The sequence below is a fragment of the Pecten maximus genome, chromosome 14 (genome assembly GCF_902652985.1).
Source record: "Pecten maximus chromosome 14, xPecMax1.1, whole genome shotgun sequence".
In the NCBI taxonomy this organism is placed as follows: Eukaryota; Metazoa; Mollusca; class Bivalvia; order Pectinida; family Pectinidae; genus Pecten; species Pecten maximus.
Window position 1 is genome coordinate 5229586 of NC_047028.1, and position 72089 is coordinate 5301674.

The 72089-nt window shown below is 35.4% G+C and overlaps 2 protein-coding genes and 1 long non-coding RNA gene across 4 annotated transcripts in view; all 3 read right to left on the bottom strand.

Annotated features, from left to right (window-relative positions):
• The window catches only part of LOC117342721 (excitatory amino acid transporter-like), an 11475-nt gene extending 3480 nt beyond the window's left edge, over positions 1-7995 (bottom strand). The window contains exons 1-7 of one of the 2 annotated variants that reach the window (XM_033904936.1): positions 7837-7995; positions 6868-6898; positions 3466-3653; positions 2989-3063; positions 1266-1388; positions 1019-1100; positions 60-226 (exon numbers count right to left, since the gene is read on the bottom strand). In XM_033904936.1, coding sequence (XP_033760827.1) covers positions 60-226; positions 1019-1100; positions 1266-1388; positions 2989-3063; positions 3466-3653; positions 6868-6872 — 640 coding nt within the window. In that variant the 5' untranslated portion in view covers positions 6873-6898; positions 7837-7995. The remainder of the gene's footprint in view (positions 1-59; positions 227-1018; positions 1101-1265; positions 1389-2988; positions 3064-3465; positions 3654-6867; positions 6899-7836) is intronic. The other variant, XM_033904937.1, reaches the window with a different exon arrangement.
• A 2799-nt stretch (positions 7996-10794) lies between these two features.
• On the bottom strand, positions 10795-44116 carry LOC117341996 (stimulated by retinoic acid gene 6 protein-like). The gene is made up of 18 exons (XM_033903933.1): positions 43818-44116; positions 34176-34287; positions 32822-32882; positions 31630-31712; positions 31204-31337; positions 25757-25923; positions 25009-25211; positions 24673-24752; positions 23528-23589; positions 21995-22166; positions 21301-21376; positions 20268-20346; positions 19280-19328; positions 18539-18653; positions 17551-17652; positions 16560-16723; positions 15807-16001; positions 10795-15532 (listed from the first exon to the last, which is right to left on the bottom strand). The coding sequence occupies exons 2-18, from the start codon at positions 34253-34255 to the stop codon at positions 15330-15332; spliced, it is 2025 nt and encodes a 674-aa protein (XP_033759824.1). The 5' UTR covers positions 34256-34287; positions 43818-44116; the 3' UTR covers positions 10795-15329.
• Positions 44117-62025: 17909 nt separating this feature from the next.
• LOC117342948 lies at positions 62026-63391 on the bottom strand. Its single transcript, XR_004535929.1, has 2 exons — positions 63278-63391; positions 62026-63127 (listed from the first exon to the last, which is right to left on the bottom strand). It is a non-coding gene; the product is annotated as an uncharacterized LOC117342948 (long non-coding RNA).
• Positions 63392-72089: the final 8698 nt, after the last annotated feature.

Consider the following 72089-nt stretch of genomic DNA (forward strand, 5'->3'; position numbering starts at 1 on the left):
TTGTTCATAAATGTCCTCGTCTCTGATACCTCACACTTGAGACGTTTACTGGTACTTACCCAGTAAATTGGTACCCGATGTCTTGCCGACTGTCTTGGTTAGATTCCTCACTGTCTCATCGACAGTTCCGTTTGTTGTATTCCTTAACACGGTCTCATACGTGACTTTATTTTCAGTGAGTGTTTGTTGGAACGTCATATCAACAATGTTGTCTGGCATTATATTACTGAAACATTTAAATAAAACATGGTCACGTGATATCTGTAACAAAAGATACTAAGGAGTGTTGACGCTCACAATGAAATGACTTTCATAGGATCTTTGTAAGACTGATATTTTCTCTACTTTTCCCCTCTATTGTCAATTATTTAAAAAAGAAAAAAAAGGAACAGAAGGATTACACACTTTAATACAACAGGAACCAATTTATGCAATTTGAGAAAGATTCATAAGAACTTTCTGAGGAATAGCGATAATAAGGATTGTTGATGGACAGGCAACAGACGGACAGACGGACAGACGACGGGCGACGGCGAATAATCTACCATCTTACGACGGTGGGCTGAAAATCGTCTTGTCAAATATTTGGTAATCACAATTTCTTTTGACATCAATATTTAGGATTGGTTAAAAACAACAACAAAAATAGCATACCAAAATACAAACGGAATGATAATTCTAACTCAAAGTTGATCACACGAGGGCAATATATGAACAAAATGATAGTTTACATCAGCCTTTTAAAAATAAAAAGCGTATGGAAACGAGGATTACAAATAAAGGTATTACAAAATTCAATCCAAAGGGAATCAAATGAAAATTCACCCAGCAGGATTTTTTCCAACAAATTATATAACATATTATTATTGGAGATATACTGTCTGATATGTAATACTTACCGTAGTATATATAACACATTGTTAGTGAACATATACTGTCAGGTATGTAGTAGTGATATTTACCGTAGTATATATAATACATTGTTATTGAAGATATATTACTGGTATGTAATATTTACCGGAGCAAATCTGCGAAAACATCTGAGGTTTCTATGATCGTGGTGGATTTTGGTTCCATTGTGTCTGAACTCACTCCAACACCTGTGTAGCAAAGTCGACAACATGTAACAGTCTGTTTCAAACTCAGACTAAACAAACGGAATATTAACATAACAGTCACACTGACGGATCTCATAAACAACATTAACAATACAGTCAAAGTAAACAAACGTTTCAGTTTTAGTCACGATAAGATCAATACTCTACCTGGTTTCAGTAAGAGTCCGAAGACGATGGCGATGACACAGGCGAGGATATTTGTGACGGTGATGAAGACGAATGCCACTAAACTTATACGACCGTTGGACTTGGCGTCCAGGGATGCTGTTGCTATATAGGAGTAGAAAATGGTCAAAATCTTATCAGCAAGCCTACTGTTCAGTAGTATTAGGTAGACAGTTGATTACCAGGATAAATGCAATTAAAATATGAATTGTAATTAAAATAAATTCGATAATGAGAAATCTTCACGATAACCATAACATAATAAAATTCAATTAATATATGCAGCTTACATACGTGTAATAATAACTCTTGGTGCGCCTTCCAAGAATACGGTTTAACGTTTAACACAAAAACCGAACCATTCCTGCAATATGTGACAAAATTTGAACGAATAATTGTATTTAGATTTCAGGCCTACCTCGATTTGGGGTGTGGATGGTTGTAAAAACGTTCTAATATATATTAATATACATAATTGTTTTTATCGTTAATGGGTGACTGCAAGTATTTGTATTTCATTTTAATATGTCATAGAGTCATGCAGCATGAAAGGAAACAATAATTTGTAAGTGAACATGTTGGCGAAGTCATCCCGGGTACGTTCTTTATAAAAACACCGAGTACAAGAACAGATCTGTAATTACAACTCAGTATCAGAGTTCTGACGACGTGAACTCAAGATGTATCAATAAAGTATCCTTACCTGTAAATAAATTACTGACAGTGTCAGCTTACCTGTAAATATGTTACTGACAGTGTCAGCTTACCTGTAAATACATTTCTGACAGTGTTAGCTTACATATAATTACAATTCTGGCAGTATCAGCTTACTTGTAATAACATTACTGGCAATGTCAACTTACCTTCCTGTGTCAGTTTACTTGTATTTACATTAATAACTGTGTCAGCTTACCTGTAACAACATCAAGTGCAAATATGCATTTACCAGTAATTACATTTTTAGCAATGTGACATTACCTGTAATTACATTATTGACAATGACACCTTACCTGTTATACTAATATTGTAAACGTTACTGTTACGTTTCTGACAACGTGAGCTAACCTGTAATTACGTTACTGACAACGTGAGCTTACCTGTAATTACGTTACTGACAACGTAAGTTTACCTGTAATTACGTTACTGACGACGTAAGTTTACCTGTAATTACGTTACTGACAACGTAAGTTTACCTGTAATTACGTTACTGACAACGTAAGTTTACCTGTAATTACGTTACTGACAACGTAAGTTTACCTGTAATTACGTTACTGACAACGTAAGTTTACCTGTAATTACGTTACTGACAACGTAAGTTTACCTGTAATTACGTTACTGACAACGTAAGTTTACCTGTAATTACGTTACTGACAACGTAAGTTTACCTGTAATTACGTTACAGACAACATAAGTTTACCTATAATTACGTTACAGACAACGTAAGTTTACCTGTAATTACGTTACTGATAACATAAGCTTACCTGTAACAACGTTACTAACATAGTGAGCTTACCTGTAATTACGATACAGACAGCGTAAGCTTACCTGTAATTACGTTACAGACAACGTGAGCTTACCTGTAAATACGTTACAGACAACGTAAGCTTACCTGTAATTACGTTACTGACAACATGAGCTTACCTGTAATTACTTTACTGATAACTTGAACTTACCTATAATTACGTTACTGATAACTTGAACTTACCTGTGATGACGCTACTGATGATGAGCGGAATGACCATTAATTTTAACATCCTGATGAACAGTTCCCCCGGCATACCTGTACAGAATACGTGATGGTAAATATATTACATATAGTAAATATGTTGATTTATTTTGATATACTTGATAAGACGGTTAGCATACTGTACTGACCCTTACAGTTTGTGCTGAGGCGATTGATTTCAATTTGTTCTGTTCAGCAAATGGCATTATAGTCTCCACTCAAACAGATAGCAATCAGCTAGATTTTATATATGTAAGTGTCGCTAAAGTCAATACAATTGAGAAATAGCCACGCCTATAGATGTAAAATATTAATGTTTAAGAATAAATTATGTATTTAAACAGAGAACATAGATAGTAAATATGAATGTTTGAACTGCTATGAGAGCTATCACAATAGTTACTACCAGAGACCTATTTACTACACACAACGGCAATGTTAGGTGTATGAACCTACCTATCCATGTCAGCAATACAGGAGATGGATTTACCTCTCGGATACCAAACCCAACACCGAAACCCAGCACTATACCCACTGACGTCAGCAGGAGTAGTAGGTTATCGTTAACCCATCGTCTTAGTGGCGAGGTCCTTCTGTTAGCAATCATGTTGGCATCACTCTCCTCTACCTCTTCCATTGAAGACCTGCAGAGAACAGAATACAGGTGAGGTTAAAGGTAAAATACTCAACATTCACTCATCCATGTCGGTGGTTATAAATAGACTTGCGAAAGTCCCTCTTTCCTTATAACAAAACAGTTTCAAATAGCTTAGTCATTCAATACAATTATTTTGAACCTGAAAAATTCAGCTCAATTTTGTTATGCATGCTGACAAATCTAAATCCTATCTTGTTGATCAATGATATAATAGTTTCACTTTTCGGTGTATTTAATCTTAATGATTGTAAGTATAGCATTAACATGTACTACTTATCGCACGTTTACTCGTAAGTGCCAACTATGATCCATTGGTTTCAATTAATGTCAATGATTAAAACTTATACAGATTACAACCAAGCCAAATGATAACCGCGATGATTTCAATTTCCCAATTGTTAATTTTCCATTTCTAGCATGCATGTTGCACGCACGGGAGGCCGTCCTTAAATGACCTTAGATGTTAATAGGACGTTAAACAAAATAAATCAAACCAAACCAAACCCCGCTTTCCTATCTACTGTATTAACATGTCCCGGCTGATTCAATATTTAAGTACTTGTTCCCATTATCACGATTTCCGTTGCATTCCTTAGGAATGTCACACACACGACTTTATTTTGAGTGAGTGTTTGTTGGAACAAGGTAAAACAAATAATATCTTAGATCAAGTAGCTACAACAACATACGACCTGACCTCGAGTATTTCCATATTACAGCTTTGTGGACCTGGGAATAGTAATGGTTTATCATTGTGACAATTGTTTGTCATAACATGATAATGTCATACGCATTTTCACGTCACAATAGAGATAAACATGGTCTCATAATATCATAAGATATTTCATATCAGTGATAAATGCTGTTTTTTTAACGATGCTTCAAAAATATGAAAATTAACACTAAAATGTGATATGTTTGTTAACGTAACATTCAAAGCCATTTCTGATAATCCGAGGTGTAAGTTGATGTACTATGTATCAGATTACTGCCGACATCTTTAAATATCTTCGCTTCTTATCTCGATACACATAGTATTACGACCTGACGGTCTTACAGCGAAGAAACCAAACCGACCTCTACACTGAACACAGTTGTATGGACATATCTGAGTACATTTTTATATAAAACAATAATGTGACATTACAAAGACAGTAAATGTAGGATACATCTAGCTGTAACCAAGAGTATAGGAAACATTCAACTCTCTGGTAACCAGAATTATATATCCACTTGTCTAGTAACCAGAATTATAGGACATATTTATATGTCTGGTAACCAGGATTATAAAACATATTTATATGTCTGCAAACCAGGATATAAAATCTATTTATATGTCTGAAAACCAGGATTATAAAACATATTTATATGTCTGAAAACCAGGATTATAAAACATATTTATATGTCTGAAAACCAGGATTATAAAACATATTTATATGTCTGAAAACCAGGATTATAGGACATATTTATATGTCTGAAAACCAGGATTATAGGACATATTTATATGTCTGAAAACCAGGATTATAAAATATATTTATATGTCTGAAAACCAGGATTATAAAATATATTTATATGTCTGGTAACCAGGATTATAGGACATATTTATATGTCTGGTTACCAGAATTATATATCCACTTGTCTAGTTACCAGAATTATAGGACATATATTTACCTGCCTGGTAACCGGGATTATAGAACATGTTTACCTATCTGGTAACCAGGATTGTAGGACATATTTATATGTCTGGTAACCAGGATTATAGAACATATTTACCGGTCTGATAAACAGGATTATCAAACAATTTTTTGTCTGTTAACAAGGATTATAGGACATATTTACCTGTCTGGTAACCAGGATTATAAAACATGTTTACCTGTCTGGTAACCAAGATTATAGAACATGTTTACCTGTCTGGAAACCAGGACTACAGAATATATTTACCTGTCTGGTAACCAGGAGTATAGGACATATTTACCTGTCTGGAAACCAGGATTGTAGGACATATATTTACCTGTCTGGTTACCAGGATTATAGAACATAATTACCTGTCTGGAAACCAGGATTATAGAACATATTTACCTGTCAGGTGACATGGTTATACGTGTACCTCCCTTCACTGTAATACTTAGTTGTTAGAGAGAGAGAGAGAGGGTGACAGCTTGTGTCCTTACTAGCTATATTGTAAATTAGTGTTTATATTTACTCTCTATCCTTATAAATAGGTCAACCAAAAATCGATCGTTTATTGAGTGATGTCGAGTTCAAAGAAGTGAGATTTTTATTTTGTCAGATAACATCGGTCTTGGATAGATCAACTTTAAAATATGTTTGATAGAAATCAACTATACAATATGTATGCGATAAAACCAACGTTACAATATGTTTAAGATCGATCAACTTTATATCATATAAATTTTAACTAATTTATAACAGTTCCATGGATAACATTTATATTTGTTCCCCGGAAAATGTTTTGTTCATACAATAAAATACGAAATTTGAAACTCTTTTTCTTATTTTAAAACTATCTTCACAAAATGCCGTATTTTGTATGAAGATGTTAAGATGTAGCATACAAAGTATAATGTTTGTGCTGGCGGCGACAGGGACACAGACAATACAGTTTTATTGTTTGGTATTAAATGATTGGATGCTAATCTAGCAGGTGTTGCCATGAACTACAAAATAAAACATTGTAAAACACTTTGAAGCTGACGGAATATATGTATAGGGTAGAGGTAGATATCATAAATAAATGTATGTATTTGAAAATTTAAAAATAAAATAAAATAAAATCACAGTTTGAGATGTGTACTCCACGATACTAAGTTTGTGGATTTTATATATTGCTTTGAAGCTACAGAATATAATTCAACACATTCTTAATGAGTATACCCGAATATACATGCGCTCCTAGGTACAGAGATATTACACACGATAGCATGTCCTCACTTCTGTGTACAGACTCTTTACCCATATTGAATAGTGTTACGTCCCATGCCTCTACATTACATACATTTCATGGAGAACGCTCCAAGAGGAATCAGATATCTTTATAGGAAATATCATATTGGAAGAACTTGCATTACATAGCACTCTTGTAATTACAGAACATCGGAGGATACTGAGGCCAGAAAAAGCCTATAAACAATCACATAGTTTGACATTGTTGTAGACAACAGTGACACACATATACTTACGTCATGACCTGGGATTTTATACAATGACTCACTGCAATAATTACATATTGTAAACATTACATAATGGCTTTATGGATGTATCTGTATGTACTTATTATGGTTAGGTTGTTATTGAAATGTATTGTGCTTGTTATCACTTTCTTATCATTCAATTAGTGAAAACGTCAATATTAATCTTACAAAATGCAGTATTTTGTTAAACACAGTGTAATCTGTTATTCAACGTTCAGTTTAATTGCTACCACAATATCTTAAGTGATATATGTCTACTTAACTACTGATCACTATTGATAATTTCTATATTATCTATAAACTTATCCTTTTATCTTTTTTTTTCATCCTTTATATTTCTGTTTCTCCCTTTTATGTTTACCGTTAGATGTTGTTCGTGCAGATAGTATGCTTTATAATGGTGATAATAAACATCAAACTCAGTACCTCCTATACAGACAGAGACCAAACAGTTAATTTGATTGAAGCATTGAAACCAAATGATCAAATCTGTATTTACCACCTACTAGATATAGTATGATAGCGAAAGATAAATTCTAATATCAGTATACAGGAATAAATAACAGGTATATCTATTACATTTCAAGATAGTAGCTATGTACAAGAATAAAGAAACAACAGAATCGGTATATCTATAATATTTCCAGATAGAAGATATATAAAAATAATGAAACAACAGGATCAATATATCTATAATATTTCCAGATAGTTATATACAATAACAAAAGAATCAGTATATCTATACTATTTCCAGAAAGTTATATACAATAACAACAGGATCAGTATATCTATAATATTTCCAGATAGTTATATACAATATATAACAACAGAATCAGTATATCTATTACAAACAGACAGATAACATATGGTATACCATTATATACAAACAAAACAAGCAGTGACTTTAAATATTACCTATATAAACTCACACAAAAACACATGTAACTTGATACTCACCTCTCTATAAACAGAGAATCCACACCGAGCTGTAAAATCCAAGACAGCTGACGACTACAGGAAATATCGATTTATAGGTTAACGACTTACACACCAACACAGTTGCCTCTCGACGTCAGAGCGGAAAAGTTGTGTACAACCAGATATGCACTAAACGTAGCTGTGCTGCATGCTCCACTTACTCCCCCTCAAAATGTTTTGATTAGTCATGTGACCCTCTGGTACTAAACTCTTCTGTTAAAAAGACACGTACATTTTATGGTATTACGTCATGAAGACTTTAATTATACCGAGTAAACCTGTTGCAGGAATCATTCATAATGTTTTTTATGGCGTCCTGGAGGGGCTGATAAGTTAGTTATGGTTTTGACTGCAGTTTAATGTTTATCTTGGATGTTTTAAAGAATGGGTGAGGTGGCCAACATGGTACGTAAACGCGTTCCAGTTTGTCACTTACGGAGGGAGGGAGGGAGGGGATGTGTACTTAACATACATTACAGTGTATATAAATGTGTGTGATAACCTGTGTGCGAATAAGAGTAGCGCAATATGATAAAACCTACATATATAGTGATATATACGAATATATTTCTTTTCTGTTCACTATATAGAGATACTATATTTAATTCATATAGATTGATTTACATTTTGACATATTTATTTAATCAAAAATACTTCGTGTTCGAGTGAACAGTTATTTTATCAAATAAAATCATTTCTGTTTGTCCTAGTGTCATTATGTTGAACGATCCCGGACATTGTTTACGTCAATGACTCGGCAACTTTATACCAAGCACACTATGTTGTTTAAGAGACTACGTATATGTGGGGTAATGAATATGTAAATTCCGATGACGTCACAATGTTTACAGGTTCCCCGTTGTGTCTGCACTGCCTGACACCAAGACTTCATTTTGTGCTTTATTTGATTTGTTGAGATTCATAATGAAACAACATGAAACAATAGTTATCACATGTTGATTTACGAAAAACGGCAAAATTACATCTAAAACTACCTTCACTTTGCCACCGCAGTCTTTATCGCAGCCAGGATCGGCTATCGTGAATTCACCAAAATATTGAATCCACGAACTTGTTTTTTTTTTTTTTTTTTGAACTGAAAACGTTCTACATGAAACACTGTCTTTGGAATTATTTCCTGAACGATGAATCGAATGTTTTACTATCCGTTGCATTCGTGTATCAATGTTTGTTCGTTTATAAGCCGTTTCCTGATAATAAAAACACCGAAGAGTTCCAATATCCGGAACATGAACATTCACACCGATAGGCCTAACTATCTTTCCAAAAGTACAACCTTTTCTTCCAAATTAAAACTCTTATGAAATATATTGTATATTAAATGAGGCTTTTTGGGTAGGAAATTAACTCATTGATGAAGATTTTACTATACAACTGAATTTGCGGCAAAATTGGTAAAACAGTTCGATTATATATCCAAACATGTCTAGTGTTGTATATAAGGTGTTAAACTGAGGTGTATATGGGAGAAAGGAATTCAAACTAACCCAGATAAAGTCATGGCCAGAACCTGTCAGTGTTATGTCTAGGTTTCACATGCAACTATAGAAGATTCATTAAGGCGAAAGTCATAAAACCTTTAAATGATCTTCGTGGTGGACAATGTATCCACAAAACTGTAAAGGGGCCAAAGAAAAACATTCTTCGGGTTCCATCGAGAGGACAGTCAGCAGAAGGCTTTTGACATTGTAAGTCTTCTACCTTCTCCACAAGTGTTAGCATATTCAGACTTCACTAAGCCTTTCATTGTTAACACATATGCCTCTTATAAAGGTTTAGCAGGCCTTGATTATGAGATAAGTAGTAATGCTGAAAGCTGCGGTAGGTGTGTTCGTAGAAAAACCCTACTGTCTCAGGTACATTATTAGTAAATATTCCCCGTCCAATGGAGCTACGCGTACTATACATTGACTATTTGACCTTGGAAAGGTCGAAGGTCGAAGAACGTGCTGATTATCACTGAGCATTTCACCATTATGCCCTGGCAATTCCAACAAGTAACCAGTGAGCGAGTACCATCGCCAGGGTGTTTGCTTTCAAATTCACACTTACCAGGGCAAGAATTACGAAAGCATAGTTATCAAGGAACTGTATAAGATAGCTGGAGTGGGGAAAACTGAAACTACCCGTACCATCATTTGGGCAATGGCATAGTCAAACGGTTCAACCAATATCTAAGTATAAAAATTCGGAGCAGTGGGAAAATGTCTTGGTGAACAAAGCTGAACTCCTAATTGTCAATATCTACCGCTACTGGTGTGAATTAACCTTATGATTAACCATCAAATAATGTAGTAATGTACCATACTGCAATTTGCATTTAATTAAATTAGAAAAAAAAATATATTCACATATGTCACATACATATTACCTTAGGAAACTGGCCATGGTGGTAAGTGTGATATTGAAATTTCAAGGACGGTGATAACAGGGTCGGTGAGGTTGTGAGAAGGGAGGTGATGAGAAAGGGGAGCGGAACAATGAGGCATAATAATGAAGATTGAACGTGTTGATGACAAAAGTAAATATTCTTAATGACATAGCGATGTGGACCATATGGCGGTCTTATAATCTTTATTAGCCTGTATCTCTGGAAACCCGGTGTTGGAACTCCGAGTCAACTGTAACATTTTAATATGTCTATAGGGGAAGAGTGAATGTTGCTATCTATAAATGAAAAGGGAAAACAACTGAAATTATTCCTTTTGGCATCGTTGAAAGTGTATCATATAGAATAGTCTGTTAGGGTGTTTTATTGGACATTCACAACATGTATATATGTTATTTTGTCCTAACCAAGAATGTTCATAAACAACAAAATCAACACACAGAAACCAGACGAGAAACGAACAATCACCCAAGTGATGAAGCTTTTGAGCACTACAATATATGATAAAATATAACACAATACCTGGACAAGTTACACATTTAATTAGTCAATTCATGTAAATCATCAAAATGTGTACATATTTAAAACACGGCAAGTGAAGTACAATGTTATCGGATTTCACGAAGACATTGTTGGTGATTGTTTTAGTACCTTTAATCATCAATTAGAAACAATATGTTTACACAATGATAAGAAAAATACTGCTAAGGTTAATAAATCAATTTAAAACACACAATGTTAAAGACTTTTACAAATTAAACGTGGACTTCTAAACAAAAGGAGTTCATCCATTGATATAAGTAATTAGTAATTATATAGGTTTCGTTGTTTTCAAGAGTTCATTTATCTAGAGTATTTTTTTCGTATATCGAATGGAAGTGTTACCATTACAGTTTACCGTTATTCAATCAACACTCCCGTAACCTCCCGTAACCTCCCGTAACCTCCCATAACCTCCCGTAACCTCCCGTAAACGTGTTGGACCCTGCGGGCGTGAGGAGGACATTAAATGGGACCAGTCGCACACATAAATTCGTCTATACACTGTCCTTACATGGACTAAAAGAGAGGGACACCACTCAGATCAATTTTAAAAGAAATTACTTAAAAGATAAGCGTGAAAATATCACCGGTTAAACTTATCACCAAATAATGATAATGATGTACAGCATTTAAGGAAGAATATCAGTCAAAAAATGTTGTGTGTTATATACAAATATCATATACATAATCATGTTCATGAAAGTTACAAATGTATAACACGTCTCGCAAAAGCATCTTAAGTAACATCGCATCAAATTATAAAATACACATGAATGAACAAGAATATAATACACTTGAAAGTAAGATAATTCCCTACATTACTTAACGTATCTAAATAATATCATAACTTACACTAAATCCATAAGTACCCTCTAAGTTCCTGTTTCATTGATATAAGCCGTCATGGTAAAAAAAACGAAATTATGTCAAAGGGATACAGACTGCTACTAACATTTAAATCCATAACAACAGAACATACATATATGAGTAACCTCTTACTAAAATGTCCAAGTTTTTACTAGTCGTTGGTGATTTTCGACTCTCTCCAATGGTAAGACAATGTTCGCATAAGATCTACGGTGTAAAACAACCTCATATTGTATTTTGTCTTGTTAAATGGGAAAATTAAACCCATAGACACATCAGTGTTAAAACACACTTGCATAAGCTCTGTCTCCGTACTGGACCCTCGGCGCACCCGTTTGAGTAGAGCCCTTATTAACATACATATTATTATAAATACATTACTACCATTGTAAATTGTACAATAATTGATGCATTGTAGCAAAAACAGTATTATGATTGGTGCATTGTAGCAAAAACAATATTATAAATTATGCTAAACGATCTAATGCCATCGCAAACGACGAAAACAGTAAAATGACGTCGACACGCAAGTTAAAAATAGAACTTAACTTACATGATAGAGATATCTCGCGTCTATAAATAGACAATCAACCCAAAATCTGGTCCCAAATAAAAGCAATGTCAATATCTTAGTGAGTGTAAGCAAACAAACCAGCCCCACAGGGTAAACTCTATCACTGCATCATCACACACAAATAGTTCAAAGTAGACAGGGCAATAATCGAGGAGAAGTCATGTAGTCGTGAAAAACAACAGGATAAAATACCGCCCTGACTGTATATTCTGGCGGGTACTTAGTGTGTACCCAGAAAGAACAGTATTACCAGTACCATTGGAAAACGCTATGACTGTTATACAGTTAGATAAATATAAAACTAAACTACAATTTCTATAGTTTTTTTATGCTGTTTCGTTGATTCATCTAAATAACTAATAAATAATAATTTTACACATCCACTTCATCCCCTAATACAACATACCGTTTACATTTATATAAACGGCGACTTATCATCTCCTGGTCAAACGCAATTCATACAGAACTCATATTTATAAATGTCATTAATACAGGCAAGCTTATTATAATTGCTATCATTTGTTAGCACTCCCTCCAAGATACAACATAAAATAGCAGCAACACCAATATTTACATATTTAGTCATATTTTTTGTATTACGGAATACAGTGAAACCTGTCTAATCTGACACCATGTGGGAGTGCCAGTTTTGGTCGGATTAAACAGGGTGTCGGAAAAGTCAGGTATTTGTTGTTAACTACACTTTGCATCATGGTAATACGGTACAGTGTCGGATTTGACAGGATGTCGGAAGAGTCAGGGTTCGGATTAGACAGGTTTCACTGTATTAGGGTTTTACACATAGTCACGCAGTAAACAACTTAGCATGTCAAGAACCAATTGGACATCTATCTGGATTTCTATCTTCGTTTTGGTCGTAAATTTACAGAAAAAATATTTAAAAAATGAATAAAAAAAGGAGATGTAAAATATGAGATAAACAACTGCAATTGAAATAAAGCATACATGTATCTTATATAGGGATTGGATTTCACGTTTATGTCAACCATGCTTTTATAGAGTAATTCCTCTAAAGATAGTTTCTATGGGTCTCTGTATTCACTTTTCTCTGTATTAAAAAAAACCCCAAAAAACAAAAACCTACCGTGTTTGTACGTTAAAAATGTTTTAAACAAAGCAATTTGTTTAGTAAAAGTAATTCCTTTACTATAACATTTTCATACAAAAGTTTAAAGTTTCTATGCAAGAGTGGTTAACAAATAATCTGGTATTGTTGAATAGTGATCAAGCTTGGCAAGTGTAAATATAGCGTCAACACGCGGGACTAAGATTCGGTACGAGAGGGCATGTTAAAATTAACAGAAACAAAAAATGAAACTAAGGGAGGTTCCTGATCACGTGTAGCACTGTAACGGAGGTTCCTGATCACGTGTAGTACTGTATCTATACAGGTATAACGGAGGTTACTGATCACGTGTAGTACTGTATCTATACAGATATAACGGAAGTTCCTGATCACGTGTAGTACTGTATACATACAGGTATAACGGAGGTTCCTGATCACGTGTAGTACTGTATCTATACAGATATAACGGAAGTTCCTGATCACGTGTAGTACTATATCTATAGAGGTATAACGGAGGTTACTGATCACGTGTAGTACTGTATCTATACAGATATAACGGAGGTTCCTGATCACGTGTAGTACTGTATCTATACAGATATAACGGAAGTTCCTGATCACGTGTAGTACTGTAACGGAAGGTCATGATCACGTGTAGTACAGTATCTATACAGATATAACGGAGGTTCCTGATCACGTGTAGTACGGTATCTATACAGGTATAACGGAAGTTCCTGATCACGTGTAGTACTATATCTATAGAGGTATAACGGAGGTTACTGATCACGTGTAGTACGGTATCTATAGAGGTAAAACGGAGGTTACTGATCACGTGTAGTACTGTATATATAGAGGTATAACGGAGGTTATTGATCACGTGTAGTACTGTATACATACAGGTATAACGGAGGTTACTGATCACGTGTAGTACTGTATATATAGAGGTATAACGGAGGTTACTGATCACGTGTAGTACTGTATATATAGAGGTATAACGGAGGTTATTGATCACGTGTAGTACTGCATCTATACAGATATAACGGAGGTTCCTGATCACGTGTAGTACTGTATCTATACAGATATAACGGAAGTTCCTGATCACGTGTAGTACTGTATACATACAGGTATAACGGAAGTTCCTGATCACGTGTAGTACTGTATCTAACAGGTATAACGGAGGTTAATGATCACGTGTAGTACTTTATATATAGAGGTATAACGGAAGTTCCTGATCACGTGTAGTACTGTATCTAACAGGTATAACGGAGGTTATTGATCACGTGTAGTACTGTATCTATAGAGGTATAACGGAGGTTGCCGATCACGTGTAGTACTGTATCTATAGAGGTATATCGTAAATTAACGTTAAGTCAATGTAGCAAATGTACCTATCATTGTCGTATTTAATTGATATGTATATTTTTAAATAGTCAAGTTAATTGCAATTTAAGGGATAAAATGATTCAAGAAGGAATCCTTTATTGATGTCATCATCACTGAAATGCAGTTTTAAAAACTCTGCATAAAATGTTAATTTAGAACTGAATATTTCATTGCGTCATATCACTTTGACGTGCAGAAAATAGTTTGTGAGTTATGGGAGCTGATTCTGTAATAATAGTACGTCATACCTGTATAGTACAGACTTGATGGCGGTTAACACGACTGTTTAAAGATAATCATACGGATCATTTGTTCATGGCCACACATATATCTATTTATAAGTAAATGTCTATTATTACATTTTCCTAACAGCAAATGCGTTTAGCGTACACGCAAATAAGCTCAATCAAACAGTCATTATGTAAAAGCTTACTCTAAAAAATATATATGTCAATAAAATACATAACAATGGAAATCTTTGGTGTGTATACTTAATATATGAAATGAGATAATATCTGCCAGAAAATATGTAAATACATACATTGTACATAAATAAACACTTGTCTTCAACAAGATGTTAACGCTGACATCAACATAAATATAATGCGTTTTTACACAATAGCTTCTGGTGTCTTCTCCATCTTTTCGATTGGGTTGTTCAACTTTCCAAGCAGTTCCAGACTTTTCATCATGTCAAATTTTCTACGAACCATCAGTTCTGGGTTTCTGATCAGTGTGTAGGCTACCTGCCACCGAAACAACGCCTGTCTAGACTTCCGCTGGGCAATCATATTGTTTACATTCTCGCCTGGCACTAAACAAAAACATAAATCAAAAATATGTTTGCATTGTATCGGTATGTGTTTGTCGACATACAAATGTACATTAACATACGTAAGTAAATTAAATTTTAACTATAGATACCAGGGCAGCATTTTTACCAATATAACATATCCATATACATTTTCTCATAACCACATCGCTAAAGACCCTCCAATGACCTTCACCCTATTCTATCAGTCTGATCCCGACTCCAGCGTGTGCACACTTTCGTCACGTTGGACAAATAATAAAAATAATACACTCACCGTTCGCTGTTAATGGAATATATTTTGACGCTGGTGAAGATTTCGTACGCTTTCGTCCATGTCTGGTGATAGTTTCCCCGGCGGCTAGTTCCTTGGTAGTGAGGGTTTCTATTTTCAGCATTTTGATGAACGTGACGGCACACGGGTTAGTATGCGCACTCTCGACGTACATAAACCCACAATAGGCAGCGAAACCTACATTTCACAAAAAAGTATAATCACTTATATATTTCAAACACCAGGCCCTGCATTCATGAAACGAAACCGTACTCATTCTCACAGACATAGTTTGTGTTCAAGTCAAATACTTTTGAAGATAAATCCTGTATCTGATTATTATAATTGAAGGAATTCAGAAAGGTTTCAAACGAGGTACTGTACATGTACTATATTCAATGCTTGTGCTTCCCTTTTAAACTGACGCTTCATTATTTGAGCAAGTTAAAAGGAATTTGGGATGAACACAGATTTCATGATTGAGCATCGTTTCATGAATCAAATGAGCCCCAGAATTGTTCAACTTTAAACTGAAACATTACAATAAATGATTATAAACAAATATGCTTTATTTATCAAGAACAATACCTATAAACATAATCGATACCTACAGATTTAATACTTGTGTATAATTCGTTAAAATAAAACATTCCTGGGCATTGTACAAAAAATCTAACATATGTTTTTCAAGGAACTGTATTTCATTTATCAAGAACATATGTGGATGTTTTATATTTCGACATAAACTGTGCAAACCTGGGTCAAACCATTGGAATCGTCTCGGAAGTGTGCTGTGGTCCAGACGTGGGAGAAAGAAAGCCCCAACTAGAATAGCTTTGAGTATCCTCAACAAACAGGACACCAGTCCCAGGAAGATATTATAGAAGAACATGAAGTACACGACAATGAAGAACAGACGTCTGGAATGGAAATATAACAGTTGTAAGTACAATTATGAGGGTCTGACACTGTGTTGTTTAACATCTTATCTTCATCTGTACGAGATGTATGTGTGTGTGTTTTGTTTCACACACTGTGGTAGCCGGGAACTGATGCCGACGTTATAGTGCTACCTCACTGAAGCATACTGCCGAAGACACCATACTAACAACGGGCAAACCAGTCGTCTCACTCCCACAGAGCTGAACGCTAACCAGAAGCAGAGACTACCATTGTTAGACTGTTGGATCGATGTCTCGACCAGGGATAGATGGCAGTGTCAAGGGAAGCATAAGAAATAACAAAGTTGCGTGAGGGAAGAGAGAACGTAAGATCCCAAATTTTACCGCCTCTTACGATCATATAATAGTGGCTGCAGGTATATTTCTTACACCCTTCCTGCAAGTATTATACAAGAGGGCATCTGGATAGGATAGAATAATCTGTTCATCTGTATCACTTTTTGTATCTTTAAATTCATTCAGATATCACAATAAGAAAATCAATTACAACGGAATATCATAAATTCTGAAGCGATGGTTAGAATTTCGCACACTATTCATTCATATATTGATATTTATGATATTTATTATTAGATACATTAAAGTAGACATATACTGCAAGTTATATCATATTTGACACATATGTACGTACTGCTTGGTAGATAATATGATTTAAAGGTATTCTACTTTATGAAATGAAACATAATCTAAGGTTGCTTTTTGTCAATATGTAGTATTAAGTTCAAATTTTGCATGCCAAACTAGAATTTGGTGTAAATGAAGTAGTGTCATGTTGATAACGGTACCTGTTGTTTAAAGCCATGAATTCTCCTTGTTTCTGAAGAAAGGCAAATCTAGCCATCAGTAGCTGTATCACATTAACGCCCAACGAAGTCAGTAGAACTGGCCTGAAAACACAATAGAAATAACACGTAATTAGAGAGAATAGAACTGGCCTGAAAACACAATAGAAATAACACGTAATAAGAGAGAATAGAACTGGCCTGAAAACACAATAAAAATAACACGTAATTAGAGTGAATAGAACTGGCCTGAAAACACAATTAAAACAACACGTAATTAAAATTAAATCTCTACAGAGGGAGCAATGATTAACTGCTTTTGTGTCTTAAGCTGTAATAATCGTTCCTGGACGTCAAGCTACTTTTATTGATTGTTATAGTATAAATCGAGAATTATTCCATACAGAAATAAACATTTATATAATTTTCATATTATCTTATATCAATCGAAAACCGTTCGTCTTGCAGTTCATGAATGAACATTATAAGATTGTTGAAAAATAATACTCAAAATAGGTAAAAAGAAAAGTGAAAACCATGTATGATGCAAATTCTCCTTGGATGTGAAGTTCAGGAAAATAAAGCATTCGGTTAATTTTGTTCATATAAATTAAGAAATAATTTCAGGTCACCGTTCAACTTATCAAAAAGCTATTTATAGTTTGTGAAGAAACAAACAAAAATGTAGAAATTTGGATAACAAATGTAATGAGCCCTAATTAAGCTTCCTCGACGTTAAGTTCCACTAACGCCGTATCTAACCTTGACATGGTTGATTGAATTTAGCTCTGTAACTAACGCTGTATCTAACCTTGACATGATTGATTGAATTCAGCTCTGTAACTAACGATTATCTAACCTTGACATGGTTGATTAAATTCAGCTCTGTAACTAACGCTGTATATAACCTTGACATGGTTGATTGAATTTAGCTCTGTAACTAACGATGTATCTAACCTTGACATGGTTGATTGAATTCATGTTAACTTACCACACTGCGTGTAATTTATCAATGAGCCAGCCACCAATGCCGAACTGGAACATGATGATGACCGTGGCTATCACCATAGAAACCACAAACAGAACTATAGTCTGTACAAAGAACCCTGTAACATGCAGAAGTACACCAATAGTATAGCGGTCTGTATTACTGTCAAACAGGTATTACACACGACACAGTAGTCAAAAGTAAGTTAGAGAAATGCTTAATTCCTAAACAAAGTTGACTTAAGAGATGGATCTGGTTTCATATTAATATAGATTTGGATTCGGCCGATACCTCCAACTACAGTAGGTCGGTATTGGTCATACCTTAAAGAAATCGACATGATATTTTCTGTTGCAAAGCGAAATTATATTATAAACTCCATTAAGTAAACCTTATACCATATATATGGAGTTAGCCACATACCTCGTCATTAGTATACTGTTTTAGATAGCTATGGAAACCTGACATATTAGTCAATATTGTCAGACATATCATATAGTTTATTGGACTTATGACATTATTGTATAAAAATAGCGATTTGCACATCAGGTAACGTGTTGTCATAACGCATGGTGTTATTATAGTTTGCCGTTCCTGAGTGATTTATTTTCTTTTCTTTTTTAATTTGTTTTTGTTTGCGATCTGCAAAATTAACATATTCTTGGGAGGAAATGGTTTTATTTGTATAATGATGTTTTACTATGACTACCAAATTAATAAATAACACCTTTTGTGTTGACTTACCCCATCCTATATAAGCCACCTGGTATCCGGCGTAACGCATGAATCCAACCTGTAAACAGACGGTACATGTACATTCCAGCTTGTAATTAATTATACAATGTTTTACGTACATAGAAGTTGTCCTATTTTTAACGGGTAATGTGCTAGTATATGATGTCAAGCGATGTTTTTTTTTTATAAGATAACAAAAATATACGTACATTACACGTACAATATATTATACTTAAGTACATTACACTACAATATATCATATATACGTACATTACACGTACAATTTATCATATATAAATACATTACAGTAGATATAATTATATTACACGTGCAATATATCATATATACGTACATTACACGTACAATATATCATATATAAGTACATTACACTACAATATATCATATATACGTATATTACACGTACAATATATTATATCTAAGTACATTACACTACAATATATCATATATACGTATATTACACGTATAATATATTATATCTAAGTACATTACACTACAATATATCATATATACGTACATTACACGTACAATATATTATACTTAAGTACATTACACTACAATATATCATATATACGTACATTACACGTACAATTTATCATATATAAATACATTACAGTAGATATAATTATATTACACGTGCAATATATCATATATACGTACATTACACGTACAATATATTATACTTAAGTACATTACACTACAATATCTCATATATAAGTACATTACACGTACAATATATCATATATAATTACATCTCATATACAATTATGTATACAATGTACATACATTTCACGTACAATATATTACATATACGTACATTACAGTAGATATAATTACATTACATATACAATATACAACATGTGCATATATTGCAGGTACAATATCAATAAATACATTACAGTATATACGTAGATATATTTACATTACATATACATTATATTATATATACGTACAATACACATCTATTATATATACGTACCAGTTTGCCCGCATTGCTGCTGTCCTCTTTTGGTATCAAAAACTGATGGTTACCCTTGTAACTGTCTAACAGGAACATCCTATTTCCACATAGATTATCATAACAATTTAAATATTTTTGATTGCTACAGAGCCGATATACATTGTACTACTTGTCACAGAAATGCATTAAATGACACTCGTCGAATAGTGAAATATCTAAGTGAGACCGAAAACAGTAATACTAATAACAAAACAACAATGACGTCAACTCTGGTCTCTAATAAGACCGACAGTTACATAATACCAGTATAAAGAAAAAAACAGCATTTCTTTGTTTGTAGTTATATATATTCATTCATTTGAAATGCAAACGATTTAACGAGAACTGAAGGAGGTAATATCGTAAGCATTTAACTTTTGGTATCATAGAAACTAATTAGCAGCCTTTCTTTGTTTAATATCAATTATAATTACTGTTTTTTTAGTTATGTATCACAAGAAATACAATAATTAATTATGGTATTTTTTGAGCACGTGAATGTTCGATGATTTTAATCATTTCAACGTGTTCCGTGTTTCTCTGCTATAGTCAGCACAGACAAAGACAAAAGATGATTTTTACCAAGAGTCATTTTCTACACATTTCTTTCGAGTATTGGAATGGAGTCATAATAGTTCTTTAGTATAGACTGTTTGTAACATAATATTAGATAACATTAACATTAGTTTACCGGTTCTTTAGTTTACGGGTTCTAAACGCCTTTTATTGGCATCAAAATGTTCGCCTAACAAAAATATATTCAAAGCGAAACAATATTTTATATTTGCACTTTTTTGTTGTTCGATCCTGTTCTGGACTAGTCGGAAACAAAACTGTACTCTGTTTTACAACGCATCACATTTTCCCTCCAATACTCCCAACTATATTCTCAGATTCTTAGCTCAGTTTTGTTTACATTAGCTTATTCATCGCCACACAGATCAGGTCGGTAAACCAGCTTAATAAATGACAGTCGCACTACAGAAATAATATAGAAAGTCGTTATAATTACCTGTAAGTACACAGTGAATGGAAAATAAGTACACATCCGAGGACAAACCCAAACACTACAGAGGTTATGAAACAACCTGGAAAAGTAAGACATTAAGACAGATCTCAGTCCGATACATGTTTACAACCGTATATTTACACTACAGAGGTCAGGGGACGACCTGGAAAAGTACATACTACAGAGGTCAGGGATCAACATGGAAAAGTACATACTACAGAGGTCAGTGGACAACATAGAAAAGTACATACGACAGAGGTCAGGGGTCAACATGGAAAAGTACATACTACAGAGGTCGGGGACAACATGAAAAAGTACATAATACAGAGGTCAGGGGACGACATGGAAAAGTACATACTACAGAGGTCAAGGGTCAACATGGAAAAGTACATACTACAGAGGTCAGGGGACAACATGGAAAAGTACATACTACAGAGGTCAAGGGTCAACATGGAAAAGTACATACTATAGAGGTCAGGGGACGACCTGGAAAAGTACATACTAAAGAGGTCAAGGTTCAACATGGAAAAGTACATACTACAGAGGTCAGGGGACGACCTGGAAAAGTACATACTACAGAGGTCAGGGGATAACATGGAAAAGTACACACTACAGAGGTCGGAGACAACCTGGGAAAAGTATGTTATGGATAATCATACGGGGATTTAGCAGAAAGGAAAGGTGTAAATATGTTTACCTTTAAGAGCGTTGGAAATATAGAATAAAAGGAACATAATATCTCTCGATGTGGCGACAACTTCGTCTTCTCCTGGAACTGGTTCCGTACCAATTTGGGAAACAGCAAACCCCAGGTACACATCAACCAGTTCGAATATGGAAACAGCCGTCACTATGAGTTCAACGGTTATCTATAAGATGAATACAGGTCAAAAGTAGTCTGACGGGATTTTTTAAAATTTACAACTGATGACAGTGTGATGACAAAATCCCTTGTACTGATGAAGCGCAAGTGATGACGTAACATAGTTGTTCCATTATAACATGCGATGAAGTAACCCGTAACGAAGGCATAACTGATGACGTCAACACATGTGATGATGTACATCTAACCTATGGTTTCACTTAATCATATGCGCCGATGTAATCATGAGATGAGCGATGACGTAAGAAACATGAGATTATGCAAACACATATGATGACGTAGCTACTTGTGATGACGTAACCACAGCTGATGACGTAACCACATGTAATGACGTAATCAGAGTTGATGACGTAAACATATTCTACAAAGAGCGTTACATCCGCATAATTATAATGGCTTACAATTGCTCAAAGTCTGCTTTGTCTTTTGCCCGATGATTTTTCTGTTAGGATTCTAGTTGATCATATAAAAATGTGTCAAATTGTCAGACTTATAATATTAGTAGATTTGAGAAGAATTTTTTTTGAATGGCCCATTTGGCGGCCATTTTGAAAATGTTTGTTTCTTGCATTTTGTGTGAGGCTCAAATTTCACAGTTTTGGACTTAATTGCCTTCTCTGAAATCATCATTGCGTTCGCAATTATTAATGTTTCTAATTCTAATATCAGTGTTCCTATTCCCAATTCACGTACATAGACCAAAAACTTAATTTTGTTTTATCAAAACATAATATTGAGAGAAGATCAAATTTTCTGTACAATTCAAACATCATATTGTCTATCATGCAATAAAACAAACAATAGCAATGCAATTTTCACAGATTTTGCTCACTGTTTACATATATACGTAATGATCTTAATAGAATAACTGTTCGCAAAGTCTTCGAATATGCGTACTAATTGTTGCACGACAATAAGAATTTTGTCGGCATCTCTTCCCGACTTTCAAAACTCGGTTTCCACCTGGAAACAATCACTCACAAGGCATAGTCGTTCTCTTATGCTAATTTGTAATTGAGTACGATGTCGCTTTCTGTTCTAAAGGGCATGCTTGTGCACGATTTTAAATTGTTTTCGTAAGTGACGACAGGTTTGATATGGCGTAAAGTTACGCAAGGTGTTTGTGTAACTTACGAACGTTCGTAAGTTACGAACTTTTTGTGAAACGCTTAGTAATTCGTAAATATGACTTACGCAAAATTCGTAAGTTACGAAGCTTTGTGAAACGGTACCCTGATCCTTAAGTTTTACAATCTGAATCTATTTTAACATATACATTTCAAACTAAAAGTTATGATCTATACGCGACATTTTATGTTTAGTTTCAGGAATATCTGTTTTACTTACCTGGTACAAGATGATGAAGGCAACAGCGAAAACTGACAAGACACGGCCGGAATAACGAAATTCTGGAAATAGAAATTTGTATAATAACAGCAGATATAGCCGTCGGTAAACAATGATATGTGTTAGCGTGCAGATCAATTGCTCATAATAAACATCCAATAAATATCACTAGTTTCGACACTCGAACTAGTAAGAGTAACGATATGTACGATGGTGTATAATATCATTGACGTTAATGTGTAAGGAAATAGACATAAAATCTCATTCAGATTAAGTCACATCATTCATATAGATGTATAATTATACAAACACTTTACAAGTGAATAATATTTTTAATATATAAAATTTGGTTACATTGTATGGATGCAGTAAAGACCAAATTATTAGGGATACCATACAGCTGTTTCGTATTTCTATGATTTTCAGTGATGTTAGAGACTTCATACATCTGTTACGTCCTTCTAGACTGTCAGTGATTATAGAAACACCATGTAGCTGTTTCGTTCTTCTAGGACTCTTCAGTGAAGTTACGGACATCATACAGCTGATTAATCCTTCTAGGACTCGTCAGAGATGTTAGGGACATCATACAGCTGTTTGTCCTTGAAGGACTCGTCAGTGATGTAATGGACATCATACAGCTGTTTGTCCTTGAAGGACTCGTCAGTGATGTAATGGACATCATACAGCTGTTTGTCCTTGAAGGACTCGACATTTATGCTAGGGACATCATACAGCTGTTTATCCTTCTAGGACTCGTCAGTGATGTTATGGGCATCATACAGCTGTTTGTCCTTTTATGACTCGACAGTGATGTAAGGGACATCATACATCTGTTACGTCCTTCCCGACTGTCAGTGATTATAGAGACATCATACAGTTGTTTTGTCATTCTAGGACTCCTCAGTGATGATTGGGACATCAAAGATATGTTACGTCCCTCTAGGTCTTGACAGTGGTGCTACGGATATCATACAACACCCGTAAAAGGTAGTAGTGGTTTTAAAAAAAATGTCAAGAAGGGCACCCACCCGGGAAAATAAAAAAAATGATCTGAAAAAGTATTATCCTTTTTTTAAACTGATTCAATAAAGAAAAGAAAATAATAAATATATATGTAGTAGTATTCTTAACATCTTACTTACTTGGAATGTTGAAATAGAGCAGTCGTGCAGGCAAGGACTTGATAAGAGCCATGATCTTTCCTGAGATTGTGACAGGTTCCCTATAGGACAAAGCAGACTTTATAACTACCTTGAATATTGGTAATGAACATCCCAACATTATTTGAAGGGCGTGTCATTATTTGGTTTCTCAGACGTTTTGTGCTATCTCCCCCTGACTCTGCCTTGGACCACCAGTAACAAATCACGACGAAAAATGGAATATGTACTACAGTGAAAATACTTTTACCTTGTAGGAAACACAGTTAATATATAGTTTTGCTCTATCAAATGGAGTAACTGCCAAATGTTGCTTACGGTTTTGGGGGTATGGGTTTTTCAAACAGTTTCCGGACGTGTAGACCAGAGTAGCAACTTCTAGCTTCCTCCTCGACATCACCTGACGTCACGATGTTTCGCCGACGAATACGCAGAATCAAACGAACCGGAAGACTAAAACACAGGTAAATCTGGCATAGGAATTCAGGGAAACCTCTAATGACCAGAAGTCCAATATCCAGCTAGAATGGGAATAAAAACATTTAATACTTTTTATGATAATTATGACTTTCGCCATTCAATTTAGAAACAGCAATGCACAATGTAATTATATTTTTGAAAGGAAACAAGACACATCGTAAAGATTCATTTTCCCGCACGAATTTAATACTGAGTACACAGAACTGATGATAAATCTCCGTGAAATTTAGATACATATCTGATGTCTCATTTTGTCCCTTCACCAAACTGAAAGAGTTTCATGCACAGAAATGTTGACATTCGCCTCCATTACCAATCATATAATTATAGCACCATTGACAAGTCCTAAAGGGACGATACAGCCTTCTGATTATATTTTTTATATTCTACCAAATACATACATGTACACATATCGTTTTCTTGATACACTAGTCGTTGAATTTTTATCTATTGAGAAGGTCACATTTCAGGATTTACGGTCGACTTCAAGTTTTCATTTCAACTTTTTTGTACTGATGCATTTTATTTGGATAAAATACGTACACAGTAGTAGTTAGGTTGATAAAATATGACGTGAAATACTTACAGAAGAAAGACCTTCACAGTGGAAAGTCTTCGCAAAGTTCATTCCCGTAATGGTCCAGGCGTAAAGAATACCTATGATATAACCTGGTATGGAATCCAAGGCCAGAGACAGGAACAAGGGGTAGTAGCCGACACCATAGATCAGCATGGACAACAACAGGATGAAAACTGAAATGGGTAACCAATAGTAGTTATATAACCGAGGGAAATACAACGAAGTTATCATCAACAGCGACAGAAACTGAAATTGGATCATAAATTATAGTAACACAACCGAGGGATATACATGAACAACGAAGTTATCATCAACAGCAACAGAAACTGAAATGAGATCATGAATGGCAGTGAAACAACCAAAGGAAATACAACGAAGTTATCATGAAGTTATCAATAGTGACAGAATGGAAATTAAAATGGGATCATAAATAAGAATAACACAAGCAAAGGAAATACAACGAAGTTACCACGAAGTTATCATCAACAGCGACAGAATTGAAACTGAAATGGGATCATAAATGGCGGTATCACAACAAAGGAATTGAAATGGGAAAGCATAATTTGGTAACAGCAACGAAATTGTAGCTGCATTATACAATCGGTATCTAAATGAGGAAATCAAGGTTGCACAAGAAATGATTACATATAATCACAAGCGAGATATCGAAAACTGAAATCTACAACACTGATCGCCATCAACAGCTACATAGTGAAAACTGAAATCAACAACACTGATCGCCATCACCAGCTACATAGTGAAAACTGAAATCTACAACACTGATCGCCATCAACAGCTACATAGTGAAAACTGAAATCAACAACACTGATCGCCATCACCAGCTACATAGTGAAAACTGAAATCTACAACACTGATCGCCATCACCAGCTACATAGTGAAAACTGAAATCTACAACACTGATCGTCATCAACAGCGAAATAGTGAAAACTGAAATCTACAACACTGATAGCCATCAACAGCTACATAGTGAAAACTGAAATCTACAACATTGATCGCCATCACCAGCTACATAGTGAAAACTGAAATCTACAACACTGATCGCCATCAACAGCTCCATAGCGAAAACTGAAATCTACAACATTGATCGCCATCACCAGCTACATAGTGAAAACTAAAAATCTACAACACTGACCGCCATCACCAGCTACATAGTGAAAACTGAAATCAACAACACTGATCGCCATCAACAGCTACATAGTGAAAACTGAAATCTACACGACTGATCGTCATGAACAGCTACATAGTGAAAACTGAAATCTACAACACTGATCGCCATCACCAGCTACATAGTGAAAACTGAAATCTACAACACTGATCGTCATGAACAGCTACATAGTGAAAACTGAAATCTACAACACTGATAGCCATCAACAGCTACATAGTGAAAACTGAAATCAACAACACTGATCGCCATCACCAGCTACATAGTGAAAACTGAAATCTACAACACTGATCGCCATCACCAGCTACATAGTGAAAACTGAAATCTACAACACTGATCGTCATCACCAGCTACATAGTGAAAACTGAAATCTACAACACTGATCGCCATCACCAGCTTCATAGTGAAAACTGAAAGCTACAACACTGATCGCCATCAACAGCTACATAGTGAAAACTGAAATCTACAACATTGATCGCCATCACCAGCTACATAGTGAAAACTAAAAATCTACAACACTGATCGCCATCAACAGCTACATAGTGAAAACTGAAATCTACAACATTGATCGCCATCACCAGCTACATAGTGAAAACTGAAATCTACAACACTGATCGCCATCACCAGCTACATAGTGAAAACTGAAATCTACAACACTGATCGCCATCACCAGCTACATAGTGAAAACTGAAATCTACAACACTGATCGCCATCACCAGCTACATAGTGAAAACTGAAATCTACAACACTGATCGTCATGAACAGCTACATAGTGAAAACTGAAATCTACAACACTGAAAGCCATCAACAGCTACATAGTGAAAACTGAAATCAACAACACTGATCGCCATCACCAGCTACATAGTGAAAACTGAAATCTACAACACTGATCGCCATCACCAGCTACATAGTGAAAACTGAAATCTACAACACTGATCGTCATCACCAGCTACATAGTGAAAACTGAAATCTACAACACTGATCGCCATCACCAGCTTCATAGTGAAAACTGAAAGCTACAACACTGATCGCCATCAACAGCTACATAGTGAAAACTGAAATCTACAACATTGATCGCCATCACCAGCTACATAGTGAAAACTGAAATCTACAACATTGATCGCCATCACCAGCTTCATAGTGAAAACTGAAATCTACAACACTGATCGCCATCAACAGCTACATAGTGAAAATCTACAACATTGATCGCCATCACCAGCTACATAGTGAAAACTAAAAATCTACAACACTGATCGCCATCAACAGCTACATAGTGAAAACTGAAATCTACAACATTGATCGCCATCACCAGCTACATAGTGAAAACTGAAATCTACAACACTGATCGCCATCACCAGCTACATAGTGAAAACTGAAATCTACAACACTGATCGCCATCACCAGCTACATAGTGAAAGCTGAAATCAACAACACTGATCGCGTTCAACAGCTACATAGTGAAAACTGAAATCTACAACATTGATCGTCATGAACAGCTACATAGTGAAAACTGAAATCTACAACACTGATAGCCATCAACAGCTACATAGTGAAAACTGAAATCTACAACACTGATCGCCATCACCAGCTTCATAGTGATAACTGAAATCTACAACACTGATCGCCATCAACAGCTCCATAGCGTAAACTGAAATCTACAACATTGATCGCCATCACCAGCTACATAGTGAAAACTAAAAATCTACAACACTGACCGCCATCACCAGCTACATAGTGAAAACTGAAATCAACAACACTGATCGCCATCAACAGCTACATAGTGAAAACTGAAATCTACAACACTGATCGTCATGAACAGCTACATAGTGAAAACTGAAATCTACAACACTGATAGCCATCAACAGCTACATAGTGAAAACTGAAATCAACAACACTGATCGCCATCACCAGCTACATAGTGAAAACTGAAATCTACAACACTGATCGCCATCACCAGCTACATAGTGAAAACTGAAATCTACAACACTGATCGTCATCACCAGCTACATAGTGAAAACTGAAATCTACAACACTGATCGCCATCACCAGCTACATAGTGAAAACTGAAATCTACAACACTGATCGTCATCACCAGCGAAATAGTGAAAACTGAAATCTACAACATTGATCGCCATCACCAGCTTCATAGTGAAAACTGAAATCTACAACACTGATCGCCATCAACAGCTACATAGTGAAAACTGAAATCTACAACATTGATCGCCATCACCAGCTACATAGTGAAAACTGAAATCTACAACATTGATCGCCATCAACAGCTACATAGTGAAAACTGAAATCTACAACATTGATCGCCATCACCAGCTACATAGTGAAAACTGAAATCTACAACACTGATCGCCATCACCAGCTACATAGTGAAAACTGAAATCTACAACACTGATCGCCATCACCAGCTACATAGTGAAAGCTGAAATCAACAACACTAATCGCGTTCAACAGCTACATAGTGAAAACTGAAATCTACAACATTGATCGCCATCACCAGCTACATAGTGAAAACTGAAATCTACAACACTGATCGTCATGAACAGCTACATAGTGAAAACTGAAATCTACAACACTGATAGCCATCAACAGCTACATAGTGAAAACTGAAATCAACAACACTGATCGCCATCACCAGCTACATAGTGAAAACTGAAATCTACAACACTGATCGCCATCACCAGCTACATAGTGAAAACTGAAATCTACAACACTGATCGTCATCACCAGCGAAATAGTGAAAACTGAAATCTACAACATTGATCGCCATCACCAGCTTCATAGTGAAAACTGAAATCTACAACACTGATCGCCATCAACAGCTACATAGTGAAAACTGAAATCTACAACATTGATCGCCATCACCAGCTACATAGTGAAAACTAAAAATCTACAACACTGATCGCCATCAACAGCTACATAGTGAAAACTGAAATCTACAACATTGATCGCCATCACCAGCTACATAGTGAAAACTGAAATCTACAACACTGATCGCCATCACCAGCGAAATAGTGAAAACTGAAATCTACAACACTGATCGCCATCACCAGCTACATAGTGAAAGCTGAAATCAACAACACTGATCGCGTTCAACAGCTACATAGTGAAAACTGAAATCTACAACATTGATCGTCATGAACAGCTACATAGTGAAAACTGAAATCTACAACACTGATAGCCATCAACAGCTACATAGTGAAAACTGAAATCTACAACACTGATCGCCATCACCAGCTTCATAGTGATAACTGAAATCTACAACACTGATCGCCATCAACAGCTCCATAGCGAAAACTGAAATCTACAACATTGATCGCCATCACCAGCTACATAGTGAAAACTAAAAATCTACAACACTGACCGCCATCACCAGCTACATAGTGAAAACTGAAATCAACAACACTGGTCGCCATCAACAGCTACATAGTGAAAACTGAAATCTACAACACTGATCGTCATGAACAGCTACATAGTGAAAACTGAAATCTACAACACTGATAGCCATCAACAGCTACATAGTGAAAACTGAAATCAACAACACTGATCGCCATCACCAGCTACATAGTGAAAACTGAAATCTACAACACTGATCGCCATCACCAGCTACATAGTGAAAACTGAAATCTACAACACTGATCGCCATCAACAGCTACATAGTGAAAACTGAAATCTACAACATTGATCGCCATCACCAGCTACATAGTGAAAACTAAAAATCTACAACACTGATCGCCATCAACAGCTACATAGTGAAAACTGAAATCTACAACATTGATCGCCATCACCAGCTACATAGTGAAAACTGAAATCTACAACACTGATCGCCATCACCAGCTACATAGTGAAAACTGAAATCTACAACACTGATCGCCATCACCAGCTACATAGTGAAAACTGAAATCTACAACACTGATCGCCATCACCAGCTACATAGTGAAAACTGAAATCAACAACACTGATCGCGTTCAACAGCTACATAGTGAAAACTGAAATCTACAACATTGATCGTCATGAACAGCTACATAGTGAAAACTGAAATCTACAACACTGATAGCCATCAACAGCTACATAGTGAAAACTGAAATCTACAACACTGATCGCCATCACCAGCTTCATAGTGATAACTGAAATCTACAACACTGATCGCCATCAACAGAATAAAAACAGAAATTTACATCACTTTAACAATGTCAACGTCACTGTACGTTTAATCGGTTGGACAAGTTTAACAATGTGTCTCCATGTATATGGTTCACACCTTTGAGGTAAAGTGGTCCTGTGTAGTCTATGGCATACTTCCCTTCGAAGATCACGCCTGAGCAGAGGTAAGCAATGGAGCCAAAGGCAGCGGCGTACGACACTCGATTGGAGCGTCCGATAACATCCTGGGGACTACAAAAGGCACGTATACTTTCCTGTAATACTACTAATTAGTTATACATGACGAAATCAATTTTATTTAAACAATGCTATTTGATACAGTCATTATGATTTATAAAAGAAATGATATTAAAGAAATAAATTTCATATCAAGAATGAGGATTACCCCCATTACCATTAATATAACTAGACCTTGCTTAAATGATCAAGAAAATAAGGGAAAATGTTTCATCTTCATAGCTGATACCATATACTTGTATAAATATGAATGCCTCCATGATAGGGTTGAAGGGAGATAACTTACTATACCAGGCCAGGCCTCCCGCCACAACAGTCTCTTTTAACATATCTCTTCTCTGTGAAGGCCAGTAGTATGGTGAAGATAACCTAAAGATAGGAGGATATGACGAGGTCAAACGAGAGGTGACGATATTTATCATGATCACGTGATCAACTTATTTTTGTATGTACCATTTATAAAGCGATGCAGGAACATCAGGTTTGTGGAGAGTTGATATGTTAAGTTGTGATAGGTACGTGTATATATCGCTTATGTGTTACCTTTGAAGGCAAAGGTCATATGCTAACCTAAAATAAACGCCAGTACAGCATGGAGAAGTTTTCTGGTCGGCGGAAAGTAGAATAACATGCTAGACGTATTCGGTCCTTATTGATATATTTTGTAATTCCAAAGTTACAACCTTAGTGTTCACTTTGACAACATGACATTACCTAGTCCTGACCTATGTTTGGCAGGACGCTTACCATTTCAGAACACCAGGCTAAATTTCTTAATCCCCTAAAAGTATACATATACAGATGTACATATGTACGAACATTTTTACTTTTCACTCTTTTCTATTTTGAGTTTGAATTTGGATTTCGTTAACATGGCGCTAGTCTGTGGGTAGTTTATAACATCTTTATGAAGCTGACATGGATAGGTGCACAATCTGTCCTGTACATATTTCAAGCATCGTTTACTTTTAGTCAAAACCCTGGAGATATTGGATGTTGAACACGGATTTATATATTCATTAAATTCAGATTTGATAGAAAATCTTTTGATGTTATTTAGATTACATTTATACGACCGATCCGGGAGCATGCAATTATCATACGGACGATATGTACTTAGGCAGAACTGGAGTCAATTCAACTTGAGTTGTAAGTATGATGATAAGTAAAAGAAGACACCTGCATCAACACATTATTTTTTAAATGCTTATTATAACAATTGCCTTTGTTATATTAATCGCTTATAACAACATTATATCCATAGCAGAGACAACAAAAACTTTCGACAAAAAAAAATTAATGATCAGCATCTAAATTTAAAATTCAGGTACTGTACATAACATGTCAGAATGGAATGATCCTCTGTAGAGGCTTCGCTTGTTGCCTTTGTGCTCAAATCTGCCCAATAACATATTCGGAAATGACATAGATTGACAATTCCCATGGGATTCATCAGGTTTGAGACACATTGTACGTACCGCGGGACCTAGCAGGACCAAGTAATACGTCTGGTGGCTCACAAGTTCCTCACATGATGGCCTAGGAAAAAGGATCACAAACAGTTCATTAATTTGATGCATAAAGTCGTTATAAATGGCAGGGCTATGATCACAAACATTTCATTAATTTGATGCATATAGTCGTTATAAATGACAGGACTATGATCACAAACAGTTCATTAATTTGGTGCATAAAGTCGTTATAAATGGCAGGGCTATGATCACAAACATTTCATTAATTTGGTGTATAAAGTCGTTATAAATGACAGAGCTATGATCACAAACAGTTCATTAATTTGGTGTATAAAGTCGTTATAAATGACAGGGCTATGATCACAAACAGTTCATTAATTTGGTGCATATAGTCGTTATAAATGACAGGGCTACGATCACAAACATTTCATTAATTTGGTGTATAAAGTCGTTATAAATGACAGGGCTATGATCACAAACAGTTCATTAATTTGGTGCATATAGTCGTTATAAATGACAGGACTATGATCACAAACAGTTCATTCATTTGGTTTATATAGTCGTTATAAATGACAGGGCTATGATCACAAACAGTTCATTAATTTGGTGCATAAAGTCGTTATAAATGGCAGGGCTATGATCACAAACAGTTCATTAATTTGGTGCATATAGTCGTTATAAATGACAGGGCTATGATCACAAACAGTTCATTAATTTGGTGTATAAAGTCGTTATAAATGACAGGGCTATGATCACAAACAGTTCATTAATTTGGTGCATATAGTCGTTATAAATGACAGGACTATGATCACAAACAGTTCATTCATTTGGTTTATATAGTCGTTATAAATGACAGAGCTATGATCACAAACAGTTCATTAATTTGGTGTATAAAGTCGTTATAAATGGCAGGGCTATGATCACAAACAGGTCATTAATTTGGTGCATATAGTCGTTATAAATGACAGGGCTATGATCACAAACAGTTCATTAATTTGGTGCATATAGTCGTTATAAATGACAGGGCTATGATCACAAACAGTTCATTCATTTGGTTTATATAGTCGTTATAAATGACAGGGCTTTGATCACAAACAGTTCATTAATTTGGTAATTATAGTCGTTATAAATGACAAACTGTTCATTAATTTGGTGTATATAGTCGTTATAAATGACAGGGCTTTGTTTGAAAACATCGTATATAAATGTAGCATGTTTTTTTTCCTGTAGATGAATGCCTATTTCTTACTTAATTGTATGTTACCCTGATTCATATGTCCTAAAAAGAGAGTACAGCTATGTTTCACTTGTATAGGTTATAAATTGTTTTTGTTTGGAAAATTTAACAACTCTAACTCACTCATCATCTTCACTACTAGTATTGCCTTCTTCAAATATCCGCTCGAGTTCTCCAAACCCTTCTAAAAATCCCAGCGACATCTTTCTTTTTCAAATTGGATATTCAACGGAATCTAAAAAGATAAAAAGATAAATAAATAAATAAATAGATCAATAAATAATAATAAAAGGCTGTGTCACTTACATAGCTCTCGTGTAATTACAAGATTAAAATTCAGTGAGATTGACTTGTTTCTTTTGTGAAATGTTCTCCATATTTCAGATATACACAGTTAACGTAATATCTGTTCAGTTGTGTGATCAAAAACATCGTGCAGACATCGTGCGCACAAATGTTCGATGTGCGATACAAACCGCACAACTGTGCAATGTAAACCGCACAGCTAACGATTGGTTTATAAATATTACAAAATTATACGATACGAAAACATATACGAAAAAAATAAAAATAATGATATAAGATGGTCGCTAATATATATACGTGCTGCATAACAATTGTTTTCATTCATGGAGCACATATGACCTGTTATTTTTTGCCATTAAAGTACCGTCATTTTGTCTCGTAAGTATTCGTGATGTTTTCGACGGCCTGTTAATACAGTGTACGTGAATATACATCTACATGTATAGAAAATAATAGGTAGACGGACTCCACTACGATTATACTTAACACTTTAACTACATATAATATGTATTTCTAAACAAAAAAGATAGGTATGTTTCTATTCAAAATAAGTCGTTTTAACTGTTGTTTATTTCTACATGTATGAAATATCCCGTATATATTCTCGCCGAATACAGATTTCTTCGACTTTCCTAGACTTAGAGGTGTCATAGACGACGTCCGAGCAAATTATATAAAGATCTTTAAAAATAATTTAGATAACTTCTTTAATTATACATCGGTATTTATTTTCATTCCTAATAACTATTGAATATATTTCAACAAAAAATTGGTAATTACCTGTCTCGTAAAATGTTAATCGTTGTATATCTTTTACAATCGTTCCACACGTTTAAATAATTAGATGATACATTCCTCATTTTATATCGACCACGATACCTATCGCACATGTACCGTTCCAATCGCCCATCGTGCGCACATTTTCCTGCACGATCCGTATCGGACATATCGCACATCGTGCAGACACCGTGCAGACATCGTGCGCACATAGGACATCGTGGAACGTTGTGCGATCACATAACTGTAGCATAATACTCATTGCACTGACCATATGCTATTCAGGTAACATTATACTATTGTCTGGTTTACAGGAAGTTATTCCACCATTAGTAAATCCTGATAATGGAAATGTTGAACTTGATGATACTGAAAAATCTAATATATTGAATAATTATTTTTGCTCTATTTCAACTATAGGTGATAGGGATATTCCATTACCCACATTTAACTGTAGAACAAATTCTTACCTTGATTCTCTTGTTATTCGATTTGATGAGATTTGTGATATCTTAAAAATTCTCAGATTAGGAAAAGCATCTGGTCACGATAGTATAAGCCACCACATGTTAAAATACACTGCAAATTCCGTATGTAAGCCATTGGCAATTCTTTTTAATATGTCATTAAACCAAAATGTTTTTCCTACTATTTGGAAGAAAGGAATTGTTTTACCCTTATTTAAAAAGGGGGACAGACATGTGGTGTCCAATTATCGCCCTATTACTTTGTTATCATGTATCGGTAAAGTTTTCGAAAGAGTAGTTTTCAAGTATATTTATAATTACTTCCTTGATAGCTCCTTATTTTATGAAAAACAATCTGGTTTTATGTCTTGTCATTCTACAGTACACCAACTAATAGAAATGTACCATAATATATGTTGTTCTCTTGAGGAAAAAAACACACCTGTCTTATTTTTTGTGATATATCAAAAGCATTCGACCGTGTATGGCACAAGGGTTTATTGATTAAATTAGAAGCATATGGCATTAGAGGTAATCTATTACGTTGGTTAAAAAATTATATATCGGGACGGCAGCAACAAGTTTTAGTAAAAAATGTATATTCTGATCAAGGCTCTACAAATGCAGGTGTTCCTCAGGGAAGTGTCTTGGGACCACTTTTGTTTTTAATTTACATAAATGATATTGTTGATAATCTGACTAGTGTTTCACGTTTATTTGCCGATGATACTTCCTTGATGTTTTCTTCATCATCTTGTGAAGATATTCAACGATCTTTAGATAGTGATTTACAGAAACTTAATCAATGGTCCCAAGACTGGCTTACTAAATTCAACCCACAAAAAACTGATGTATTATTCATAACAAATTCCAAAAACGTGCCACTTATGCAACTTACTTTTGGGAATGAAATTTTGAATTGTGTTGAAAACCATAGACATTTAGGTGTAACTTTTAGTTCAGATGCAAAGTGGTCTCTACATACAAAAAAATGTATATCAGAAATCCAAAAAGCTTTTATGAAAAAAATATCGGTATTAAGAAAATTTAAATATTTGTTGAATAAAAAGACACTATTGCGGACATACAAAGTATTTGTGCTGCCAGTATTAGAATATGCATGTGAAGTATGGGATGGTTGTTCTCTGACAGACGTAAACAAGCTCGAGCAAGTCCAACTAGAAGCAGCAAGAGTTATCACAGGCATGCCTTCTTTTTCTAGTAAACAATCTCTATATAAAGAATCCCAACTTCAACCATTATCAGAAAGAAGAAAATTAAAGAAACTTTCACTTATGTATAAACTTCATAATAATCTTACTCCTTCTTATTTAAGTAATCTACTTCCTCCAAGAGTAGGGAAGCGTAATATGTATAATGTCAGAAATAACCAAAACTACACTGTCCAAAATTATAGATTATCCATTTCTTATGAATCTTTTTTTCCGTCTGCTGTTAGGTTATGGAACAATTTACCAATCGATGTCAGAGAGCAACCATCCGTCAATTGTTTTAAATCTAAAATCCAACACAACCTTGACGCGTTGCCTTTATTTTATCATGTAGGAAACAGAAAATTAAATGTTTTACATACAAGGTTGCGACATGCTTGTAGCAGTTTAAAATATGATTTGTTTCGAGTTAATATAATTAATGACCCATCATGTGAATGTGGAAATGAATGTGAAAATGTTGTGCATTATTTTTTAGAATGTATATTATATAGAAGACAACGTGAAATTTTATTCAACAACATTTCTCCATATTGTAATGTCACAATCAATGTTGTTCTTTGTGGTTCTCCAAACCTGTCAGACGAGCAAAACGGATATATTTTTAAATCCGTACAGACCTATATCAAAAATAGTGATCGGTTCTAAGGTCACTTAAAAATAATTCACTTCAATAGATCCCCCCCCCCCCCCCCCCCCCCCCCCCCCCTTTTTTTTTTTTTGTTTGTTATTGCTCTCTCCTTCCTGGCTTTTCAGCTCTCCTTTTCTTAACAAATATCTAACTCTAGAAAACTTAATTGATGATAGTGTATATTATTGTAGATATGTTATCAATATACAATGTATTTTGGGAGAAGGCGTTTCTAAGTTAAGATAACTTGTGCCTTATCCTTGTTGTTATATTGAACAATAAAAAATATGTTTAAAAAAAGGTAATATTAAGGCGTTCAACATCAATACAGTGGCGATTATAATGTTAACTAAGTAATAACAATATATATATAAAATTAATCATCAAATGAGAGTAGTACTAAGTACGGACTATACCGGATTGTGACAATAACAGGGTGTAGTACTAAGTACGGACTATACCGGACTGTGACAATAACAGGGTGTAGTACTAAGTACGGACTATACCGGATTGTGACAATAACAGGGTGTAGTACTAAGTACGGACTATACCGGACTGTGACAATAACAGGGTGTAGTACTAAGTACGGATTATAACGGGTTGTGACAATAACAGGGTGTAGTACTAAGTACGGACTATACCGACTGTGACAATAACAGGGTGTAGTACTAAGTACGGACTATACCGGACTGTGGCAATAACAGGATGTAGTACTTAGTACGGATTATAACGGGTTGTGACAATAACAGGGTGTAGTACTAAGTACGGACTATACCGGACTGTGACAATAACGGGGTGTAGTACTAAGTACGGACTATACCGGACAGTGACAATAACAGGGTGTAGTACTAAGTACGGACTATACCGGACTGTGACAATAACAGGATGTAGTACTAAGTACGGACTATACCGGACTGTGACAATAACAGGGTGTAGTACTAAGTACGGACTATACCGGACTGTGACAATAACAGGATGTAGTACTAAGTACGGACTGTACCGGACTGTGGCAATAATAGGATGTAGTACTAAGTACGGACTATACCGGATTGTGACAATAACAGGGTGTAGTACTAAGTACGGACTATACCGGACAGTGACAATAACAGGGTGTTGTACTAAGTACGAACTATACCGGACAGTGACAATAACAGGGTGTACTGTAGTACTAAGTACGGACTATACCGGACTGTTACAATAACAGGGTGTAGTACTAAGTACGGACAATACCGGATTGTGACAATAACAGGGTGTAGTACTAAGTACGGACTATACCGGACTGTGACAATAACAGGGTGTTGTACTAAGTACGGACTATACCGGACTGTGACAATAACAGGGTGTTGTACTAAGTACGGACTATACCGGACTGTGACAATAACAGGGTGTTGTACTAAGTACGGACTATACCGGACTGTGACAATAACAGGGTGTTGTACTAAGTACGGACTATACCGGATTGTGACAATAACAGGGTGTAGTACTAAGTACGGACTATACCGGACTGTGACAATAACAGGGTGTAGTACTAAGTACGGACTATACCGGACTGTGACAATAACAGGGTGTAGTACTAAGTACGGACTATACCGGATTGTGACAATAACAGGGTGTAGTACTAAGTACGGAGTATACCGGACTGTGATAATAACAGGGTGTAGTACTAAGTACGGACTATACCGGACTGTGACAATAACAGGGTGTAGTACTAAGTACGGACTATACCGGACAGTGACAATAACAGGGTGTAGTACTAAGTACGGACTATACCGGATTGTGATAATAACAGGGTGTAGTACTAAGTACGGAGTATACCGGACTGTGATAATAACAGGGTGTAGTACTAAGTACGGAGTATACCGGATTGTGACAATAACAGGGTGTAGTACTAAGTACGGAGTATACCGGACTGTGACAATAACAGGGTGTAGTACTAAGTACGGACTATACCGGACTGTGACAATAACAGGGTGTAGTATTAAGTACGGACTATACCGGATTGTGACAATAACAGGGTGTAGTACTTAGTACGGAGTATACCGGACTGTGACAATAACAGGGTGTAATACTAAGTACGAACTATACCGGATTGTGACAATAACAGGGTGTAATACTAAGTACGGACTATACCGGACAGTGACAATAACAGGGTGTAGTACTAAGTACGGACTATACCGGACTGTGACAATAACAGGGTGTAGTACTAAGTACGGACTATACCGGACTGTGACCATAACAGGGTGTAGTACTAAGTACGGACTATACCGGACTGTGACAATAACAGGGTGTAGTACTAAGTACGGACTATACCGGATTGTAACAATAACAGGGTGTAGTACTAAGTACGGACTATACCGGACTGTGACGATAACAGGATGTAGTACTAAGTACGGACTATACCGGATTGTTACAATAACAGGGGGTAGTACTAAGTACGGACTATACCGGACTGTGACAATAACAGGGTGTAGTACTAAGTACGGACTGTACCGGACTGTGACAATAACAGGGTGTAGTACTAAGTACGGACTATACCGGGTTGTGACAATAACAGGGTGTAGAACTAAGTACGGACTATACCGGATTGTAACAATAACAGGGTGTAGTACTAAGTACGGACTATACCGGACAGTGACAATAACAGGGTGTAGTACTAAGTACGGACTACACCCCTCCCCTGTATAAACCCCATCCCTCCTGTAGCCAATATCAACCCTCCTGAATCCACTTGAACTTCCTTTGTATCCACCTGAACTTTTCCTGTATCCACATGAACCCATTTCTGTATCCACACCCCTCCTGTATCCACATCCCTTTTGTATCCACACCCCTCCTGTATCCACACCCCTCCTGTATCCACACCCCTCCTGTATCCACACCCCTCCTGTATCAATCCCACTCCTGTATACACACCCCTCCTGTATCCACACCCCTCCTGTATCCACACCCCTCCTGTATCCATACCCCTCCTGTATCAATCCCACCCCTCCTGTATCCACACCCCTCCTGCATCAATCCCACTCCTGCATCCACACCCTACCTGTTTCCACACCCCTCCTGTATCCACACCCCTCCTGTATCAATCCCACTCCTGTATCCACACCCCTCCTGTATCCACACCCCTCCTGTATCAATCCCACCCTTCCTGTTTGCACACCCCTCCTGTATCCACACCCCTCCTGTATCCACACCCCTCCTGTATCCACACCCCTCCTGTATCAATCCCACCCCTCCTGTTTCCACACCCCTCCTGTATCCACACCCCTCCTGTATCCACACCCCTCCTGTATCCACACCCCTCCTGTATCCACACCCCTCCTGTATCCACACCCCTCCTGTTTCCACACCCCTCCTGTATCAATCCCACCCCTCCTGTTTCCACATCCCTCCAGTATCCACACCCCTCCTGTATCCACACCCCTCCTGTTTCCACACCCCTCCTGTATCCACACCCCTCCTGTATCCACACCCCTCCTGTATCCACACCCATCCTGTTTCCACACCCCTCCTGTTTCCACACCCCTCCTGTTTCCACACCCCTCCTGTTTCCACACCCCTCCTGTATCCACACCCCTCCTGTTTCCACACCCCTCCTGTTTCCACACCCCTCCTGTATCAATCCCACTCCTGTATCCACACCCCTCCTGTATCCACACCCCTCCTGTATCCACACCCCTCCTGTATCCACACCCCTCCTGTATCAATCCCACCCCTCCTGTATCCACACCCCTCCTGTATCAATCCCACTCCTGCATCCACACCCCTCCTGTATCCACACCCCTCCTGTTTCCACACCCCTCCTGTATCCACACCCCTCCTGTATCAATCCCACTCCTGTATCCACACCCCTCCTGTATCCACACCCCTCCTGTATCAATCCCACCCCTCCTGTTTCCACACCCCTCCTGTTTCCACACCCCTCCTGTATCCACACCCCTCCTGTATCCACACCCCTCCTGTATCAATCCCACTCCTGCATCCACACCCCACCTGTATCCACACCCCTCCTGTATCCACACCCCTCCTGTATCCACACCCTCCTGTTTCCACACCCCTCCTGTATCCACACCATTCCTGTATCCACACCCCTCCTGTATCCACACCCCTCCTGTATCCACACCCTCCTGTTTGCACACCCCTCCTGTATCAATCCCACCCCTCCTGTTTGCACACCCCTCCTGTATCAATCCCACTCCTCCTGTATCCATACCCCTCCTGTTTCTACACCCCCCCCCCCCCTGTATCCACACCCCTCCTATATCCACACCCCTCCTGTTTCCACACCCCTCCTGTATCAACACCCCTCCTGTATCCACACCCCTCCTGTATCCACACCCCTCCTGTATCCACACCCCTCCTGTATCCACACCCCTCCTGTATCCACACCCTCCTGTTTCCACAACCCCCTCCTGTATCCACACCCCTCCTGTATCACACACCCTCCTGTTTCCACACCCCCTCCTGTATCCACCCCCTCCTGTATCCACACCCCTCCTATATCCACACCCCTCCTATATCCACACCCCTCCTGTATACACACCCTCCTGTATCCACACCCCTCCTATATCCACACCCTTCCTGTATCCACACCCCTCCTGTATACACACCCCTCCTGTATCCACATCCCTCCTGTATCCACACCCCTCCTGTATCCACACCCCTCCTGTATCCACACCCCCCTCCTGTATCCACCCCCTCCTGTGTCCACACCCTCCTGTATCCACACCCCTCCTGTATCCACACCACACCTGTATCCACACCCCTCCTGTTTCCACACCCTCCTATATCCACACCCCTCCTATATCCACACCCATCCTGTATCCACACCCTCCTGTTTCCACACCCCCTCCTGTATCCACACCCCTCCTATATCCACACCCCTCCTATATCCACACCCCTCCTGTATCCACATCCCTCCTATATCCACACCCCTCCTATATCCACACCCCTCCTATATCCACACCCCTCCTGTATCCACACCCTCCTGTTTCCACACCCTCTCCTGTATCCACACCCCTCCTATATCCACACCCCTCCTATATCCACACCCCTCCTGTATCCACACCCATCCTGTATCCACACCCCTCCTATATCCACATCCCTCCTGTATCCACACCCATCCTGTATCCACACCCCTCCTATATCCACATCCCTCCTATATCCACTCCCCTCCTGTATCCACTCCCCTCCTGTATCAATCCCACTCCTCCTGAAGCCACCTCAATCCTCCTCTATCCACGATGAAACTATCTTGGCATCACACAATAAAACGAGTCCATACAATTTTTTTTTGCGGGACAAATATATAAAGGTCTAGAAGAACTATCCTCCTCCGAATATGCAATAAATGCATACTATCAGGATATACAGAGAGATGTCTACAGAGAGAGGAGCTTAATGAGACAATAAGGTCACAATTTTACCATTAGACTTAAGGCAACGCAATAGCTTAATTAGTCTGCATAGGTAAACAGGGTCTCTTTCCTTAAATCGTGTAATATTTCCCTTCTAGTATTTTAAATAATGAGTTTCCTTATAAGTAAATGTAAGGAACTTTGATAAACTGAGGCCAGTATAATGGGCGCAGTGTCGTCTTCTCCGGGAACCAGTTTAAGGGTTAATATCGACGTTGGATCATAAAAGGTACCGACAAGGCGTGTACATATCATATCTATATATTTACACCTATTCTACTCTTAGTAAAACTCGGTTAATAAGATTAATAAACCGTTGTTAATTATCCTATGGAAGTCAAATATCACTTATCGCTATCGTATCACTACTCTGAACAGCTAGTTTACAGAGTTTAAGTTGTGACCATCTGTTGTATCTTACACGTAATTACATTAAGGCTATCATAATGTATATAATATATATATATACAGTCATGGTTTAGTTATGCAGTAGTAAATACTTCAAAAGAATTGTGCCTCTAGCGACGAGACCTCTTACTAAACAGAACAATACCTGACCCAGATCATTGATTGTTATGACCGGGTGTGGCCAGTCCTATCCAGGGGGATTAATTCAAAGCCGAACAACAGAAACATGTTTGCTGCAAAAACCAAAGCAATGGTCATCAACAGGTTCACAGTTGTACATAGCTTTGTCGCAAGACAACATGCAATGAACTGTCACTATATCATAGAAAATTATCTAAATCCATGTTAGCATAGAAACATGTAAGGTGTACATTGTTTACATGGTGAAGCGAGCGAGTTTTATTGTCGTACATACCGTGGTATGTGGTACCGGTAAGGCGTTGGTCGTAGGAATCTTACCCCTGTATGTCGTGGACAGATATACCGATAGTTCGTATATTATAATAAAACACGATATAACACTGACTTACCTGTACACCAGACTGTTCAGACAAGCGCCATGTTTTCCATTGATTGGTTCGAGCGTGTAATATCAGGCTGGTTTTAAGGTTGACCTACTTCAGCGGGGTGGATCTATAAATAACTATACTGCTTATAATTACTGATCATTATATATGACTAACATTAATCCAGCTGGACAATCCCTGTGGCGAGCGGGTGTGGGTGTGTGGGTAACAGACCTTTTCTTCAGTGTAAGGCGTACACAATGTGTGTACCATGTAGGCGGGCAAAGTGAAGGGTATGTGTACATATAACCTGTTTTGGTTACAAAGGCTTTTACTATGTTTAGGTATTGCGACATATATGTACACTTTGTATATATATATACATGTATAGCTGTAGTACAGAGACCTATATAGTATATCTGTAGTACAGAGACCTATATGGTATACATGTATCTGTAATACAGAGACCTATATGGTATATATATATAATGCAGAGACCTATATGATATATCTGTAATACAGAGACCTATATAGTATATATATATAATACAGAGACCTATATGGTATATATATATATAATACAGAGACCTATATGATATATCTGTAATACAGAGACCTATATAGTATATCTGTAATACAGAGATCTATACGGTATATCTGTGATACAGAGACCTATATGGTATATATCTGTAACACGGAGACCTATATAGTATATATATAATACAGAGACCTTTATAGTATATATATAATACAGAGACCTATATGGTATATATATAATACAGAGACCTATATAGTATATATATAATACAGAGACCTATATAGTATATATATAATACAGAGACCTATATGGTATATATCTGTAACACAGAGACCTATATAGTATATATATAATACAGAGACCTATATGGTATATATCTGTAACACAGAGACCTATATAGTATATATATATATAATACAGAGACCTATATGGTATATATATATATAATACAGAGACCTATATAGTATATATATATATAATACAGAGACCTATATGGTATATATATAATACAGAGACCTATATAGTATATATATAATACAGAGACCTATATGGTATATATATAATACAGAGACCTATATGGTATATATATAATACAGAGACCTATATGATATATCTGTAATACAGAGACCTATATGATATATCTGTAATACAGAGACCTATATGATATATCTGTAATACAGAGACCTATATGATATATCTGTAATACAGAGACCTATATGATATATCTGTAATACAGAGACCTATATGGTATATATCTGTAATACAGAGACCTATATGGTATATATCTGTAATACAGAGACCTATATGATATATCTGTAATACAGAGACCTATATGGTATATATCTGTAATACAGAGACCTATATGATATATATCTGTAATACAGAGACCTATATGATATATCTGTAATACAGAGACCTATATGATATATCTGTAATACAGAGACCTATATGGTATATATCTGTAATACAGAGACCTATATGATATATCTGTAATACAGAGACCTATATGGTAGATATATATAATACAGAGACCTATATGATATATCTGTAATACAGAGACCTATATGATATATATATATAATACAGAGACCTATATGATATATCTGTAATACAGAGACCTATATGATATATCTGTAATACAGAGACCTATATGATATATCTGTAATACAGAGACCTATATGATATATCTGTAATACAGAGACCTATATGGTATATATCTGTAATACAGAGACCTATATGGTATATATCTGTAATACAGAGACCTATATAGTATATATATATAATACAGAGACCTATATGATATATCTGTAATACAGAGACCTATATGGTACATGTATATATCTGTAATACAGAGACCTATATGGTATACATGTATCTGTAATACAGAGACCTATATGGTATATATATAATACAGAGACCTATATGATATATCTGTAATACAGAGACCTATATGATATATCTGTAATACAGAGACCTATATGGTATATATATAATACAGAGACCTATATGGTAGATATATATAATACAGAGACCTATATGGTATATATATATAATACAGAGACCTATATGGTATATATATAATACAGAGACCTATATGGTATATATATATAATACAGAGACCTATATAGTATATATATATAATACAGAGACCTATATGGTATATATATAATACAGAGACCTATATGGTATATCTGTAATACAGAGACCTATATGGTATATATATATAATACAGAGACCTATATGATATATCTGTAATACATAGACCTATATGGTATATCTGTAATACAGAGACCTATATGATATATCTGTAATACAGAGACCTATATGGTATATATATATAATACAGAGACCTATATGATATATCTGTAATACAGAGACCTATATGATATATCTGTAATACAGAGACCTATATGGTATATATATAATACAGAGACCTATATGGTAGATATATATAATACAGAGACCTATATGATATATCTGTAATACAGAGACCTATATGGTATATCTGTAATACAGAGATCTATACGGTATATATATAATACAGAGACCTATATGGTATATATATAATACAGAGACCTATATGATATATCTGTAATACAGAGACCTATATGGTATATACAATTGTATATATAATACAGAGACCTATATGGTATATATCTGTAATACAGAGACCTATATGGTATATACAATTGTATATATAATACAGAGACCTATATGATATATCTGTAATACAGAGACCTGTAATACCTGTAAACCTGTAACTTTTAAAGTTTGAGTTTAATCAGAGACATATATGTATGTCTCTGGTTAATATTGGTTTAATGAAAATTAAATTCTAGATTTACGAAAAGTTATATATTTTTGTAAACTCCAGATTAAAGCACCAGTAAATGCCAAGTAACCTTCATTCATGGAACAATCTTAAGTATATATCCAGACAAGCATAATTTCACCAAATGACTTAACACGTCGTAAAAACACAACATATTTTCACAAGGTGACAAAACACGTCAACATATTTTCTTCGTGTTACAAAACACGTCTTTCAACAAAGGATACCATGCTCTATGTCTTGGCGGTATTCTTCTTCCGGCGGTTACATTTGTACAGTTGAACATTGCCTAGATGGAATACTACAAACCGGTGTGACTTTGTGGGATTATAATAAGTGAAAAACCTTCTATCTGGATCGACGGATCGATTTTGTTACCCGCCGAATTTGAGGAAACAAGTGATTTTTCTCATGATCATGTGTTGGATAGTTTATCGGAAGATGAGGAGATGCAAATGCCGCCAATCAATCGTCGAGATTTAAATATACGTCTTACCGTAGTCCAGCATCGTCTCTACGAAAGGATTCGAGTAAATCAAATACGAAATCGCAGACTTAAGAAAATGCTACAGTAGATATAAACAATAAAACTCCGGCAGGATGGTCATTGTCATCGACACCTGCATATGTGCACACTCCTGTTGGACACAGGTCACAAGTGAACAAAGCAGCAGCAGGAAGGCACCGCCGGATCGGATTACGCATGGTGTAAGTGGACTAGTGTAAACAATACCGGTATTGCATTGTTTATTCACTTTAAGCCTTACGGCTCATAAGGATACATATATATAATAACATAATATATAATCAATCATATGAAATACTAAATAATTTTATCATCAACTAATAAAAATGATCTTGTACATTGCATGGACAATATAGATGTTCGAAAACAATTATAGGTACAAGATAAGAAATTTATAAAGATGGGCGTCTCTAAAGTGACAAATGCAATTTTAAACATAAATACTTAAGGGTTAACTGTAATATTTTTTTACGTTATTGAGCAATAACACAAAAAAACTGGGGTGTACTCTTTTCATAAACCGCGATAACACAAAAAAACTGGGGTGTACTCTGAATAAACCGCGAAGCGGTTTATGAAAAGCGTACACCCCAGTTTTTTGTGTTATTGCTCAATAACGTAAAAAAATATTACAGTTAACCCTTATAATTTAATTAACAACGATAAGAAACATTTTCATTAAGTTTAACATGTTTATTTTGCTCCAGATATTTAAAAGCACATCGATAAATACAAAATCCCGTGAACAACGATTACTCCGCTGACGTCACAGTCATTATTTATGTTATGAGATGATAACATAATTTTTTGAGCCAATGAAAATGCATGTTACAAGCAAAATTAAGTTATTCATTCATAATTGATGGTGAATAATTGAAGAATCGGCAGCAATTCTGAAAAAGGGGCTAAGTAAAATATATTAGCAAAACAATAGTAGGGTCTATATGTCAAGTGGTGCTGTCAGGGGATGGACTATACAGCAAATGCAGGAGACGGAAAATGTACTAATGCAATATAACATAAATAAGTAAATGAGATCAAATTAAACTAAGAATGAATTCTGGACCGTGATAACAAGCTTGATTGTAAATACTTTCCGAGATTACATAAATCTTTTCTGTTACGTACAGATAAAAGCTGGACAAGTTTGAATGAAGAAGGGCGATTCCAATAATACTTTTTGATACACTTTTTACGAATATCTACATAGAGTGGACAGACCAAAATAAAATGGAACTCGTCCTCAACTTGGTTTTGATTACAATAACGACATAATCTATTTGCCCTTTGTATATTACGATACCGGCCTTCTTCTATACAAAGTTGATGCGAGGAGAGTCGAAATTTTGAAAACTAATTTGAAATATGCATCTGGAATAGACTTTGTTAAATAAAATTGTAACGTAAAGCTAACGATCAGGAATTTATACAAAAAAACATTTAGACGACCTTTCGAAAAATTCATTCCTTGTTTGAATAAAATTATCAATCAAACGCTGCTTAAAACAATGTAAAAATACAGTTTCGTTATCAACAAATTGGGTTAACCAAACATCACCAAAACCTGATGACAATAAAAGGTTTCTAACTTGGCAACGCCAATTACAATTTCTGTGATTACAATCATTCATTTCTTCATAAACTGACTTAAGAATACAATTGTCACATTAAATTAATTTCAACCAATATTTAATTATTCGACATTTTCTGATAATATGTAAAGGCAGGCGCCCTAACTCCGAGTATACCATTAAAGATGGCGTGCTTTTCTTTACATTTAGGATTCTCCTTAAAAAGTCAAGATGTATTTTTTCTACTTTATCTGCAGCATGAAAACCCCACGTTTCGCAACCATAATTAAGAACGGAAGAAACATAAACATCAAAAACATTTAGTCTAGAATCTACATTGAGAGACAAATTATTACAAATTCTTAATGCATTATGCATACATTTCCGACCTTGTTCAGCAATTTTTTCTTGAGTTTTTGTAAACTTGCCATTAAAGTTTAAAACTACACTAAGATAATTAAATCTGTCAACAATTTCAATTTCATTTCCATCAAATAGAAATTGTTCGCCGATACGTAATCGGCCACCATTTCGAAATACTGTATTAACTGTCAATTGCCACTTATCACTATATTGTTTTAAGGAATCTAGCAACTTCTGCAAGCCAGAGGCAGATTCTGAAAAAACGGACAGTGTCATCTGCACACATTAGAAGAAATAACGAAATATCTCGTAGGAATAAAGCGTCACATGATGTATTAATCAGTTCATTTTCAAAGCCATTCACATACATGTACATGGAGTAAAGAAAGGGAGACAACCCCTCCCCCTTGCATAAAGCCCCGTAAGCACAGGAAGAAATCAGATAATTCAGATTTGTACCTAACACAAGATTTTAAACCTTCATATAAAGATTTTATAATATTTAATAATTTTCCTCTGATTCCATTATGGAAAAGCTTCAAAAATAATTTGTTTCTATTTACACTGTCGAAGGCTTTGCGGTAGTCTACAAAACAACAGTAAAGCTTTCGCTTATTAGACAGCATTTTCTGAATTATACCATGTAAAGCAAAAATAGCATCATTAGTACCATAACCAGGTTTGAACCCGAACTGGGCGTCACTGACGATGTTGTATTCCTTCGACCATTCTAACAATCTAGTGTTTAAAACACATGTAAATAATTTAGATAAACAGCTTACCAAAGTGATTCCTCTATAATTGTTTGTGTCATTGACATCACCTTTTTTGAACAAAGGAAAAATGATACCCTTAGACCAGACGGTAGGGAAGACACCAGTATCAAAAATGACATTAAATAGTTTTGTGAGAATAGGAATAAATGAGTCCTTTTTTTTTAAACAAAGTATTCATTAAGAATGTTATCAATACCAGGAGATTTACATAATTTAGCACTTTTTAAAACATTCAATACTTCGTCATTTGTAATAGGAGAATCCAACTCGTCATACACATTTGAATTATCATATATTTGAGAATTCAATGGAATGTCAGTATCACCATTTTCACTACTACTTACTTTTTTAAAATGTTCAAAAAAATTTCCAATATTCAAATTGGTACTGGGGAAGTTTGATTTTTTCTTAAAATATTGATAAAAAAGTTTTGGATTTCTTCTACGAAGCATACTTATACGGTCACCTTCTGATCTTAAATACTTACGTTTTACAAGACGTTCATGACGTGTATACTTACGCTTAGATTCGACAAGGGACTGTCTGTTAGCAGGACTTCTATTGGAATTAAAGGAAGATAATCTCCGTCTATACGAGCGGTAAAGACGCATACATTTATCATCAAACCAAGGTTTATGGACACGATGTTTTATTTTACTGCCAGGCGAAGGGGTAGAAATAGATTTACAACATGGGCTAAATATTTCATTGATAACAGACGAAAAAAAGATCAATTCCGTGATCTACGGAAACTATTGATGACTGCATATCATTAACAATGCTATTCAGTACAAGAATGTTGCCATTTAAATTACTATTCATTTGAGCTTCTTCACCAGGATTCCATTTATACACATTTGCTTTTAAATTATTTTGAACGTTATCAACACTGGCAGGCATCTCAACCGGTTTAAATAAAACATCAATATTAAAAGCAATCGGGGCATGGTCAGACCATTCATTGAAATCATGCACTTTAAATTTGGTGATCATATTAAAGGAGTCTCTGTGAATAAGAACATAATCAATAACACTTGACCCCAAATGATTGTAAAACGTCAATTTACCTGTGTTGTCACCAGGTGACCTACCATTACAAACCCGGAGGCCAGTACTTTTACATAGTTCTAACAGTTTACGACCAAATGTATTAACAGTACCATCAGCTGATATACGGTTTGGCATAACAGTATCTTTGTCGTATACAAACATATTCGTATTGGCCGGGGCACGGTATCTGACTCTATATAGTCAACTGAGTTTCCAATTCTACTATTGAGATCACCGGCAATGATAACGGTGCCAAACTGTGTGAAAAACGTAACATCATTTTCAATGAGATCAAAGACATCGTTTTCATACAAAGTATAATAAACATTGTTATCATGTGGTATATAGGAAAAACATATATATATATCATCTGCAGCGAATTGCCTAATTTTAACCGAAAGAAGTGTGTCTGCTACTCACTTAACAACAGAAACATCTCATTTTTTGTTATACAACAAAACAATACCTCCACCTTTACCCTTTGTACGGGGAAATGACAAAGTATTAAAATCATCATGAAGAAGACTAGAATTTAAGTCACTATCATCACTGGCCCAACACTCGGACAGAAATGTAATGTCTGAACCGGAAATAACGTCAATAAAACCCGGTTCTACCAATGTGCGCACCAAACCGCGGTTAACGTTCCATGAGGTTATTTCAAGCGTATGCCTCTCCCCCTGACACCCCTATAGATGAGACGACTCCGTCCTATTTAGTGATAATGCGGGCGCCGTCCAGCGGGTCCAGGGCAGCGCCCTGGTAAGAGGAGAAGCCCCCCCCCCCCCCCCCCCCCCCCCCCCCAGCGGAAAATGAATATAGCAAATTTGCAATCATTTGGGATCGTTTTGAAGAGAGTAAGTTGCACGAAGTCATCGATGCATTCAAAGTTATATCTGACGTGACTTTCACGTGCGAAAATAATATCGAAAGTTTGTAACTTGCTCGTGTAGAGAAAGTAATTGACTTTTCATTAATACACCATATTTATAAAATCAACATGGTCAACATTAGAGAAAATTAATTTCATTACTTTCTGTGAAATTAAGATATGAACAGCACCCATTTTCATTTTTTGTCTTGTTTAGGCAGCCGCAGAGATATCCTGAAGAAACGTTCCATTCTGTGATAAATTCTTCCCTCATCTTTGTATAGTTTCTACGGTTGTAATTTTAAAAGACTCACTGGTTTACTAGATTGTATACTATGTTCACACAAGAACTGAAATGTTATACACCCATGGTCACTTTTACCAAGGACATCCTTTGCTTCTCGAATGACAACCATGTTTTCCTCGTTTGTGATTATAAGGTGTTGAAAAGGGTACGTGTCCCTGGTGCCTTTGATGATTTTCGTCACTGCCTTGCTTTGGGCTCTGTTTTGCAGTTCTCCCAATAGATATTCTTATAATTGAAATCTCACATGATCGGCTTATGTGAGTATTTTGAATTCCTGACTTCAAGTAAGAGATCATTTAATATATCATTTTTCCTTCTCGACTGCCAGGACTTCGATTTATACAACCAATCACATTTCCTTTGGTAAAGTCGATGCTTACAAAAATGAATCTGAATTGATGTACAGTGATGCTACTCGCATTTCGTTTCTCCCAATTATGTGATTTATGAATAAGTCATACCCTTCTATCGACTCCGAGACAGTTGGCACATACCTAATGTACTAAGGGTACTAGTACTTCTTTTTATTTATACCAATAATGATAATCTTTTCAGTCTTTATCCTAGCTCTAAGCTCTTATAAGTCGTTAGTTAGAGTATCTATATCAGCAAATATATATTCTAAATTATTCCTTTATTTGTGCGATGCGTGATGAGGAAGTAATATTTTAGCATCAATTTCCTCTACCCTCATCAGTCATATTCATTCCACTACGCACTCGAGGGCATTCATATCACCCTACAAGAGGGCCATACATGCATAATATTCTATGTTATTATACTCCATGTTTATAACAGTGCCTGTGATTAGCCGAAACGCATCAAGTGGAAAGGGGTAAAACATCATATCTCCCTGAGGCGCGTGAGCCAGGGAGACAAATATCATACATTGTATCTCCCTGAGGCGCGTGCCCTCATGGCGACCCCACATTCTGTTGCGAGGAGTTGTCTCCCTTCCAGTTATTTACAAATGGCAGACGAACAGAAACGCAAACGTTTTCGTGCAGACGAAGAAGCAGAAATAGATAAAATTCTGCAAAACAAGATAGCTTAGAACACGAAAATATCAACAAATGTACACGCCACCTGTTTCCAAGAGTTTCTAAAAGAAACTGTCAATAACACCTTGACTTGGAATCGTATCAATTGAGCGACCGGGATCACAGGGGTTTGTGATAAAAATGATATTTCATATAGTTTATTAGTGAGTATCATCATTACTGATTTTCAGTATAATAAACAATTTACGGCCCTGGATGCAGGGTAATATGAAGGTCTGTTTACCCTCAGCTCTCGGCGCCAAATTACGGGGGTCCGGGGGTAAATATTAGCAGCTAAATGCAAAATCTTGCATTCTAGTGTATTTCATGATAGATTCATACAATTTTCCGATGTAAAAATAGAATGAAAAGCACGACATGCCGTTGGTGTAGTACAGTACATTAAAAAAGGGGACGCAACTCTAGGACTCCATATGTAGAAAGCAAACAATTAACCATAGAGCAAAAAAAACTGCAGTTTGCGTTTGTGTTGAACCTATACAATCAGCGTGTTCCATTTAGCGGAACGTTCCGGTTGTGCCAACTTGGAACGGGTTCGCTAAATGGTACATGACGTTCCAATCACGTTCTGCGCACGCGGAATCCAACATGGCGGACATAATAATGATTGCGTCAGCGTCCTATACGTTTTTGTCGTTTTTCAACGAGGACGATGACGATACTGTAGAAACAGCAGCGGCGGTTTGTAATATAAGAAACGAACGTACCCGAATTTCTTTTTATGTACTGACCATTGTCAAATATTATGATGAACAGGAGTTTCATTATCATTTCCGAATGACCAGGAGTTGTTTGAATTTCATTTCTTTTTTAAATTTCATTTTTTTTTATAAATCTGCTGGCATGATAAATGCTGCAATCAAGCATATTCAAAGTTTCAAAATTTCAACAAAGATGTACAGCCAGAATGATATGCGATTAACTAACAAATAAATTATTATCACTATAGACTTCCGACTCTATCAGACACTATCCAGCATATTTGATTGTCCCTGGATGTTTTGAAATCTTAATAGATCTTATTCATGGCACTGGTAAAGTGCCGGTCTATCATGAGCAGGGCCGCAGACCGTTTCGATGTCACTGTCAGTAGTATCGCCAGGACTAAGGCGCGAGTCATCATCGCCATAATGGAATATGATGGAGTTCATCGTCTGGCCAACTGGTAAATAACACACAATCTACCTTATACGATGCCATCTACATTCACTTTTGAACTTGATAGAATATAATACAGTCAAACTTCGTTAACTCGTACTCGGATAACTCGAAAACCCCGTTCAACTCGAAGTATTACTCCGGTTCCGGCAAAAATCCTTTTTCTTAGTAATAAAAACTCTGATAATTCGAAAAACTCGGTTATTCCGAAGTAAAATATTGGTCGCGATATTATAAAACCTATGTAAAATGTACCGGTTATCCCGAAGTTGAAAACAGCATTTTCATTTTTAAACAAAATGTGTCAACAAAATACTCATCGTACGTCTTGGTTAAATTGTTTACAATTTCGTGCACGGGAAATATCCAGTTTTTGTTTCGTTTTGTTATTAAATTACCTTAACATATCTATTTTTACTGTAAAACCCGTCTTTATTAAGATCCAACAGTATTGATGTTGACAAACAGAACTTACATAATCCCTTTGATGATTAGAGCAGTGCGATAATTATACCCAAGTTACACCCAAGCTGGCGCCTCTGTACAGCTGTCTAGGTCACCATGTGCGTTCAGGCGGAACTATCCGACACACCTGAAATCACAACTATGGCCGGGTAACGTGTGAATTTATTCCAGGACTTCGTTTCTGATAGAACTATGATAAACTGTGCATTTCCTGCTGCTGCTGCACTTGTCAACACGTGATCTGTGCCGATACATTTGTGTATGTATTATTTGCCGCAGACTTCGTATATTGGTTTTTTATGATTTTTAACGATAATATAATTTTTGTACCACGATAGAAATTATTTAAATAGATTTTAAAGTGATGAAATTTTGTGTTAATCTTCTCGTCTTTCACTCACTTAGAAATGGCATGTCGGACACGACTCCCAATCACAAATATACTGGCTTACTTGATTTCAAAACGATATGATAGTATTCTATTATATATAATTTACTTTTTAGAAATGTCGTGTCTAGCATAAATAATAAATACGATTTTTTATAATTAGTATTTGGAATCAAATAGACGTGTTTCTGTTAAGGATGCGTTTTTATGCAGAGATGTAAATTATTTTTATAGATATAATATACCAACACGTCTACCTTGAAACTCGGTTAACTGGAAGACTCGGATAACTCGAAGTTTTTTCACAATCCCGACGACTTCGAGTTAACGAGGTTTGACTGTAGTTTAAAATGGTCATTTAAATCTACTTACGCGGCACAACGCCGCAAAATAGGCCACAGTACATAGTCCTCGTCCTCCTATGCCGTTTCAGTCAATTCAAAACAATGCGGGTTGAAAGTTCACAAGAGTGATAACTCCTGCAGGTGCATTCGATCGACACAATATTACTAAGTAAACCTTGTCACATTCAAATTCGATGTAGCTATTAACAATTCCAGTTTAATTACCGGCAAGTGTTTCGACAGACTTTTCTTTAATCATCTGGATATCAGCAAAATCGTTAAGGAAGAAAATGATAGTAAATACAATAATAGAACATTCTGTTGTAAACGGTCTAATATTGTTTTTTAAGACTGGCCAAATCCAAAGACTCGCCCCCTTTCTTCAAATATCTGGTTTCATATTTCAATATACAATATCATTATTTAATTTACTAAATGCTAGTTTGATCAGAAATAAAACTATCAACAAGTCATTCCTAAATGCCTCAGAGTAAAAAGAAATGGTTTTGGCTAATGATCATTCCAACGTTGGTTACAAAAAAGTTATACATAAACGTTTATGTAGGTGTTGAACATCACTGCTCCAACATTGTGATTGGAAGTTTCTGATAGATACAGTAGCATCGCCAAACATGTCGAGAAGTAAAAAGTATTAATAAGCCATAACATTTAGAGATCTGAGGTATGTTTGTCTTCTCCCCTTAAAAATACATTTCATTATATTTTACATTTAAATTAAATTTCAAGGAACTCGACGACAGATGGTTCAGGTAAAGTTCAAGAGGAAACATGTTTTATTTTAGAAATGCTTAATTTAAATAGACAGAAATATTGGTCTATTAGTACACGTGTATATGTATAGTCAGACTACCTTGGAGTCAGAGGAGTAAGATCTATTCTCTGACCAATGCTTTAGCCCTGGACAAGACTGACCAGTACAGCATGTATGCATGTACAGATGCATGTATGTATGTATGTATGTATGATATATACACTTTAATGAAGTATCCACCAAAGAAGAGAAAAAGATTAATTTTATTACCCCTATTATCAATGAAGCCAGATTATTTCTAATCTGCCATCAATCTGTACAAAGGGACGAAATGTACCGAAACATGTTTTATTTTAGAAATGCTTAATCTAAATAGACAGAAATATTGATCCATTAGTACACGTGTATATGTATAGTCAGACTACCTTGGAGTCAGAGTAACAACATATATGCTCTGTCTCCGAATAAAACTTCATTCATCTATACATGTGTCCAGACCTTTCATTTTCAACACCACATCATTCATCTATAAAGTGAATGGTTTTTCCGGAGTTGTTGGTGCCATTGATGGGACGCACATTTTCATAGCTGCGCCAAGTATTAAAAAAAAACCTCTTACTTCAACAGAAAAAAAATCTATAGTGCTACAGGTACGAAAACATTTTTTTTTAAATAATGCTTTATTCATACCAGATTAAAAGAACTTTCTTTCAGTTCGGCGTTTACGTACCTTTTTTTCTAATCAAAGGTTGCTTGGGTATTCATTTTCAACGAGGTTCAATGAAGGGATATACGAACATGTTTTTAACCCAAATACATAAAAGAAATGAAACATGAACACCTGCTTTTAATGTACATTTTATATCTGTACAGACAGTGGTTTACCATATAGGATTGCCAGGCTCTGTACATGACGCTAGGGTTTACAAGACAGGCGCGGTTGGACCCAAAGAGGATTCAATGTAACTTGGAAATTACCGTTAACGTTGCATCTTTGACCCAAATATATATACATATAAGTATATCTACTGTTCTGTGTGGCAAGTGCGTATGTGTGTTTTGGGTAGCCACACGCATGCATGTCGCACGCACGGCGGGCCGTCCTAAAATTACCTTTGCTGTTAATAGGACGTTAAACAAAATAAACCAAACCAAACTGTTCGGTGTACTTGTGTCGGCTTGTGTCAAGATGAGATGTGGACTGCTTCGAAAATGACAACTTTAATTTATACATGAAAAGGGCACAAGTAATATAAAATAAGATAAATTTTCTTTGGTAATTTTACTTTCATGCCAAAATTATATGTGATGTTTTACAATAAACAGGATACGAATGAATTTAAAATGTTATACCAATATCAATATGTCTACAGCAATTATTCATCAGCACAAAACAGGTGTAGATAAATATATGTGTTGGCTGATGCACATACATGGTACCAAGTTTAAAAATGCAATTGTATTGTGACAAGACTCGCTAAACTGGTAATTTAAGACACAATATGTTAATACCAAATATGTGTATGTTTTTTCGTATAAAAAAATGCCACAATTTCCATTTTTTGGCACCAACCAATGTAAGTGGTTTGAAATACTCCATTTCTTACAGGTATAACTTACATTAAAACCAAGCAAAGGACCAGTCTGTTGCTATCTACAACGTTAGTTGCTATCTACAACGTAAGCCTAGTTAACGTTAACGTCAAGGTGTTGAACGAAACCGTCTGCGCAGGAACGTCGTCTACTCGATATCAAAGCAATAACTTATGGATACTTTTAGGCATTTGTGATTCATTTGACACCCAGTGCACTGAAAGTATTATAAATTTTTATCATTATTTTCACACGCTTTCATTTCTCCCGTGTTTGTTGACAAAAAAAAAAAACGCACTTCGCCCGGATATAGCCTAAAGAATAGAGGCGTAAAATCCGGCAAAATAATAACGATTTACGTCGTTGAGTTCGCCATGAAAGCTGAGAATACCTTAATTATTATGCAACATGTACTAATGTAAATTCATCGTTTTCTGTTGAAATTTGACTCAAAGATCTTTCAACGGCGGCCATATTGGTACCAACATGGAACCCTCAAATGAAACGTGCCAGACGAACCGGTTCGTTCCAGCGGAACGTCGCATTCCATTTACCGGAACGGCCGGTTCGAACTGGAACAACCGGAACGTTCCGCTAAATGGAACACGCTGAATGTGTTACTGTTTCAGACATGTTGAAGCCTGTATTTTCGAACAATAATTTAAGATTTATAAGTGTGGATTTCCACGCTAGACCATAATTAACAAGACTGACTCACAGCTGGTGATCATGATTGGAGTATCGAAATATCATACGGTATATGTATGTATGTGCGAAATCAATGTGCGAGATGCAATCAAGTGAGTGACGTAATAATTAGATATGTATATATGGTGAGTGAAATTATTTAGGAAGTAATGAATCCAGGGCAGTGGGTACATATGTAATGTATTATGTAACGACGGTAAGCATATATGTGTGTATGAATGTGTGTAATACATTGAAAGAAAATAAAGGAATGAAATGTGTAAATGAATGTAAGGTGATGAATGAGAGCCCTCTTGTATGAGGATATATTTGTCAGGATACTGAATCCAGGGCCTCAAACCCTGGCAACAGTCCAAATTGTTAAATGTTCTGGGGCATTAAAATTTCTTGTACGTTAAAAAAAAGATTTATTTTCAACACGAAGTTTGGTATAGGGTCATACTGTTTTAAATCAGGTTTGATAGCGTAATGATCTAGTTATAAATGACCAAATTTTCTCGTCAAAGTGGAACGTATTACTTACTTGGTGATTAAAGTTACCCGGATACATTACCATAGTCACTTGTAAATAAAAAATATTCTTCTATTAAAAGTGATATTTCTAAAAAAAAAATATGTTCAATTCACATGTAATTTTGATTGCTTTATGATGTTCGTGACTATGACGACTGCGCTGTACTTTGTAATTTTGATCGCTTTATGATGTTCGTGACTATGACGACTGCGCTGTACTTTGTAATTTTGATCGCTTTATGATGTTCGTGACTATGACGACTGCGCTGTACTTTGTAGTTTTGATCGCTTTATGATGTTCGTGACTATGACGACTGCGCTGTACTTTGTAATTTTGATCGCTTTATGATGTTCGTGACTATGACGACTGCGCTGTACTTTGTAATTTTGATCGCTTTATGATGTTCGTGACTATGACGACTGCGCTGTACTTTGTAATTTTGATCGCTTTATGATGTTCGTGACTATGACGACTGCGCTGTACTTTGTAATTTTGATCGCTTTATGATGTTCGTGACTATGACGACTGCGCTGTACTTTGTAATTTTGATCGCTTTATGATGTTCGTGACTATGACGACTGCGCTGTACTTTGTAATTTTGATTGCTTTATGATGTTCGTGACTATGACGACTGCGCTGTACTTTGTAGTTACGTAATAGTATTAGTCAATTCGTTTTAGTTAGTCTATTAAGTCTAATAAAATGATACAACTAAAACAAAATCTGTATTAGAAAATGTGATTTGTTTCGATGTTGTCGTTTTTCAATATTATTTCACGCAGATATGATCCTACTTTCCTCATTTCTCATTGGCTAAAACATGGATACGTTGATGTCGATATTTTAAGATATTGTACTAATCGATGGTTTATTTTTAGAAATATTAGATCCATCATTGCGTTCTTAACGACAAAATTATCGTAATTCCTGTTATCAAGATAGATATAATACAGTTTCACACTTTTGCTAATACAAAACTAAGAACCTTTGATTCGGTCAATAATGTTATTCACCTCCCGCCATATTTGATTATATCGGTTCGGGTTTTCCCCTCGGTTAATACCATATTGACCTCACCAAATCATTGATAAATATATGACATGGATATGTAAAATACACTGCGGGAAGTCTGTTATGTTATCTTGTTAAAGTCAGATTTCCGTTATGCCATGGTGAATTTAAAACTTAAATCCTTTTACTTTAAGTTAACTCGTATGCAATAACCTGAAATTAAGATAGATATGACATTTCATCAAACACGTTTACTATATATTTGACCAAATACGATCAGGTTCAAGACAAACGCAAACTGCAGGATTTTTGCTCCATGTAGTTGTTAATTGTTTGCTTCTACATATTGAACTTTGGCTGGTTGTGTGAAGAACGAATTGAGTTTCCCTAGCAATATCCTTAATACAAATAACCCTTGTATATAATGCCTCTATGTATAAAGGGAAACTATACATGAATACACCAAAGGTCAGGTTTCCTCCTAGAGTTGCGTCCCCTTGTATTAATGTACTACATGTATACCAACGGCATGTCGTGCTTTTTATCCTATTTTCACATCCGTTATCCTACGATGTCACATTTCAGACTATATTTTGGTTCAAGCACCAAGTTATCCACAAACACAGAAAATACCAACATAAACCGTAAATATATCGTAATTGTATCTGGAGATCATTATAATAAGGGCAAAATTAATAAAATAAAATTTCCAAAAACATTCGGAAAAGTACAAAGAAAATCAGACTACATGTACGTAGTGGGAACTCTATACCAGCTTGCGAAATTCAAGATTATTGGTCAAAGATCTGCCCCGGTTGAAATTGCAAAGACAAGAGGGAGAAAATCCAAGGAAAGGCTGCCCAGGATTAAGAGATAAGCGGGCATTCACCAAAGAAATCCGCACTGGACTTGTCCACGACTAACCAAAATCTGAAAACAATCCTATTCAACCCCATTCGCGGGGAAAATGTTAAATGGGACACAAAGTATGGAAGTCTATCTTCAGTATCACCTGATTTATTGATCCTCCCTTCTTTACCACAAATGAACGTACCAGCGGTAGAATCAAAATTTGGCAAAGTACCACAAGGTTCTGTTTTGGGTGTTCAGGAAAAATTAGAAAATGGGTATGTTTTAAGTACATTTGATGGTATTTCATTTCCGTCTCTGCCATATAAAAACACAATGCAAAATGATTTAAATACTATTTTATCAAAAGACAAAAATATCATACTGAAAGGGTTAAAGTTAAGTATGGGCGATATTATCAGATTTGAAGAGCAAACTAGATTGCAAAGTAAAACGCCACTCTGGCATCAAATAAGGAAACACAGAATTACAGCATCAAAAGTAGGAGAAGTATTTAAGCGTAGGAAAAATGAAGACTTGCTTGCTAAACGTTTCAAAACAGTAAAAACATAACCACAGCAGCAATAGCAAGAGGTATAGCTTGTGAACCTATCGCAGCTGAGACTTATGCAAGGGAAAAGAAATGTAAAGTCAATTTTTATCCATGTGGAGTAGTTGTAAACTTTTGGGCACCATGGCTTGCTGCAAGTCCAGATAGAAAGGTATACAATCCAGAAATGTTCCCTGTATTTGGGTTGTTGGAAGTTAAATGTCCCAAAAAGAGAGTGTTCTAGAAACTGACTATTTATCTAAGGATAATGATGGTACTTTGAAACTTAAAAGAAATCACTCTAGCTATTATCAAATACTAACACAGTTGGCTGTAATAGGTCTGAATTGGTGTGACTTTTTCGTTTGGTGTCCAAACGATCACCATCTTGAAACTGTATATATCAATGAAGAAGTTTGGAAAAAGGTACAGTCTAAAATAGATATCTTCTATTTCAATCATTTCCTCTGATATCAATCAACAAGATAAAAGATACAAGAATATTTATTTAACATTGCATTTAATAAACAAAGAATTTTGGCATTGTAGTGCTATTATTACGACAACGTATGGTTGATATAATCAGGATGCATTTCTGATGAAGTTCTAACTAAACAACCAAGGATTTTATTAGCGAGTAAGCAAGCAACAGTCCATAATTGATTAACTTCCCAGAAAGGGAAATAGGAATTGGGCAGTAAAATAAGTGATTTTCTTTAATACGTCTGTTCATTCTCTCAAAATGGATGCGTAGTTTTGCAAGTTTTTTGAATTTCACTTGTATCAAATTGTCTCTTATTACTCAAGAATGTCGGAATGTTAAGGGTAACGCCTTTTTCTTGCAAAAGTTTCCGAATTGTAAATACTTTATTAGCCATAACTGCCCCGTGAGGAGCTACCCCTAATAGACATTTAAAAGTATTAATACTCTTATAACTCGAATATGATTGAGATTTGAGAATCAAAGAAGAAGGTTGTTGAGTTTTTAGTTCTGTACAGTCTATTACCAATCTTGTTCTTGATATAAAGTTTTGAAAGAGTCGGGAATAAGAGTTTGGATGAGGTCTTTAGATAACCATATAGGAATTTGGCCTAAAACAAAGTACAAAAACATTGCCCAAGTTATTATTTTCCTGCTGATGGTTGGGAGAGAACATGAAAATCGAACACTCAGATCTTGTAAAAATTTAAAAAAAAGCTCGTTAATGAGCACGATAGAACGCTTTCATCCACTAAGACTAATAGTTTCACTACTTTTATGATATGCACTCTGCATGTTTTTAGCGGTTGGCTGTATACATTCAAAAAAGGTAAGAAAAAGTAAATATGTTTGAAACCCAGTGTAGAATAAAATTAGAGAATCATCCGTTGAAAATTCTTTTTACACAAAATTGTTCAATACTAATTTGCTGACGTAAGCATGCCAACTTTTTCTCCTTTTCAGACAGTTGTTCTTCAAGATTGTTGTTTTTGGCTGTTTCTAACTCTGTCTCTGTTTTTCTCCTTTTTGTCCTGCTTTCCTCTGATTCTGTGTTATATGTACGATACTCTTCTTCCACATGTGTCTCAATACACATTGTCTCATCACTGTAATATAAAGAACATGTATACACTACGTGCAGATTGAAGGTATACGTATATATGTTATAACTTTGTTAAAATTATGTGCAATTTAAATAAATATCCATATTTACTATATTAAATAATGTTTTCGTATCATAATCATTTGATATGTACCTTTGCATTGGTTGACTTAGTGAAGATGGAAACTTCCTTTTAAAAATTCACTTGGTCTTTGGTTTATCATTCCAGTTAAATACTGATGGAATGACTCCTGGCTTTAAAATCATCTTTGATACCTGTAAAATGTATTTGATTTATTAAAATCATGTATATTATTCATTTATCATATGTATGCAATCTATGATATACATATTCATAATATGTATATATATATATAAACCTGCACATTTATTATGATATTTACGGTAATAAACTGAACACTTATATTATGTTTAATGAAATATTTTATGAAAGACTTGAACTGCTTGCAATTGTTGTATTATATATGTCGTGACATGCACTGATAATTTGCATAAAAAAAGGGAAAATGATTGACAATAGAATGCGTTTACATGTATTAGGTGAAGGCTAACCTACCTAGAATAATGGCCCTTCCTCTCTTCTTATTTTTACAATCCAATGCTTTTTGATATCCTCATCTTTTGGAATATGGTGAAAATGAATAGAATCACCATAATTTCCATTAGATACACAATTTGGTACACAACAATGTTGTTTGTTTTTGCTACATGTAGCTTGACTGGAAGCCATTGTGTATGCGTTGCTACGGTGGCTGTACTCACTTAGCCTCGTTTTGAGATAGGAATGTCAGGCATGCATATAATTTGAGAGAGGCCTATGTTAAGATTTAAATAATTCTCACTGTTTCATCGTTCTGTACAAACTGTATCATGTCCATTAAGTACAGTCAAGGTAGACTATCTTGTCTGTCTTTAGAACAATCCTTTGATAATGCGGGTGTTAGGACACTACAGGTGGAGTTTTCAATCCACGACGTTTATCGTAACCTACTCCCGGTTAAATCTAATTAATGTTCTTTTGAATGTCAATTTGAAAATTATAAAATTATTACATTATTGGTCTTCTGTACATCCCGATCATCATCAAGCATTTCGTCTGATCTATCCCGACTATGGTTTTGGTCTTCTTCCATCATTGTTTTAGTGTTTTGTGTTTCTGTTTATTGATTTTGTTTTTTAAAGGGCAAATGTGTTGTGTTTTGTACCATCCCTTGACACTACTTTAATTGTATACATTATGTTGTCAATATGTTTTTCTCTATACCACATGTCACTATGTGAAAAGAGAATAAGATTAATTTGAAATTTGTCCTTTGAGCGTAAGGCAAATGAAATGTAACCACACCATCATATTATTGACATTTTTACTGTATAGAATATGCATAATTGTAACAGGGAAATAATACGATGCAGTTTTCGATGTTTGTGTGCATATACAGTATGTGTTATATATTTCCATAGCCAGGCCAATTAAGAGTGGAAAATACATGTTTCGCCTCAGTGACTAAACGATTTGTACTCAGCCGCCTTAATTAGACAAAAAAGTCTAATGATGATGACAGAGTACACATCCTAGTCAGAGAAACGTCAGACATAAATTGTCCGCTGGACATCTCCATACAGCCCAATATACTGAGGATATCATGCAGTTCAATGCACATATATATAGTACACAATGTATGTAAAGTAATGTACATGGTAAATACGGAGTAGTAAACAGGACATTTACCTGTAGTATAGGGTTTGTACTGACAGAATAGTGAGTATATTAATACAGTATAAATAGGACATATACCTGTAGTATAGGGTATGTACTGACAGGATAGTGAGTATATTAATACAGTATAAATAGGACATATACCTGTAGTATAGGGTATGTACTGACAGAATAGTGAGTATATTAATACAGTATGAATAGGACATATACCTGTAGTATAGGGTATGTACTGAGAGAATAGTGAGTATATTAACACAGTATAAATAGTACATATACCTGTAGTAAAGGGTATGTACTGACAGAATAGTGAGTATATTAATACAGTATAAATAGGACATATACCTGTAGTATGGGGTATGTACTGACAGAATAGTGAGTATATTAATACAATATAAATAGTACGGAGTAGTATACATGACATTTACCTGTAGTATAGGGTATGTACTGACAGAATAATGAGTATATTAATACAGTATGAATAGGACATATCCTGTCTAGTAGTATAGGGTATGAACTGACAGAATAGTGAGTATATTAATACAGTATGAATAGGACATATACCTGTAGTATAGGGTATGTACTGACAGAATAGTAAGGATATTAATACAGTATAAATAGGACATATCCCTTCTAGTATTATAGGGTATGAACTGACAGAATAGTGAGTATATTAATACAGTATCAATAGGACATATACCTGAAGTATAGGGTATGTACTGACAGGATAGTGAGTATATTAATACAGTATAAATAGGACATATACCTGTAGTATAGGGTTTGTACTGACAGAATAGTGAGTATATTAATACAGTATGAATAGGACACATACCTGTAGTATAGGGTATGTACTGACAGGATAGTGAGTATATTAATACAGTATCAATTGGACATATACCTGTAGTATAGGGTATGTACTGACAGAATAGTGAGTATATTAATACAGTATGAATAGGACATATACCTGTAGTATAGGGTATGTACTGACAGAATAGTGAGTATATTAATATAGTATAACTAGGACATATACCTGTAGTATAGGGTATGTACTGACAGGATAGTGAGTATATTGATACAGTATAAATAGTACGGAGTAGTATACAGGACATTTACCTGTAGTATAGGGTATGTACTGACAGAATAGTGAGTATATTAATACAGTATAAATAGGACATATACCTGTAGTATAGAGTATGTACTGACAAAATAATGAGTGTATTAATACAGTATAAATATGACATATACCTGTAGTATAGGGTATGTACTGACAGAATAGTGAGTATATTAATACAATATAGATAGTACGGAGTAGTATACAGGACATTTACCTGTAGTATAGAGTATGTACTGACAGAATAGTGAGTATATTAATACAGTATAGATAGGACATATACCTGTAGTATAGGGTATGTACTGACAGAATGGTGAGTATATTAATATAGTATAACTAGGACATATACCTGTAGTATAGGGTATGTACTGACGGAATGGTGAGTATATTAATACAGTATAAATAGGACATTTACCTGTAGTATAGGGTATGTACTGACAGAATAGTGAGTATATTAATACAGTATAGATAGGACATATACCTGTAGTATAGGGTATGTACTGACAGAATAGTGAGTATATTAATACAGTATAAATAGGACATATTGTCTAGTAGTATAGGGTATGTATTGACAGAATAGTGAGTATATTAATACAGTATAAATAGGACATGTACCTGTAGTATAGGGTATGTACTGACAGAATGGTGAGTATATTAATACAGTATAGATAGGACATATACCTGTAGTATAGCGTATGTACTGACAGGATAGTGAGTATATTAATATAGTATAACTAGGACATATACCTGTAGTATAGGGTATGTACTGACAGGATAGTGAGTATATTGATACAGTATAAATAGTACGGAGTAGTATACAGGACATTTACCTGTAGTATAGGGTTTGTACTGACAGAATAGTGAGTATATTAATACAGTATAAATAGGACATATACCTGTAGTATAGAGTATGTACTGACAGAATAATGAGTGTATTAATACAGTATAAATATGACATATACCTGTAGTATAGGGTATGTACTGACAGAATAGTGAGTATATTGATACAGTATAAATAGGACATATACCTGTAGTATAGGGTATGTACTGACAGAATGGTGAGTATATTAATACAGTATAGATAGGACATATACCTGTAGTATAGGGTATGTACTGACAGGATAGTGAGTATATTAATACAGTATAACTAGTACATTTACCTGTAGTATAGGGTATGTACTGACAGAATAGTGAGTATATTAATACAGTATAAATAGGACATATACCTGTAGTATAGGGTATGTACTGACAGAATAGTGAGTATATTAATACAGTATAAATAGGACATATCCTGTCTAGTAGTATAGGGTAGGTACTGACAGGATAGTGAGTATATTAATACAGTATCAATTGGACATATACCTGTAGTAAAAGGTATGTACTGACAGAATAGTGAGTATATTAATATAGTATAACTAGGACATATACCTGTAGTATAGGGTATGCCCTGACAGAATGGTGAGTATATTAATACAGTATAAATAGGACATATACCTGTAGTATAGGGTATGTACTGACAGAATAGTGAGTATATTGATACAGTATAAATAGTACGGAGTAGTATACAGGACATTTACCTGTAGTATAGGGTATGTACTGACAGAATTTAGCAAGTTTGTTTATAATTGTATCATACATGGATAATAACTGATAAACAGTTGAGTCACCTGGAATGAACCCAGACTGGTATTTTGTTAATAATTCAAACTCTAATAAATGATTATATAAATGTTTGAAAATTATTTTTTCTAATATTTTACTGAAACAGGAAGTGATAGAAATTGGGCGATAGTTTGAAACATCATTTTTATCACCTTTGCCTTTATATATAGCATTAATATTAGCCAATTTCCAAGACAGAGGAACAGAACCAGTTGACATGGTTTTATTAAATAACATAGTGAGCGGAGTTACTATAGATGGTGTAAGGAGTTTTATAACTTTAGGTATCATTTCATCAGGCCCTGCAGGCTTCCTAGCATTAAGAACTGAAAGTTGATCTCTCACATCCTGTTCATGAAATAAAATGTTGTTAAGTATATTTGGAGACTCAGGAACAGGCGGCAAAGGATCAATATTATCAGAAGATGTAGAAATAGATGTAAAATAGTCAACAAGGCATTCAGCTTTATCAAATGGGTGAAACAGAGATGTGTTATTGTAGTTTAATGGTGGAATGGTAATTGATTTGTTGTTGATTTTAAGAATAGATTTAGCAGTTTTCCACCATTTTGAGGATGAGAGATTTGAGTCATTCAGAGAGTTTTCTAACTTTTCAATGTATAAGGATTTAGAATCACGTATCAATCTGATAGTTTCATTTCTTATATTTCTGAAGCTGGCCCAGTGATTTGGACTATTGGTATGAAGTGCTTTTTTATGGATTCTATTCCTCTGTCTTAACTTTAGCCTTATCTCGTTCGACATCCATGGCTTATCATTAGGACGGATAATAATTTTTTCCTTGGTATACAGTCATCTACAGCTTTGTTAATAGTATCAACAAGTATAGTGTTAAGATCATCAACATCCTGCTCATCACTTATACTTACCCAGTTCATATCATCAAGTATTTGGTTCATTTTAATGACATCAGCATCATTATATTCTAGAACATATTTACTGTATGCATGTTGTTTAAATATAGAGTAGGCAATGCTAAAATTGATCACAGAATGGTCACTACATATTGGAGGAGTAACACTTACATTTCTCACAATATTGTCATTGTTGGAGAAGATAACATCAATTGAGGTAGAAGAATCTGGAGTTATTCTAGTAGGATCTTTTACATAACTAGACATACCATATTTTACAAGAAGTCTACTTAAGCGAGAGTTTGGTTGGATATTGCTCATATTTACATTTATGTCACCTGTAATAATTATGTCTGCATTTGATTGTCTAGAATTGTCAGTTACATAATGTAGGGAGTTATCGAGTCTGTTCCAATAGTCAATGTTACTGTCAGGAGGTCTATATATGCAACCTAATAAGGTTTTATTATTACCAACAGTTATTTCTGACCATAATAATTCTAAATCAGGCACCTCAAGATCCAGTCTTCTCCTCATACTGATGTTATCTTTATAATAAATTATAATGCCTCCCCCAGGTCGCAGACAACGGTCCTTTCTGAAATGTTGTTTAGAAAAATATTCAATTAACAATTCATTATCAGGTATAGTGTCATTAAGATGACTTTCAGTTAAACATACTATGTCTTTGTCACTCAATTCAGCTTCAACTATATCTAGTTTATTTCTAACTGAACGGATATTTACATGACCAATATCAAGACTGCATAGAGGACCTGGATTGTTTTCAATATCCATACTCTTAATAATTAGAATCAATAAAAATAAAAGCGAGAAATGATCATTTGAGTACATTGGGTAGATACCTATAATTATAGAGCACGAGACATTGGTTCTGTTAATATTATAAACAATAGCTACGCCAGAGAATTTGCAACTGCCGAGAGGTACACACCATACTAGTGACCATATACTCTTAGTATACATCACAAGGGTAAATATATTATCCGTTATCAAACTGATACAATTTAACTATAAACAGCATGGGGTACCAAACTACAGCTGCATTATAACTAATGCTCGTCCTAAAATACGAACTTTTAAAGTAGCATACATTCTTGTTCGTAGGGCCAAGATGTTGTTGCTGGGGGATATCCGATAGACATATATTTTGTAACGATAAACACAATACAGATAAGACAAACATAACTATATACATCAATGTTACCGCAATAAGGCTTGCTAGGAACAGGGAATTCAGAATACCACCAATATTAATGTCCGTGGTCAGACACAAGAAAACACCACATGGAAGTAGAGAGGTACTCTACGTAAATCAAAATCTTGAAATAATAGACAGCAGGTACAGTTCAATTAAAACATCTGGGGGATGTAGATCACTTGTATAATATAAATAAGAAAAACGGTATTATTGTTCCGGATTTGTGGATACATTACTCCTCACCTATTCATGATACAATATTGCCTTTCATATGCATGAGCATGCTAGAAATACAACGATACAAAAAGAAGTAATAAACAGAAAAATATTAAGGGGAAAAAGTATAAATACTTCCTCGTTAAGTCAGTAACAACATGTACATGTACATATACCTGTAGTATAGGGTATGTACTGACAGAATAGTGAGTATATTAATACAGTATAAATAGGACATTTACCTGTAGTATAGGGTATGTACTGACAGAATAGTAAGTATATTAACAGTATAAATAGGACATATACCTGTAGTATAGGGTATGTACTGACAGAATAGTGAGTATATTAATACAGTATAAATAGGACATATACCTGTAGTATAGGGTATGTACTGACAGAATAGTGAGTATATTAATACAGTATAAATAGGACATATACCTGTAGTATAGGGTATGTACTGACAGAATAGTGAGTATATTAATACAGTATAAATAGGACATATACCTGTAGTATAGGGTATGTACTGACAGAATAGTGAGTATATTAATACAGTATAAATAGGACATATACCTGTAGTATAGGGTATGTACTGACAGAATAGTGAGTATATTAATACAGTATAAATAGGACATATACCTGTAGTATAGGGTATGTACTGACAGAATAGTGAGTATATTAATACAGTATAAATAGGACATATACCTGTAGTATAGGGTATGTACTGACAGAATAGTGAGTATATTAATACAGTATAAATAGGACATATACCTGTAGTATAGGGTATGTACTGACAGAATAGTGAGTATATTAATACAGTATAAATAGGACATATACCTGTAGTATAGGGTATGTACTGACAGAATAGTGAGTATATTAATACAGTATAAATAGGACATATACCTGTAGTATAGGGTATGTACTGACAGAATAGTGAGTATATTAATACAGTATAAATAGGACATATACCTGTAGTATAGGGTATGTACTGACAGAATAGTGAGTATATTAATACAGTATAAATAGGACATATACCTGTAGTATAGGGTATGTACTGACAGAATAGTGAGTATATTAATACAGTATAAATAGGACATATACCTGTAGTATAGGGTATGTACTGACAGAATAGTGAGTATATTAATACAGTATAAATAGGACATTATACCTGTAGTATAGGGTATGTACTGACAGAATAGTGAGTATATTAATACAGTAATAGGACATATACCTGTAGTATAGGGTATGTACTGACAGAATAGTGAGTATATTAATACAGTATAAATAGGACATTTACCTGTAGTATAGGGTATGTACTGACAGAATAGTGAGTATATTAATACAGTATAAATAGGACATATACCTGTAGTATAGGGTATGTACTGACAGAATAGTGAGTATATTAATACAGTATAAATAGGACATTTACCTGTAGTATAGGGTATGTACTGACAGAATAGTGAGTATATTAATACAGTATAAATAGGACATATACCTGTAGTATAGGGTATGTACTGACAGAATAGTGAGTATATTAATACAGTATAAATAGGACATTATACCTGTAGTATAGGGTATGTACTGACAGAATAGTGAGTATATTAATACAGTATAAATAGGACATATACCTGTAGTATAGGGTATGTACTGACAGAATAGTGAGTATATTAATACAGTATAAATAGGACATATACCTGTAGTATAGGGTATGTACTGACAGAATAGTGAGTATATTAATACAGTATAAATAGGACATATACCTGTAGTATAGGGTATGTACTGACAGAATAGTGAGTATATTAATACAGTATAAATAGGACATATACCTGTAGTATAGGGTATGTACTGACAGAATAGTGAGTATATTAATACAGTATAAATAGGACATATACCTGTAGTATAGGGTATGTACTGACAGAATAGTGAGTATATTATACAGTATAAATAGGACATATACCTGTAGTATAGGGTATGTACTGACAGAATAGTGAGTATATTAATACAGTATAAATAGGACATATACCTGTAGTATAGGGTATGTACTGACAGAATAGTGAGTATATTAATACAGTATCAATAGGACATATTACCTGTAGTATAGGGTATGTACTGACAGAATAGTGAGTATATTAATACAGTATAAATAGG

What these genes read in the sequence shown, in the direction of transcription:
- LOC117341996 (XM_033903933.1), bottom strand. Translation starts at nt 34,255, where the DNA reads ATGTCGCTGGGATTTTTAGAAGGGTTTGGAGAACTCGAGCGGATATTT. An exon ending in GCAGCAATGCGGGCAAACTG is followed by an intron (nt 19,329 to 20,267) that starts GTACGTATATAT and finishes GTCTGTTTACAG; the next exon opens with GTTGGATTCATGCGTTACGC. An exon ending in TATTCCATTAACAGCGAACG is followed by an intron (nt 15,533 to 15,806) that starts GTGAGTGTATTA and finishes GTTTTTGTTTAG; the next exon opens with TGCCAGGCGAGAATGTAAAC.